The sequence below is a fragment of the Dipteris shenzhenensis genome, chromosome 7 (genome assembly GCF_047967505.1).
Source record: "Dipteris shenzhenensis isolate YYH24624 ecotype China chromosome 7, Dip_SZ_1.0, whole genome shotgun sequence".
In the NCBI taxonomy this organism is placed as follows: Eukaryota; Viridiplantae; Streptophyta; class Polypodiopsida; order Gleicheniales; family Dipteridaceae; genus Dipteris; species Dipteris shenzhenensis.
In genome coordinates, this window is record NC_141602.1 from 59,936,816 (window position 1) to 60,000,757 (window position 63,942).

Below are 63,942 nucleotides of genomic sequence, written 5' to 3' on the forward strand. Positions count from 1 at the left end.
CGTAAGGTTTCAGGTAATGCAATGATGTGAAATCGGATGTGAGCGTATGGACTGACTCCGAGTAGGTACTAGTCGGGAATTTCGGGCATGGCTTAGATTGGCAACTTGGGGAATTCAAAGCGTCCCCTCTATGGCGATCTAGTCTAGTCTGATCTAGATCTAAACCAACCGTCGATCGATGAAAGAACAGCAAATAATTCCTTTTCTTTTGTTCTTTTTAAGTGCTGGGTCAGATGCGTCGATGTAGAGGCAAATGTGCGTGAAGGAAGTGGTTTTGTCGGCGAGGCTCAAATGTGAGTGTAACTTGCGCCGAAATGTGCGCGTGATGTAACGAGCGCGTAGAGCACGAAAAATCGAGTGACTTTCCTTTTTGGAGCACCCTCAAATTCTTGCTGGATCAAGAGATATGACTTGATCTAGGTGGAGGGGCAAAAGGAGTGCAAATGGTGCCCAATGATGATGTGTCACTGTGAGTCACATGCAGTGATGATGTGGCTCTGTGCTTAGCAAGAGGTGTGCCAGTGAAGCTTTGTGCTGAGGTGGCAGTGCTGAGGTGTCACTGATGACGTGGCACTGATGACGTGGCAATGATGACGTGTCACTGATGACGTGGCATGTGACGTGGCTAATGACGTGTCACTGATGACATGGCAGGTGACGTGGCAGTCGGTGCTGATGTGGCAGTCGGTGATGTGGCAGTGATGACGTGGCAGCTGACGTGGCAGTGATGACGTGGCAGTGTGGATAAGGGTGCCACGTGGCTGATCCTTGACCACACCTGTGTGTGTGGTGACCCTGGGTGGATAGGGTTGGTGATAAGGCCACGTGTCTCAAGGAGGGAGACCGGAATCTTTGAAAGATTCTGACGAAATCTATGAAGATTCCGTCTCCTTCGTTGGAGCTCTGTTGAAGAGGATGGAGATGGTGATCAATCAGCTCGAGATTGCTTGAGATCAATCAGCTCGAGTTGCTAGATGATGAAGGCGCGACCGCGCAGCTGCGCTCACCTTTTCAAAACAGATTGAGACCATGAAGAAGGCGATGCTGCTGCTGGAAGTTCGCAATCGATTCCCTACTCCGTAATGAACGCCCTCTCTCTCAGCTGGAGCAACAGAATTGCGAGAGCTCGCACAGGGGCCGTGTCTGTGGCTGCATACGATTGAAGAAGGTTGTGCAGGGCCCGTGAAATCCCTCAGCGTTGTGAAGGGCTCTGGTGGTCGTTGGGCGCTGTTGGAGCCTTGGCTGTCAGTCGGGATGCTTTGATCGGGAGCTCAGACGTTCTTACCTAGTTGGCTTTCTGGAGTCGGCAGAGCCCGTGGAGGAGAGGCTAGCAAGAGGTCGTAGAGGTCGGTTGAGTCGACAGAGAGCTTCGGAAGGTGTTGCACTGTTGGAGTCGCCAGTTGGAGTCGCCACTGCTGCTGCTCATTCGTCGGTCGGTTGGTGCTCTATTGAGAGGCTATGAGTGGCTAGGAGCCTCGTTTACGTTCCGTGGCTGATCGGGTCTCAGCTATGGAGCTGTCGTGGTGCTGACGGAGTCGCCCAAGAAGGACTAGAGCCTGTAGATGGTTGTCGATGGAGGCGCGTTTTTTGTTGCATGCCGTGTCTGTAGATGTAGGTTGTTGGAGCGCTGTGTCTTTGCGTTGTCTAGTCGATAGGAGCATTGAGGCTGTGTGGAGGACTCTGGAACCGCTAAAGTGCTGGCCATCTGAGGCATTGAAGAGGCTACCAGACTGTGTGTGAAGCCAGTGAGCCTTGGGCTGCCTTGATGTTGAGGAAGGAGCTCGGTTGATGCTGCTTCTTCTAGTCCACTTGCTCGCGCTGGAGCTGAGGTGCTTGTTGAAGAAGCATCCGCTTGTGGATAGCAAATCAACTCTCTTTCCTCTCAAAACCAGTAGAGCTTCGGCTCTTTCTCTCAAAACAATAGGATGTCTATTTTCTCCTTATCTATCTCTCATAAGGATACACTCGAAGAACTCTCTCACATTATTCTCTTGGAGAGATCACTCACAATCTCTCTTTCTTTCAATCAAGGAAGTCTTTCAAGAACAATGACGGAAATTTCTTTCAATGGACGGAAATTCTCTCAACGGAAGTGAAGGGAAAAAAAAATCTCACAATCACTCAAGAGAACTCTCAATCTCACAATCTCTCTCACACTCTCAAGAAACTCAATGTCTCAACGGAAGACAAGGGAGCTCTGATACCATGACAAAATATGAAGAGGGGAGAGGAGAAGAGTGGAGATGAGGAGAGAGGGCACAGCTAGAGAGCACACCACAAATGACTAACTGTACACTAGAATTAGTTGAAAAAATAGAATATATACAAACCCTTTTAGGGTTAGGGTTAGGGGAGCTAACCCTTTCCTTTATAGCACTCTATAAGGTTAGTGCTATGCACATATGATCACGTGATGGTGCTATGCACACATGATCACATGATGTTGAGCATGAACTCTCAACACATGCCACTTTGCATGTAAGTTGATCTACCTAGTTGAAGGTGTGTGCAAAGTATTGTGCCCATCGGATATGCTTTGCATTGTCGATCAAGCATAAAACACCATTGTTGCCTTAGTGTCATGCACAATCGTCAAAAAACACGATCGTAGGTGTATTTTTCAAACAAGTACTTATCGGATGGGGATGCCACTTTGCACACAAGTCAATACTGCCTAGGTTGAGAAACATGTAAAGTCTTGTGTCCATTGGATATGCTTTGCATAGTCTGTCTCACAAGATACACCATTTTTGTTGCTAGTGTTATGCACAATCGTCATAAAATTACATAGGAGGTGTGTTATCCGAACAAGTACTTATGAGATGGGTGCACCACTTTGTATGCAAGTCAATAAGACTTAGGTTGAGGAGTGTACAAAGTTTTGTGCCCATTGGAGAAATGTAGATGCGATAATATTAGAAAATTCTCGGTATATGTATATGTGTGTGTGTGTGTGGCAAACAATTTTGGCACCAAAGTAAACACCTAGTGCACAAATTATGCACTTCATACCTTGAGTAAATAAGCTTGTTGATGAGGATAAATATGCCCTTGAATAAAAGCACAGTTGTTGTATGACCACAATAGGATCGCTTTGACACCTGTGATTTTGCCCATATGTAAGTTTACAAATAGTATAAAAAATCATGTAATAATATATTAATAGTTTGCAAATGTGTATAGCAAGTGAGTAATGGGAAGTGGGAAGTGGGAATGAGGAGGGAGGAGTGGAATAGGATAGGGAAGTAATAAGGGTGTATGATAATAAGTATAAAAAAATAGTATAATAATATATTAATAGTTTTTAAATGGCAAGTGAGTAATGGGAAGTGGAAGTGAGAGTGGGGAGGGAAGAATGGAATGGGAGAGGGGAAGGTAATAGGGGAGTAGGCTAATAAGGGAGTGAAATGAGTGAGGAAGTTAATAGGGGATGAAAAAGAGGAGGATGAGATGGGGGAAATATGGGATTTTGGAAAATGGGAGGAGTATGGGACGTGGTGGAAATGTGGGATGGGAGTGGTGGCAATGGGGAGGAAGAAGAAATGGATGGATGGGAGGAGGGCTAATGGATGAGGGATGGGGGTTCAATAGGAGAGGGGGAGTAATGGGAGCCAATGGGAGAGGAGATAAATGAAAAGCCAATAGGAGAGAGGGGAGGAATGGAAAGCCAATAGGAGAGGAGGAGGAAAACCTAATTTTTCTTATATATAGTCTTCCTTCATTCATTCATTCTCCCCTCATTTCATTCAAGCAAGAAAGCAAGGACGATCAAGAGAGCAAGGAAGGAAGAGCAAGAAAGCAAGAAAGAGTAAACTTACAAACTGTTTCTAGGTACTTGCAAACTTTTTTTTCTAGTTTCTTTTTAAAATTTGAAGAGAGAGAAACTAGAGAGAGAAAGGTTCAGGAGGGGAGGGAGGGAGGGGAGGGAGGAGGAAGGGAGGGGAGGAAGAGGGTGGGAGGGGAGGGAGGAGGAAGGGAGGGGAGGAAGGGGCGAAGAGGGAGGTGGGTGGGAGGGAAGGGGGTGGGAGGGGAGGCTGGTGCGGCGGGTGGAAGGGAAGCGGGTGGGAGGGGGGCTGGCGGCTGAGAGGGGGGTGGGGAGGGCGGCTGAGAGGAGGGGGAGCGGCTGAGAGGGGGAGGGGGGGGCGCGGCTGAGAGGGGGGTGGGGAGGGTGGCTGAGGGGAGGGGGGAGCGGCTGAGAGGGGGAGGGGGGGGGCGCGGGTGAGAGGGGGAGGGCGGGGGGGGGCGCGGCTGAGAGGGGGAGGGGGGGGCGCGGCTGAGGGGGGGAGGGGGGGGAGGGTGAAGAGGGGGGGCTGGCAGCCGCGGCCGCCAGCCCGGGAGGGTGGGGAGGGGGGTGAGGGTGAAGAGGTGGGGGAGCGGTTGAGAGGAGGTGGGAGCGGCTGAGAGGGGGAGGGGGGGGGGCGCGACTGAGGGGGGGAGGGGGGGGAGGGTGAAGAGGGGGGGCTGGCGACCGCGGCCGCCAGCCCAGGGAGGGGGAGGGGTTGCGAAGGGGGGGGGAGGGTGAAGAGGGGGGGGGGGGGAGGGTGAAGAGGGGGGGGGCTGGGTGAGAGGAGGGGGGGGGGGCTGGCGGCCGCAGCCGCCAGCCAGGGAGGGTGAAGGGTGGGTGGTTGCGAAGGGGGGGGGGAGGGTGAAGAGGGGGGGCTGGGTGAGAGGAGGGGAGGGGGCTCGCGGCCGCCAGCCCAGGGAGAGAGGAGAGGGGGCTGGGTGGGTTGCGAAGGGGCTGGGTGAGAGGAGAGGGGGGGGGCTGGGTGAGAGGAGGGGGGGGGGCTGGCGGCCGCGGCCGCCAGCCAGGGAGGGTGAAGGGGGGGGATGGGTGGGTTGCGAAGGGGGGGGGAGGGTGAAGGGGGGGGGGCTGGGTGAGAGGAGGGGGGGGGGGGCTGGCGGCCGTAGCCGCCAGCCCAGGGAGAGAGGAGAGGGGGGGGGCTGGGTGAGAGGAGGGGGGGGGCTGGCGGCCGCGGCCGCCAGCCAAGGAGGGTGAAGGGGGGGGGATGGGTGGGTTGCGAAGGGGGGGGGGGGAGGGTGAAGAGGGGGGGCTGGGTGAGAGGAGGGGGGGGGTGGCGGCCGCGGCTGCCAGCCCAGGGAGAGAGGAGAGGGGGATGGGTGGGTTGCGAAGGGGCTGGGTGAGAGGAGAGGGGGGGGCTGGGTGAGAGGAGGGGGGGGGGGGGCTGGCGGCCGCGGCCGCCAACTAGGGAGGGTGAAGGGGGGGGGGATGGGTGGGTTGCGAAGGGGGGGGGGAGGGTGAAGAGGGGGGGCTGGGTGAGAGGAGGGGGGGGGCTGGCGGCCGCGGCCACCAGCCCAGGGAGAGAGGAGAGGGGGCTGGGTGGGTTGCGAAGGGGCTGGGTGAGAGGAGAGGGGGGGCTGGGTGAGAGGAGGGGGGGGGCTGGCGGCCGCGGCCGCCAACCCAGGGAGAGAGGAGAGGGGGCTGGGTGGGTTGCGAAGGGGCTGGGTGAGAGGAGAGGGGGGGGCTGGGTGAGAGGAGGGGGGGGGCTGGCGGCCACGGCCGCCAGCCAGGGAGGGTGAAGGGGGGGGGATGGGTGGGTTGCGAAGGGGGGGGGGAGGGTGAAGAGGGGGGGGCTGGGTGAGAGGAGGGGGGGGCTGGCGGTCGCGGCCGCCAGCCCAGGGAGGGTGAAGAGGGGGGGGATGGGTGAGAGGAAGGGGGGGGGCTGGCGGCCACGGCCGCCAGCCCCAGGGAGGGGTTGCGGAGGGGGGGCTGGGTGAGAGGAGGGGGTGTCGCCAAGGAGGGAGGGAGGGTTGAGAGGGGGCCAAAGGGAGAGTGGGGAAGAGGGTGGAAGGGTTGGGGGGTCGCCAAGGGGGGGTGGGGAAAAGGGGGGAAGGTTAAAAGGGGGTAGGGGGAAAAAGGGGTAGGGGAGGAAGAGGTTAGGCAATGGGAGAGGGGGAAGGGTAGCAGGAGGGGAGGGGGAGGGGGGAGGGGGAGGGGGATTTTGGGGAAGGAGGGGGGGCGAGGGGAAGGGAGGGGTCGAGGGAGGAGTTTTGGCGGCGGAGGGAGGGGAGGGAAGGAGGTTGGAGGAGAGGATTGGGTCGAGGGATGGATGGAGGGAAGGAGAGGAGAGGAAGGAGAGAGAGGAGAGAGGAGAGGGAGAGGAGAGGAGGGAGCAGAAGGAGAGAGATGGGAGAGGAGGATTGGACTTACTATCACGAGCAAGAACGAAAAATAAGATTTGACTTACGAGAAGAATGAAAAGGACTTACGAGAATCGAGAAGAATGTTGAAGAAAGAATCAAGAAGAATGTTGAACATAAATTTGAATTGAAAAGGAACGTATGAGAAGAAAGTATAAGAAGAATGTTGAACACAAATTTGAATTCAAATTTATAATGAATTCAAATTTCCTTCTCTTTTTTGAAAATTCAAATTTATGCATAGGAGTGGACTAGTTTTAACTCTCTCCTCATTTCATTGAAGCAACCAAGAGCGGAAGAGAAAGGATAAGCCGAGCCTTACTTTTTTCACTTTTTCCAGGTACTTGCATTCTTTTTTATTCGTCTTGTAATTCTATTTCTTTACTTACAATTCTTTTCAATTAGTTTCTTGTTAAGGTTTTTGAGTTCTATTTCTTAAAATTCGTATTGTAATTCTTTTTCTTTACTTATAATTCTTTTTCAATTAGTTTATTCTTAAAGTTTTTGAGGAGAGTGGTCTTTTAGAAGGCATTACAATTGTTTTTAAATTAGTTTCTTATTTGAGTTTTTGAGTTCTATTTTAATTAGTTTTTTATTTATATTTGAGTTTGTAAATTTGAGAAATGGGAGAATAGGGAGGGAGGGAAAGAGAGAAATTAAGAGAGAGAAGTGGGGCTTCTTAAATGAGAGAGGAGAGGGAGAGAGGGAGAGAGAGAGAGAGATTCACACAGAGAAGAGGGGCTCCTTAAATGAGAGAGAAGAGTAGGGAGGGAAAGAAAGAGAGAGGAGAGAGGCGGAGAGAGATTAAGAGAGAGAAGCGGGTAAAGAGAGAGGAGAGAGGGGGAGAGAGATTAAGAGAGAGAAGCGGGTCTCTTGGGGGCCGTGGCTACTTGAGGGAGGGAGAGAGTAGGGAGAGAGAGGGAGAGAGAAAGAGAGAGAGGGAGAGAGAGAGAGAGAGAGGGAGAGAGAGAGAGAGATGTTTATGGGAATGAAACGTGGCGAGAGGAGAGAGGAAAAGAGAGAGAGAGAGAAGAGAAGAGGGAGACTTAGGGAGAGAGAGAGAGAGAGAGAGAGAGAGAGAGAAAGAGAGAGAGGGAGAGAGAGAGAGAGAGAGAGAGAGAGAGAGGAATGAAACTTCTGTGCTAGAGGGAGGGAGAGGGAGAGAGAGAATAAGTGGGATGAGGATAGAGAGAAAAATACTTAAGAGTTGTCAAAGAGAGAGAGAGAGAGATTAAGAGAGAGAATGAGGTGTCTTGACTATGGCTACAAGGAGATTTAGGAGGAGAGAGAGAGAGAGAGAGAAAGTAAAGAGAGTTTTATATATTTACATCTTTTATATTATATTTTTAAATGAGAGAGAAGAGTAGGGAGGGAAAGAAAGAGAGAGGAGAGAGGGGGAGAGAGATTAAGAGAGAGAAGCGGGTCTCTTGGGGACCGTGGCTGCTTGAGGGAGAGAGAGAGTAGGGAGAGAGAGGGAGAGAGAGAGAAAGAGAGAGAGGGAGAGAGAAAGAGAGAGAGGGAGAGAGGGAGAGAGAGAGAGGAATGAAAAATACTTAAGAGTTATAGAGAGAGAGAGAGAGAGATTAAGAGAGAGAATGAGGTGTCTTGACTATGGCTACAAAGAGATTTAGGAGTAGAGAGAGAGAGAGAGAGAGAGAGAGAGAGAGAGAAAGTAAAGAGAGTTTTATATATTTACATCTTTTATATTATACTTTTAAAAAATTATAAAAGAGTGAATTTATGGTTTGTTTTGAAGGTGAGATAATGTTTTTATATATATTCATCTTTTAAATTGAAAAATGTTAACTTTTCTTTAGATACTTGTTCTTTATTTATATCACATGCAGGTTTAGCCTCTACATCACAACCCCTTCTTTTGCATATTTAAGCCTCTTAAACCCCAGCACATTAAAATGAACACAGAAAAAGAAATTATTTATTGCTTTTCTTCGCTTCGACGGTTGGTTTAGCATAGTTTAGCATAGATTAGATTGCCTTAGAGGAGAGACAATTCTCCAAGTTGCCAATCGAAGCCATGCTCAAATTTTTCTAACTAGTTCCTAATCGTTGTCAGTCCCTTCGCTCACATGCGGTTTAACACTCATAACATGCTATTAAATAAGACCTTTTACCATTTACCAAGAAGTTTATCAGTGGGCAGATTGCATGAGCAGATATCAGTGGACAGATTGCATGAGCAGATATCAGTGGACAGATTGCATATATCAGTGGACAGATTACATGTCATGGCACATATTGGAGCTTGATGATTATTGGTTATTTTTATTGCATTTGTATAAATATTTAAGCTCATTTATTGTCATAAAAATCCTTGTAAAGCCTTTTATGCTATTTTTTACATTTATTGTCATATGAAGCGCCTTGTAATAAACCCGACCATCCCGACCATTCACTAATTAACGAGTATCAGTGGGATGCATAAGTGGATATCATGTGGGTTGCATAAGTGGATATCAGTGGAATAGTTTTTAGTGGATAGATTGCACCAGTTGGGTATCAGGGCTCAGATATCAATGGATGGACATATTACATGAATCTTCACGAAGATTGAAGCTTTATCACTAGATGACATTTTATATTACTTGTAAAGCTTTATTGGCTAATTCTTTTACATTTGTACAAATATTTAAGCCTTGTAAAGCCTTTTAGGCTATTTCCCACATTTATTGCCATATGAAGCCTTGTAAAGCCTTTTGGGCTATTTTCCACATTTATTGTATCAAGGGTTGTATATTGTACTTTACTTGTATGTATCTAAATTCTTCATTATCTTTTCTTGTAGGATTATGGAGCAATCAGCTAATGTGATGGCTATGCTAGATGACTCTGAGATCAGAGAATGGGTTTCTGATGTCACTTTGAATTTCAAAGGAAAGGAATATAGCCCCAATGGCTTTGGTAGGTGGACTCGATATCACATGGGTAGAAGAGCTTGGTTTCTTCATCAAAAGGAAAAGAGACTCTTTCTACTTATGTCAAAAAGGGAGTTCAATGGTGTTGAAGATCCATGGGATGCTACTTTCTTCAAAAAAGATATGACTTCAAGCCTTGTAGTAGGCATAATAATTCAGCGAAAGACACCTTTGTGGATATTTTAACAAAGAGTTCAGATCCTGAAGTTGGCGGTATGCATTTTATTGTGTCAAGGAGAGACGCAAAGACCTTTGTGATGCCTCCTCCTCAACCATCAAAGTTTCCACAGCTGCAAAGGGCATTGGAGACTCTTTCATATACTTGGGAGCAATTTCCTAGTGTGGTGGCAAAAAGGATGCATGCAAAGATAATGTTTGAATACTTTCAAGATGCAGAATATGCTCTCCATATGCAAGAATCATCACATGAAGGAGATCAAAAAGCTCAGACTTCAATGCAGGGACAAGAAGAACAGGCACACTGTCACAAACCTCTTGTAGAACATGAGCGCAAACTTCTAGAGCCAGAAATGGTGGATGTAACTAAGGATGATGAAAAACAAGCCTTGAGTGCATGGGAATTAGCAAAAATTGAAGAAGATCAAGGTCGATCCACTGCAGTTATGCTAGAAGCTCTTGCTAGCAAACCACGACGTGAAATGCAAAAGGCTAGTACTGCAAGAGCCACGGTTCCAAGCAGTAAGAAAAGACATCGTCCCACTGTAGAGAAAGATAATGTGGATGAAAAACGGTCAAAAAAAGAGAAAGATGAAGAAGACTCAGAATCCCAGGCTGAAGATGATCAAGATGAACTCACATCAATTAAAAATCTTAATCTGCGTCTTAATGAAGCAGTTACAAATGATGATGTGGGATATATCTGGGGTCAAAGGACGTGGTTTGTGAATGCCAAAGATGTGGAAGCTGCAGCTCTGTTTACTAATAGCCGAAGCCTTGATATATCCTATGCAATGCAAATATACGAGGCTTTGACAGATGGTAAGAAACCTGTGGCAAGTAATGTGGTCTTGCGCCCAATAATGTTTTGTCCAACCAAAAATAGTTTTCTGGATCAAATAACATTTACAGGGCCTACACATTTCGAGGAGATCTTCAGTCAATTCTTTAAAAACACTCTAAAAAATATTCCACATGAATAAGGCGAAGAGGCACAAGGAGAGAATATGCTAAAGGAAGTCAAGAAGGAATTTCTCCTTCATTGCAGATTCCAGCCCATTGATGGTCAACATTGGGCTTATGCTTGTAATCAGATCGCAAGGGAAGCAAAGGAGGGCAAAAGGCTCACTCCAGAACAATTTGTAAAGATAAGCTCATTCCATTATTATCCTGCAACGATCTGTATATTCAAGCATGAGATTAAGTATTTGATTGAGTCCGAAAGACTTAATCATTATGTCCATGGAAAGCGTAAGATATCCTCAACATCAGAGGTCTTACAGAAGGCAAGGGTGATATGGACAACATTTGGTTCTCCAAATCCTGATTTGAAGCAAAAGGTCACAAAAGCAGACGCCGACACACTCACAAACTTTTATACTTCTTTGAGTGCAGTTGTGCCTAGGGGAACCCAAGAGCGGGAAGAAAGTATGACAAGCCTCAAGGTGGTGAGGGACAGATATGCCGACTATACTTCTATCATATTTCGTCCTGTTGAAGTGTTCAATGAGATGCTTGAAACGTGCATTGCTTGTGAGCATGGACAGCTGACCTATGAAGCTCCCTTGTTTATCTCCGGCAAGTCAAAGGTAATGGATAAGAAGGAGTTGACGGCAAGGATGTGGAGGCCTGTAAAGTACTTACCTGATAAGTATGCATCCATGGCAGCACAAAAAATTTTAAAGAAAGAATGGTTTTTTGGAAAAAAAGACAAAGACCACTGCATGGAAGAATGCATCAATGTACAGGTGAGGCGTGATGCAATGCATAGTGCCATCAAGTATTTGCTGTCAGAGAAACAAATTCCACTTACTCATTGTAACATTGACTATAATGTGGTGAAGCATATAGCTTCTTTGTCAACAACCAAGGTAAAGCTATGGGCAAACAGGTGGATTAAAAAGGATGAAGATGGGTCGGAAATAGTAACCTCTTATATGAGAAAAGAGATCCCACAACAGGTGGTTGCATATGTGGAAAGATTAATCAGCGAGATAAGAATGCCGACAGATATGCACCAAAGCTTTCAATTCAATGTAGAGGTTACGGCAGAGTCTGGAAAGCTTGTCAACTTCAGGGGAGTCTCAGAAGATGACTTCTTTAAGAATGAGTCAGCATGGGATAAGCCACAACTATTCTTTATCAATGAAGTTTCTAGCGATGATATCCATAACTTCATTGATAGAATAGTATATACCACCATTAGCAAAGTGGCGATTTGTAACATTGTCATATTTGTTGATAAAAAAGACAAAGAAGCCATGCAGGTTACTCTAGAGCGAGCATATTCATCAGATTTGAAGATCTATAGTGGTGTTTATGCAGCGAAGAGAGGCAAGAGAGAATGTGGCATAGCGATTCAAACTCTTGAATCATTCTTTCTGTGTATGCGGAGTCCCAACCCTGATCACTCCTTACAAAAGAACATAAGAGGGAATTCAAATAATTTGAGATTGATGCTAGAAGAGCAAGATATTCCCAGGTCCATACATTATCAAAAAAACAACTATGGAAGTCCTGCAAAAAGTGGGAGTCTCTTGCTTACCATGATGGAGAATTTGCTGCCGGTAGGTTCGGAGGTCACCTTGTGCAGGATGGGATATTTATTTGAGGATCTCCTAAGAAAAGGCAACTCCACCAATATTATTGAAAATAAGCATTTCATGGCCTATTTCCAGCTTCAAGAAGATCTAACCACAGGCTATGAAAAAGAGATAGACCACAAGGACACCGATGACATGGATGATTACCTTGAAGATCATAATGTCCCAGTTGTTGATGATGAAAAGATGGACTTACATGACCCATTCACAGAGAGGATGGTGGATGAAGACAAATATGATGATGCCCTCTTTGATAATTATGGCTCGCAGGGTTATGAAAAAAGGCCACTACGACAATACTTAGCGGTATGAACTCTCTATTTCTCAACTAAATACAATTTTTTAAATAAGATTTAAATTTAAAGATAATGAATCTAATCTCTCATATTTGTTTACAGGCAATAGAGGGAGAAGAAATGGATGAAGTCAATACGGATGCACTCCCTTCTACTTCGACAATGCAACCACCTCTAAATTTGATTGAAAAATCAAATTTAGCTGCATTAGATAAAATGGAGAGCTCATTTCAAGTTTCGTTTTGAAACGAGAACCTCAGTATTTAAGCTTTGGTAGAGAGGAGGTTTCAATCCTCTCCAATCCTTTAAAAGAGGTTAATGACAATGTTATCTTGGCCATTCTCAGGTAATGTTTATTTATTTATTGCTACTTCAATAAGCTAACATTTGTTTATTTATTCACAGTTCAGTTATATATATCAGTTTCCTAGTGTAGAATGCAAATCAATTCTATGAGCTAATGTTTGTTTATTTCTTGGTGCAGTGTAGTTATTTCTCAACTTCCTAGTACAGTGCAGCATCGTGTCTACATGCTCGATGCTCTCCTTTCTTCTATTCTTAGCTCTCCTCAAAAGACTATAGAAGATGTTTATACCTGGTTAAGCCCTTTGAATTTAGATGGGGTGCGAGTCATCCTAATGCCTTATCATGAGGCGTAAGTATCAACTCTAACCTTATTTTTACTATTTCTTTGGCAAGTTTGTGTAAAACAATAATCATTTTTATTCTGGTCGTGTAGCTCACATTGGAGTATGATCTTCTGGGACCTTGAACTCAACCATTTATGGTTTGTGAATTCAATAGAAGGCTATCAAACCAACTCCCCAAGGTAATTATTCTCTTAATATTTTTGATACTTTCTTATTTTGTATCTTATGATCATGACATATTAATATATTTCATATGTCATGCTGGACAGTGCTGCATATTGGTTAGTATATGCTGTCAGAACAACCACGGAGCAACAAGATCAAGTAGAATTCAAAAGACGTCTGCCAGTGGAGCAAAAAGATGGACACAGCTATGGGTGGAGAGTCGCCTACAACTGCATGTTGTTTCTTAGAGAGATTTTTGATTTGGAGTTACCAGTCAAAATGGAATCATATACAGAAGCTGATCTGCTAGCATTTCGGGCTGAGAGTATTCAGCATCTAATTACTACCATTGGGAAACAACATGAAAATATGACTACATTGCAGCATGTATAAAACCTTATCTTTATACTTGTATACTTGTTCCAGCCTTTAATTGGGATGTATAAATCTCATAACTTTTTTATATTTTCTTCCAAAAGGAGAAGAGAATGAGTTTAATGAAAGCATGCTATCTTTATACTTTTATAATTATTTAAACCATTAATTTTATTTGGGATGTGTAAATCTCATAACTTGTCTAATGAATGCATGCTATCTTTATACTTCTATGATTATTTAAACCATTATTTTTATTTGGGATGTGTAAATCTCATAACTTTTTAAATTTTTCATCTAAGAGAAGGAGAGACTCACTCTAATGAAAGCGTGTATGAAACGTTTTTAAATTTTTGCTCCAAGCAGAGGAGAGACTTACACTAATGAAAGCATGTATGAAACCTTATCTGCTTGTTTAAGCCTTTATTTGGGATGTGTACATTTGCCATCAAAGAGTCAAAGAGGATAGATGACCTCAACTCTACAAACATGGCTTCATTAAAAGAATTGGGAAGCTCTTTTAATGTTAGGGTTATAATTCTACATAGACCTCAGTATCTTGAATTTGGGGGAGAAGAGATTTCAATTCTCTCTAGAGCTTCAAATGAGGTCAATAACAACGTTATGATAGCCATTCTCAGGTTTGATACAAACTTTTTCTCTACTTGATAATTCAATATTTTGATTTAATCTAATAAGCTAATAAGCTAATATTCATTTATTTTGATTAAATCTAATAAGCTAATATTCATTCATTTGTTGGTGCAGTATAGTTATCTCACGATTTGGTAGAGTCGTACAAAATCGTGCGTATATGTTGGATTCCCTCCTTTCTCCTATACTTAGCGATAGCAGAAAGACAATAGCCGATGTTTGTAAATTATTACAGCCTTTACATTTACATGGCGTGCGAGTCCTATTTATGGCATATCATGAGATGTAAGTATCATGGCAACCTTTATTTTCATCTTATACTGGCAACATTGTGTTAAATAATAATGGTTCTTAATTATTCGTGTAGGGAACATTGGAGTCTGGTGGTTTGGAACCTTGAAGACAACTATTGTTGGTTTGTTAACTCGATTGTAGGCTTTCATGGCTCAGTGCAAACGTAAGTATTCTATTAATCTGTTGTTACTTCTATATTATGTACCTTATGTGATAGATACACTAAGTTTTTTTAATATGTCACGATGAGCAGGTCGATTGAGAAGTTGGTATCTGCTATCAGAGAAACAGGACAGTACAAAGACTCGGTAGACTTCCAAAAGCATTTAGTAGTAGAGCAGGAAGATGGGCATAGTTGTGGGTGGAGAGTTGCCTACAACTGCATGTTGATTTTCAAAGAAATGTTCTCACTTAAGCCACAAATCTCATCGGAAGACTCTTTGGAGCTCAAATATTCAGAGGAGGATATACAATTGTTTAGGGCTGAAATCATTCGAGACCTAATTGCTGCCATTAGAATACAACGTGCAACTGAAGCAATACCAGAGCTTCCCTTTAAGGAAGAGGAGACTGAGTCTACTATGAAAGCACTGCATACTACAGAAGAAGTAGAGACCCAATGTACACCTACAGCACCATAGCCTCCACTGGAAGCATCAAAAGAGTTGCCACCGCCTCCGCTTGCATTTAAGGAAGAGGATACTGAGTCTACTGCGAAAGCACTACATACTACAAAAGAAGTAGAGACCGAGTGTACATCTACAGCACCACAAATTGCAAGCACTAACATTTTTGAACTTTCATTTGAGTTGTTATTATTTGTAGGATGTCTTCATCTTCAACAAGCACCTCCAGTGAGTATGAATCTCTCTATATCCACCATCGAGAAATATGGTTGGAGCAAAAATTCAAATGTATGTGTGATTGATGTCGAGGGAACATGCATCATGCATGTAGAATTACACTCATTCACAAAGTACAGAGGTTGAGGCTAATTGAGATACCTATGGGTGTTCAAGTGTTTGACATATGATCCTTTCCTAATTTGATACAGGATGTAGTGCCACACCCACATATGTTGCCCTATCCTCGTCGTGAATGAGGAGGTGAAGCATGTGCAATATGAGGTGGGATCTTCAAGAGGGACCGTTATGGATGCATATAGTGATGGTGATAATAACCTTCTACCATTACCTCACAAGGCCATGGAGGAGGAGGTGTTCGATGATATGGTGTGACATTTATTTGTTCATCAGTCGTCAAGTAGGGATGATATCATGGAGTAGGATGATCTTTTTACTGTAGCATCAATTCTAGTATTTGAAGGATGCACATTCTCTGTTCTACATGCCTCCCTTGAGCTACTAAACTTGCATATCATTTATGGATGGAGCAATGCAAGTTTGAATGCATTACTCAAGTAAGCTTTTTGTTTTGCAAACATGGTGAATTGTGCTAATGGATCAATTACTGAAATAATTTTTCTCATTTATGGTCTTCATATGTAGGTTATTGTCTAAAATGCTTGCAAGGGAGAATAAATTACTTACCTGAAGAGATATGGTGACGTAGTATGTGACCTCTCTTGGAGGGTTGGATTACAAGTGCATCCATGCATGCATGAATGATTGTGTTTGTTGCATGGAAACTTCACCGTAAGAGTAGAAGAAAAGAGGCACTACAATCATTAGAAGTAGTGCTATCGGAAATTGTCTCCATGGAGGAGATGTACATATTACAAAGTATCTTTAAAAAGCTAGAAATGGGAAAAATGTCCCTATCAAGCCATCTATTGGTGGAGTAAAGGCTAGAAGATTTTTGTCTCATCCAAAGAAAACAAAAATGCTCCATCTATTTTGTCGGGAAGGGCCACCAAAGAAGGCTCTTGATTCTTTATGAGGTTATGCTTTCCATAACCCTCCAAGGAGAGGGATCCTTTACACCACAAGCTAGTGCCCAGGTAGTATATGTCAAAAAGTAACTAGCTCTTGAGCCTTGCTTTCCATCATAACACCCAAAAATTATTAAAGCAGACTACTTCTCTATCAGAATGATCTTATTTGTTTGCCACAATATCAGATGACCACCCAAAACTTTTACAAACACTTGACAAAATAAGTAATAGCAACTCCATCGTTGCTAAGAAATTTGCTAAAAATGAATATCTTTGCAATCGATAGGTCTTTGATATAATGAGAAAGGCTTGATAGTTTACCAAGCCTATGAATTCTACTTCCAGCTACCCTCAAGAGGAATATGGCATCTTCAACGAACACCTGCCATACACAAAACACACTTAGATTTAAAATAGACCATTAAATTTCATATCTAAACTCCAAGTTCAAGAAAGGTAGGTGCTTTACCTCAATATCCTCATCTTTCTCGAGTATATCATCGTTAAACAAGGAGATACCCATCTCTTCCTTCCCCTCAGAGCTTTGACTGATATCCAAGCTTGCTATTATGAGGTTCATTCATGCTTGCGTTTTGAAGACTGTCTCATCCACCTCTTCATACATTTTGGCTTGCTCAAAACAAATGGACAATTCTTCTGAAGGATTGAATTTGTCCTCCAGCTCTAACAAAGGATCGTTCATCAATCATTACTTCCTTATCGACCCTGCAAGATTGTGCAATAAGGGCAATTGCATAATCCTCTCTCAAATTGAAAAGGCACTATATGTCATACAACTAGACATAGTCTTTTCCCTCAATATTGAAAGAGGGAAGATTGGGCACAGTGAGGTTGGAGATTTCAGCCTCAATGTCATCCACTAGGACAGCATCTCTTAACATATCATTTTTAAGGCCACTAGATCCAATGCTGCAATTGCAAGCTCCTCCTCTTTTGGGTCAATCTTCTCTTCCACATCTGGTAGATTTGACTTATCTTCGGTTTCCTCTTCCTCATCACTATCCTTTGTGTCCTCAACTGATCCATCAACATAGTGTACATACATGGCAAATGCAAGTGACTCTTCAAGTATTATGCAATTGCCCTTGTGTATAGTGCAGATTCCTTTATGGTAAGGCTTCAAAGCTATCAAAGAGCTTGTGCATTTGATACTTGATACTGTCATTTTCAATAATGTCCTTGATATGTACAAAAGTCTTACTGTTGACAACTTTAGATCCTTCAACTATCAGCTTGTTGAAGGACTCATACACCTCTCCAAGAAAATCCTTGTGTTGTGCCAGAAGAGACTACAAATCCATCTCCTTATTGAACATCTCATGGTTACATTTGTGATACTATATTTGTTGACATTCAGACTTTTGTAAAAATTCAAAGAGCTATAGTTGGGGTGAATTTTTTTCCTCCTTCTCCTTTCCCTTAGCAACTGCCTATCCACCTTTGTCTGAACCCTTCTCATTGGGCTTTCTTCTCTTAACTCCATCATCAAAAATTAAATTTGAGTCCTACACATGTAGCTAAATGAAACAGAAGCACCCAAAAAGAAATTCTCACGAGGAGATTCCTTCTCCCCTAAAGCATAAGCTAGTAGGTCAATTGTCTTCCTAACTGGTCTTGCTGCATCACCTGAATGGTTAGCCCCTCTGTTTGAAAGTTTGCACATAAACGTGATATGAGGGTCTTTCTAACTAAATATCACATTTTCTAGCAAATACTTCTATTTATGTAAATACTACTTTGTACCCAAAATTGGATCAATCAAATGCATGGGACTAGGTGCAATAGAAGCAAAGTTTGCCCATTAACATGATATGGGTGTTCCTAAGCTATATAAGACTCAAATCAAGTTTTCAAGAAAATCCCTTGGCTACAAAGTATTAATCTCCAGGTTCCATATAAAGCATCAGGTCTATAAAATTTCAAGTAAATCTTAAAGAAAGGGGTCTTAGATCATGCAAAAGATGAAGCAAATGCCTAAGATCTGATGTAGTGGAATTGGATAGATCAAGAAAACACTTGGAAATGTAGATCAAGACTATGGTGAATTTAAGTACCTGTATCCTTTCTCTCCATAGCTTTTGCACAAGTGTAGCTAGGCAAGGATGATGGTGGGAGACAAGCTAAGGCTAAAGTGTTGTCCAAATGAAGATGAGGAAGAAATCTGAGGCTACGGTGTAGGAGAAGATGAAGATCAAAACTATTGATTGGATGGAGAAAAGTGAAGATAAGAGGTGATGGCACAGATATCTATGCAAGTCACACTTTCAACCACACATGCCAAAAATAATCTTCAAGGTACTATTAAGTTAAGAATTTAGTGATTGCTTGCACCTATTTTTAGAGCAAGCCGCCAGACTTAATCATCCCCCTTGTCATCTCCATCTCAAGTTTCATCTTCCTCCCTATAGGCTTGTGCTATCCAACCTCACCAACTCTATCACGTTGACCCAATATAGCTCTAGACCCACTATAGCTCTAGCTTAACCCATTAAGTTGACACCCATCAAACTGTCACCCAAAACCTCAATAGCTCTATCACACTGATCCGCTACATCTTTAGCTCAACCCATCAAGCTAACACCCATCAAGCTCATGTTATCTACATACTAATAAGGTTAGTACTTTTTGTATAAACTCTTGCATACCAATTTGCTCAAAAATGCAAATTTCTAGTTTTTTCAAGACAATTGCTCCAAATCACGTTTTTTAGCAAATCTTGGCACACATAGCATGTTTTGACCATAAATGTGATATGGGGTGTTTTTATGCAAAGAGGGCCCTAAATCACATTTTCTGGGAAAGACTCCTATCCTCTATGGAGCAAGGACTAGGATATAAGGAAAAGTGAGTTCTAGACAATCACAGATCAAGAAAACACTACTGCCCACAAATATAGCAGATTCCAAAGTGGGATATATGAATACCTTGATTTTTTATGTCCATGGCTAGTCGTGGTGATTTGTTTATGGCTCTTGCACAGGTGCAGTAAGGGGGGGGATGATGGCAGTGATGATGTTATCTAGATGCAGATAAGGATGTGGTGTTAGAGAAAAGAAAAGAAGATCGAAACTATTGGAGAGATGGAGCAAAGTGAAGATAAGAGGAGATGGCATAGTTATCAATGCATGTCACATTAATCTTGTCAGCCACACATGCAAAAAATGGTCTTCTAGGTACATGTGCATTTAATTACTAATCATTGCTTGCATATAGGTTTAAAAAGATAAAAGACGAGAGTAACATACTTACTAGTCATCTGGAAGATTAACAACCATTTCCACATCTTCGAAATCATTTAGAGTCCCATAGTTGCTTAACACATTTCCCTTTCATTTCTGTCCATCCAAAAATGGTTGCAATATAGAATTGCAAATGTCAGGATCATTCTCAATAGATAAGCATGCTCTCCCAGAATGCACACATGCTTTTTACATAGAACCAGTCCTAGCACCTAAGTCCACCACATGTCTAGAAATTGGACACAACAACTCCAAGAAGTACAACATCATGCATGGAGCCTTCTCCAATGCACCTCTCCATGGAATACTCTCTCCATGTTTTATAGTCTGCTCACTTGACCCCAAAACTACACGACTATTAGCACATCTATTAGTGTGTTTGTACTATCAAATGCATCTATAGACACATCTAATATACAGTATAGATGCATCAATAGATATGTTGATTTGTTTTAAAATCTACATTTCCTTAATTTCCTCACTCCACCACGCTTGCATTTCTTTCAAGTTGTATCCCCATCTCCAAGAGGAACTCATCTCCAAGCAGCTTACATCTCAGGTGAAGAAGGAAGCCACAAGAGAAGAAGGAGAAGAAGCTTTTACGAAGAAGGAGAAGAAGCTTTTCATACCTCTATCCAAGGTAATGTTGAGAGAGAAGAAGAAGAGATGATAGACACACAAAATAGACTCCCAAAGAGTGATTGATATTGATCACAAGTTACACATATATAGGTGAGACCTAGTGCAAGTTAGAGCTTTCTCAGTCTGCATTTGTATATCCCAAAAGATCAAGAGACATCATGAAAGATGATTCTGTATGATGCCGATAAACTAATCCAATGTTGGAAGTGCCTTTCAAATACTTTAGAACACGTTTTGCTACTGCAGACCAATGTTTCATTGAGGGAGTAGCCAGATATTGACCTAGAAAATTGGCAGTAAAAAGAATATATGGTCGAGTGTTCAGCCCAACAAATTATAGGCAACCAACAAGATTGGCATAGGGTTGATGTAAAGCCTTAAAATCATGAGTCGATCCTGTATTTTTGATAGAGCTCACAAGACAAAGAGTGGTAAGCATTCATCAAGCCAAACTTTTGAACTGCATCTTGAATGAATTTTGTTTGTCAAAGTAGCAGAATTCCCTTATGATGATATCGTTGAACTTGAATACCAAGGCATGAATGAATGCCACCAAGATCAACCATATCAAATGCTGAGGATAAAATTTTCTTTTAACATGTTGCAGAAAAAAGAGATTGTTGGAGACAAGTATGGTGTCTTCCACATAAAGAGCAAGGATGACAAAAATAGCACCATCACATTTGACATATAAGTTTGGGCGAGAGAAACAAGAGTTGAAACCTTGATATGTGAGAAACTGATCAATTTTCATGTACCAAGAATGGGAAGCTTATTTTAGACCATAAAGAGCATGATGAAGGCGACAAACAAGATGGTCTTGACCAGGAAGTATGAAACCTTTTGGCTGCTCCATATAGATCTCCTCTTTAAGATCTCCATAAAGGAAAGAAGTTTTCACATCCATTTGATGAATCTCCAAATCAAATTGAGAAGCAAAAGCCAAGAGTACCCGAATGCTTATACTATGAATGACGGGTGAAAATGTATCATGATAATCAACTCCTGCAATTTGTGAGTATACTTTTGCAACAAGATGAGCTTTAAACTTGTCAAAAGAATCATCGGCTTTGGTTGTGGTTTTATAAACCAACTTACATTTGATAGGACTATCACCAAGAGGTAGTTCACCATGTACCTTTAGAGATTAAAGAATCATATTTAGCTTCCATGGCCTTTTGCCATTGACCCTTTTGTGCAGAAGAGATAGCTTCTATGTAAGAAGTAGGGTCTTCATGAGCAACCATTGCATGATCAATGATGTCAACAAAGTCATCAAAACAATCATGAGGAGAACCATGTTTAAAATCAATAGGTAGATCAACATAAATATCAACACTATCATTAGAAGCGCGCATGTGTGTAGGATGCATATCAAGATGGTCAACACATTGCTCTGCAGATGGAGTAGTAGTGATGCCATCAGATGAAGGAGTAGTAATGACATCAGAAGTAGAATCATTATCAAATAGAAAAGGAAAGGTAGTAAGTAATGACTCAATATCCTCTGCATCCTCGATAGACCATGTGTGAAGAGAGTGGGAGAGAAGGAAGGAGTCTCACTTGCAGCTTTCTCACATACACAATGGGGGAATATACATAAAGGTGGAGGCTGAAAACAATTTTCCTCTTCTTAGTTGTGAAAGCCAAAAGAACTCTTAGTATAAAAGAATAGGTGAACCCTATATGTGGGTCTCAAACCAAACTCAGCTAACTAAGGTGGCATACTAACTGAGCCACTAACTAGAGTACATAAAGATAGCTGTCATCCAGCTATTATTCATGGGCAGTGTACCAACCGCATCTGCAGCTAACAAGTCGGTGACAGAAATGCACAATGTTCACCCTGGCATATCATGAGTGGAGCTCCATATGTCAACACTCCCCCTCGAGCTCAATCCCAATTCCTGCACACCAAGCAGGTCTCTGAACTTGCACAGCCTCTCTACACCCAATGCCTTCGTGAATATGTCAGCTACTTGATCCTCTATGCTGACATAAACTAGATCAATAAAACCTACTAGAACCTTCTCCCACACATAGTGATAATGCACCTCAGTGTGCTTTGTTCTAGCATGATAGACTGGGTTATTTGCCAAGTGTATACTACTCATGTTGTCACAATAAATGACAACTGGCCCATCTGTAGACTAATCCATATCATAAAGTAGCTTATGCAACCATGCTGCCTCACATGCAGTCATTGCTGCACCCCTGTACTTAGCCTTTGTGCTTGACAAGGCAACTGTAGGCTATTTCTTGTTGCTCCAAGTGTTTGCAGCACTCCCAAAAGAGATTCACACATATCCACTAGTAGATCGTTTATAAGAAATACTAGCAGTCCAATCAGCATCAGTGTATCCATGCAACTGTATCTGAACCCCAATCTCATAAAATAGTCCATACTACAATGTGGACTTCACATACCTCAGTATGCCTCTAGATGCCTCTAGCTGCATCCAAATGTAGTTTCCTTGGAGCCTACATAAACTGACTTACTAACCCACCAGCATAGCTCAAATCTAGCCTGGTAATAGTCATATAAATTAGACTTCCTACTATGCGTGTGTACATAGTAGGTCTTCCAAAAGCTCACCTGCATCTACGCTCAGCTTCACATTCTACTCCAAAGGAATTGAAATAGGCTTACAGCTTGTCATCCCATATTTGGACAGCATGTCCAATCCATATTTCCTCTGCAAGAGCCATATCCCACTTGTGGATCTAATCACCTCAATGCTCAAGAAGTAACACAGCTCTCCCAAATCCTTCATCTCAAACTTCTGCTTCAATAATATTTTCACATGAAGGATATCTTCATCACTATCACCTGTGATGATCAAATCATCAACATAAATGACAAGCAGCATAATGCCTTTCTTTGTTTTTCTCACATAAAGTGAGAAATTTTCCTTGGACATTCGGAAAGCCAATAGTGACAAGATACTATCTTATCTTGTCAAACCATGCTCTGGGTGCTTGCTTCAAGCCATACAAGGCTTTCTTCAACCTACAAACAAACTCAGGATGAACATCATGGACATAACCTGGTGGCTGCTCCATATAGACCTCTTCTTGAAAATCGCCATGCAAAAAGGCATTCTTTACATCCATCTGATGTAAAGACCATCCCTTTGATGCAACCATAGAAATGACTACTCTTACCATTGCCATCCTTGCAACCGGACTGAATGTTTCTTCATAATCAATGCCATATGTCTGTGCATCCCCCTTGACAACTAATCTTGCCTTGTATCTGGTCATAGAACCATCTGCATTGTGCTTCACCTTATAAACCCACTTGCAGCCAATTGCATTCTTGTCTTTAGGCAAAGGCACCAATTCCCATGTAGCATTTGCTTCCAAGGCATCCATTTCTTCATCCATGGCATTCTCCCATTTTTCTTTTCCCATAGCTTGCTCAAAAGAAGTGGGTTCTGGTTCATGTATCACTTTGACCATATAGGCATAGTGAATGGCTGTAAATCCATCATATTTTAGCCTATCCATAGGATACCTAGCTCTAGTAGACATGTGCCAAATAGGCTCACTACCAGATGCTATTAAAACATCCCTTGTCTTTTTTACTTCAAGTGTAACAACAGAAGGAATACCCAACTCATCATCAAGGCTCTGTTCTGAGCCACTGGATTCACCATCCATATAAATGATGTGGATACATAGCAAGAGTTCAACTGCCACCTAGAGATTTGTAGGTAAGCTCTTTGTATGACACTCTCACATCTCCAGCATCATGCAAAGATACATGCCATATTGTATGCATCTCCTCAGATTCTTTCATTCCAACATCCATCACTTATGATTTCAGCTTTAACATAGAGCATATCATGTTCTTGGACTCAATTACCACCTCTAGTGCAATTTAATAGATCAATCATAAAGAAACTACCTTCTAATTCTGCATTCTGAAACAGCGCACTCTTTCACAGTCTTTACCTACTACAACAGCATTGGGTCGCTAGTGGAAGATGATGATTTGGTTTTTGTGACCTTGAATGATCTAGGAAAGGATTATTCACAGTTCCAGACATCCATTTCCGTCCATGAAAAATTTCCTGATTTTGAGGAGTTGTTTGCTCTTCTAATTTTTGAAGAGCAGAGAAATGGTGGTGCATCTTCTTCAAGAGGAACTTCAAAAGAAACTGTCTTCTACTCAAATGCTGGAAGAGGTAGAGGCAGAGGTAGAGGATGCCGATCTGGAGGCTATGGTAGAAATCAAAATATGTAGCAAACTCAAGAAATATTTGTAGCATGGCTAATTTTGTAACTCTACCCCATACCCTAAATCCTAAATGCTAATCCCTATAGCCTAAACCCAAATTCCTATACTGTAAACAATATTTCCTATAACTTAAACCCTAAAACCTATACCCTAAAAACTAAACCCTATACCCTATACCCTATTGTTGGGGTAAAGGGCAGTGCGCCCACCCACTTGTATAGTGCCCATGTATACTCATATATATATGATAGAGGAATAAGCTGGAGTAGCTTTGCTCCACCATATACGGTGTCTCTCATCCCTTCCTGAGTGCTCCCTCTTCCCCCTCAACTGGTATCAAAGCCAAGGAGAACTTGGTGAGATCATGGTGAGTGTGGCCAGCAAGGTTAGAGAGGAGCAGCCCGATGGGAGCTTCAGGAAGAACCGAGAGAACCAAGCAAAGCTGTGATTTCTCTGCATTAGTGCCTTCTGTGGAGGAGGAACATGAAGTGGGTAGACATGGCAGCTGTAAGAGCAGCTTGTTTTCTCAAGGATTGATGGCAAATCTATCTGTCACTCATGCATCATCATTGGAGGCCCTGAGATGGTGCTTTGGCTAGAACTAGTGGGAACTAGGTGATACTCTGTGTTCCTCTACAAGGCGTCTGTTTGTAGAAACCATTCCTATCATATGCAGCATGATTTGGGAAGTTATTGCTTGTGTTCGTGTGCTCTTTGATTTGTTGGGTCTAATGCTGGTTGGCAGGAGTGGCACAAATTACTGTTCAAACATGTTGCAGGCCTTTATCGACAGTTAGTGTCAGCAAGCTAACGAACATCAGACAGAGGGAGGTCTATGTTTCTACCAAGTGCCGATGCAGCAGCAACTCGCAGAAAGAGCACTTACATTCTTCCTCTCTAGTATCAAAGCACATGTGGTAGAATCCTATGCTGTGAATCTTCACAGTTTGAGATGGAATATGGCTGTCCTTCCCCCCATTCTATCTTTGTCGTCCCAGGTTGGTTGCGGCCACCAGTGAAGACCACCTCAAAGAAGGTTTCACCATATCTTGAAAAGTCAAGATCTGACATCTCGATATCTTTGGCAACAAGTAGCTTATTACTACCGACATGGAGGTTAGCATTGTAGGGGACTTTATAGATCATGAGGTAAAGACGACAAGTCTATAGACATTTAGAAATCTAGACAGTATTTCCCCATTACCGGTATAGGCTATTTCAAAAGGAAGAGATGTGAGCAGAGGAACAAGAGCATCCTAGCACTAGCAGTAGCTCCATCCCATGAGCAAAGAAAGAGCAGCCGAGTGATAGCAACAACATCCACTTTGGAGAAGAGAGTGCTTTTTTTTTGTCTAGAAATTTGACAATAAAAGTGAGCAGAATGCCATTTTCGATAGCAAGTATTTGCAAATCCATAAGGATTTAGGCTCGATGCCCAACAGAGGAGTCAGAGAACTTTGGAAGGGCTACATTTTCTCTGTTGACAACTTGGTCATCCGAGTTTATAGTACAGAGTTATTTATTGTCCAAAATAGGGACAATTCGATGATTGGTGTGTAGATAGCCATTTTGCAAACTATATATCTTTTCACCTATGCAGAATCTACCACTATATTCAACTAGAGAGTTGTAGATCCTTCAAAACACTACAACTTTGCTGTTTGATGCAAGTTGATCCAACTTTTGGATCAAAAGATATTGTTGTTTAAAATAGTGACAGCACAAGTAGAGTGCCATTTTTCTTTTGCATTCTTATGCTGTACAATCGCTCCCGAGCCTTTCTCTCCCTCATCATAGGGCTGGGCCCTCTCTTATCTAGTACGCTAGTATGTGCATAAATTCTTGTAGATGTCACAAGGCTACAACAAATGCATGATATTGTTGCTTATTTGGATCATAGTTACCGTAGAATGGGAACATTTCGGGAACGTCGGATGCTAGAATGGGAGTGGCGGGAACGGGAACAGGAGCAGATCGGGAATGTTGGGGAACGCCACGTCATATGACATGTCAACATATGACATAAAATGACAAAACATTTAAAATATCCAAGATTAAACTTTAAAGTCTTAAACATTAAAAATTTAAAGACTCCACAGTCCAGACTCCAAATTGAAACTGAAAAGAAAGTACATTGCATGAGGATATATAATAGCTAAAAATACAAAAAGCTGGCTGCTGAGTACAATGTACATATGACAAAAGTATCAAGTATGACAAGTACAAAACTAGCCTCAAGGGCCAAGGTAACTGGTGAGTCAAAGACTAGTCATCAGCAAGTGGGCACTGGGATCTCATCCTCCTATCCAAGCTATCCCTCAATCTGCTCATCCTCATGCTGCTCCACATCATCCTCTCCCTCTGGCTGATCCTCACCATCATTGTCATCAAGATCAAGGGAAAATCGAATAAATGGCTCTGGAGTACACTCAACCCTGAACTTGTTAAGTAAACGCAAGTTCGCATTAACAAATACAAGGTCATTTGCCTTCTGGACACCAAGCCTGTTCCTCTTCTTGCTTGCAATGTTCCCAAAACTACTCACAGGACGAGGAGCTAGCACCCTGGCTAAGCACTCGATAAGCGCTCACAGGACGAGGAGCTAGCACCCTGGCTAAGCACTCGAATGGCCAATCTTTGTAGCAATGGTGTATCTGCCCCATAATCCTCCCACCATCGTGCACTGGATATCTTGAACCTATCATTTTGTGCATCCTGCAAACCGAAGAGGCCTCTCTTTTGTCGATAGAAGGAAAGGTCTTCGTGAACCCTCCTCCTATCATCTCCACCAGGTACAAGCCTCCTCAAGATATCCTCCCAACCTTGCACAACCTTTGCATCTATCTCTTGTCCTTTACCTTGAAATTCTGGGTCCACCACAAATGCAGCAGCCTCTAATGCAGAGTGATACTCTGTCCACCTGCCTGTCGCAAGACGAGATAGCTCCTGTCTCCTACCCCCATCCAAATTCTGTAGAGACTCGAGATAGGATTCTCTCAATCATCCTGTCTATCTCCTCGTACACCTTGCCAATCCAAGGCTCATCTCCATCAAGAAGCCTCAACATAAGAATGATTGGCTGCACAACCTGCAACAATGCCTCAATAGTGTCCCAAAAAGTGTCATCAAGAACTATGGACCTATATCGAATACCTACCACTGAGGTGCACTCTCACCATGCATCCCACTCCTCACAAACTACAAGCTGCCTCAAATGATTCTTCACTTCAAAAAGACGCTTTAGCATAATGAAATTATATGTAAAGCGTGTTTCTGAATACTTTAAGAGATACTTTGGAGATCTCTGTCGAAATACAACCAAAATATGGTGGTGGCGAGTGATAAATGAAACAATGTGATTGCCCATTTCAATAAAAGGCTCCACCCACTACATCTTACCAATATCATAAGAAAACAATACAACGTCTGTGCTCAACAGATAACAGAATCCCGTATGCAAGAGAGAAAACAGATAGTATGGAGAATCAAAAATTTGATTACTGTAGAACTGATACAATAGATGGCGCTGCCTCCCAACCATGGGCTCCTGTGAAAGAAGCTTCGATGGTAAGCTGGAAACAGTAGAGGACAGAGGCTGGATGCTAAGGAATTAGGGTTGGTATAGCCAGTGATAAAATGGGCTTCACAGGCTTGCTCTTATATAGCCACCAGTCGTAGTCGGTTGGGCTCAATTGGGTGACTGCCGACCCAGTCTGCCCAAAACGGTCGACTGGGGGTCAGTCACAAAATAGGCCATTGACACATGATAGAACCGGTGTGTAAAATAGAGCAACTAACCTACGGTCTTCGTTCAGCCCAAGCCATCCGAGATCATCTGGAACTCCAAACAGGTCCCGCAACTCGAGAGTGGGCTGCACACCGAGAAATGCTTCACCTACCCTCAATGCAATCAGCCATGGGATGCCTTCCCACACTTGCATGTAGCCTAGTTGGTAGTGTGCCAACTCCATCTAGCCATCAAGCCACACATGTCCTCCATCTAGTGTCCACAAACTAGGACCTTACCGGATAACTGAGCTACTCAAATGCCTTCTCCTCAGATGGAGGGCTTACAAGTAGAGTTAGCTGGTTCCCACGTAGTTACATGAGAGTGGAGCATTGATATCTAACACCCCCCCTCAATGTCCACCCGCAAGTGAACTTACTTTTTCCGTCCAATGCCAAGTCGATGAAGATGCCTCTCTAGCAAGTCTCTTCCAGCTCTTCACATCCGATGACACCTTGTGGAGTCATGCTCTCTAGAGGATGTTCCGACCACTCTTTTCAGGGCTACTCACTCCTCGGTCTCCATGGGAGATCCTAGCTAGCATTGCAGCATGGCACATTTGGAGGGCCAGATGCACTGAGGACTGCTCCTACCGCAATGCCACTTGCATCGGTTTCTAGGAACAACGGTTTCTAGAAACCGATGCAAGTGGCATTGCGGTAGGAGCAGTCCTCCTTTGAGAGGGAGAAAGAGCCTTTGTGAAGATGTCCACAACATTCTCTATAGTTGGAGAGTACACCAAGTCGACCTCTCCATCCATGATGAGCTCATGTACAAAGTGATATTGAATCTCAATGTGTTTTGTGCGAGCGTGGAACACAGGGTTCTTTGCAATCGCCATGCAACTCTGATTGTCACATGATAACTACGTAGGCTTGTTCTACACTGCACCCATGTCCCCTAAAATCCTCCTCAACCACACTGCCTCACAAGAAGCAAAGCATGCTGATTTGTACTCAGCCTCGGTAGAAGAAAGAGCAATTGTGGGTTGCTTCTTGCTAACCCATGACACAGCTCCAGATTCAAGTGAAACAGTAACCTGTCACTAATCTCTTCTTGCCCACATCTCCTACCCAATCCGAGTCATAGAATCTGGTCAAGATGTTGCCCTTGGTATCGATGATGCCATAATCAAGTGTGCCTTTGATGTATTTCAACACCCGCATCCCTGCCCTCCAATGGTTCTCCCGAGGCTTATTAGAAAACCTGCTTAGTACACCAGTCATAAAGCTGATGTCCGGCCGTGTGTTGCACAAGTAAATCAAACTACCCACAAGCCTTCTGTACTTTGCTTCGTCCACCAATGGTGATGAATCCTTGTTTGAGAGCTTCATGTCAACCTCCATAGGGGTACCAATTGTCTTGCACTCAGCCATGCCAAATGCCTTCAGTATCTCTCCAGCATGCTTCAGCTGTGAAATGAAGATCTATTTTGGCTCTTGCCAAACTTCAATCCCCAAACAGAAATGCATCAGTCCGAGGTCTGTCATTTCAAACTCTCTTCCTAGCAAATGCTTTGTCTGTGAGATCTTCTCTTCATGGTTCCCTGTTATGACAAGGTCATCCACATAAAGGACCATGATCATACACCTGCCTCCTTCTCTGAAGATATATAAATTTGCATCTGATGGGCTCCTCTTGAACCCTTTTGCAGAAAGTAGGCATCAATTTGCTGGTACCATGCTTGTGGGGCCTATTTCAGTCAGTAAAGTGCCTTCTTTAGTTTACAGACTTTACCTTCTGAACTGGGGATCACAAAACCTAGTGGTTGTTCCACTATATCTCCTCCTTGAGATCCCCATTCAGAAAAGTGGATTTTACATCCATCTGAAACACGGGCCAACTTCCCTAGGTAGCTAAAGCCAAAATACTACGAATTGTGGTTAGTCGAGCTGTGGGAGCAAAAGTATCCTGATAATCAAAACCATGTACCTATGCAAATCCTTTTACCACGAGCCGAGCCTTGTACTTATCCAACATGCCATCGGACTTGTGTACTTGGTCTTGTACACCCACTTCGTGCCGATTACCTTGCATTTTGGTGGACGATCCATAAGGGCCCAAGTATTGTTCTTCATTATGGAGCCATACTCCGACTGCATAGCCTCCATCCACCTATCATCACCCTGTGCCTCTTCAAGACACTTGGGTTCATCAGCACGGATCACTTCTCTCATCAAAGCATAGTTGACCAAGTGTTCCTGCGCTCTTCTTTGCTCCTCTAATCTCTTGGACCGGCGGTGTTCGGATGGTTCCTCCTCAATGGTTGGAGGTTATCTGCCATCCAAAAGCTGCTTTACCCACTTTAGGAATGGATTTTGCCATTGTGGTTTTGCAGTCTCTTCTTCATCTTCTTTATCTTGAATCCTCCCAAGCACCATTGGGGGAGTTCAGTCTACTGTTGGTGGTGGTACTGGATGGATATCCTGGTCCTGGTTATCTAGGAAGGAAGCATCCTCCTCCAATTGATGCGGCTATTCTAAGAAGACCACATCACAACTTAGTATTACCTTCTAGGTAACAGGGTTATAGAGACGGTAACCCTGCCTCTCCACTATAGCCTAAGAAAATACACTTTCGGCTCTTCGGTTCTCATTTGGTCCTATTATCATCATGGACATGCCCAAAACAATCACATCCAAAAACTCTAAAATGTGGAGCTGAAGGTTTCTTACTAGAAAAGGCCTATAGTGGAGTCATCCCGTTCACAGCTTTTGTGTAGCTACGATTCAGAATGTAAACTATAGCGTTACATGCTTCAACCCAGAAAGTCTTTGGCAAGTCTTTCCCTTTCATCATACTCCTACCCATTTCACAAATGACGTGCATCTTGCATTCTGCTACTCCATTTTGCTGTGATGTATGTGGTGGGGGTTTCTACCTCTTGATTCCATGACTTTTGCAGTAACTCTCGAATTCAGTTGATGTGAACTCTCCACCTCTGTCTGATCTCAATTTCTTCACCTTCTTCCCCATTTCTTTCTTGACCATTACATGCCATTCCTTGAACTTACTAAAAGCCTCATCTTTAGTCTTCAGGAAGTATATCCATATCCTTCTACTGTAGTCATCGATCAGCGTCATGAAGTAGTAGGAACCATCCAAAGCTTCTGTCTCCATCTTTCCGCACCGATCCGTGTGAACGAGCTCTAGAGGAGACTTTTCCCTATTGGCCTCTTTAGGAAAGGGCTGCCGATGCTGCTTGCCCATCATGCAAACTTCACATACATTGAGCAGATCTGAAATTTCTAGTAGGTCTGCAATCATTCCACTTTTATGCATCTCCTTCAAAGAACTAAGGTTTAGATGACCAAACCTCTCATGCCACAGCTTAGTGTTCTTCACATCAGCTTGAGCACTGAAAGCTGAGAGTTTGTAGATGTTGTTGTGCCGTGTACCTTTACCAACGACATTTCCTTGAAGATCCAGGATCTATGCACCATTCTTATAGAATTGAACTTTGAGGTCCCAATCCGTGATCGCAGAAACGGACAACAAGTTCCTCTTGATATCTGGCACATAAAGAACATCGGACAAGTGTTTTACAACTCCATTTGACTTGAGAGCAATCATACCTTTTCCCTTTGCTGGATTGCATCATTGCCAATTGCTACCAAGATGTCATTTCCTACCAGCTATAGAGAGGTATACCAATCCTTTCGACTAGTCATGTGGCACAATGCACCATTGTCAATGATCCAAGGTTCATTCATGGGTAGATGAACTGCCTCTGTGCAAATCTCCTCAATTGCAATGAACAACTCTACTGCTACTGCCTGTGCGCTGTTGCTGGACTCTTTCTTTACTCCATTCTTCTCATCTGCAATCTTCTTTCGGCACTCATTCTGCTTGTGCCCTACCTTGTTGCAATAGAAGCACTTGATCTTCTTCTTTCTCTTTTTATCATCACAAGAAGATGGGTTACCAGAGACCTTACCCTTACATTTCTTTGATCTAGCGTAGAAAGCCGAATCTTCTCCAGTCCTCATCTTTTGATGCATCTCCTCCTCTAGAAGCATCGCGCTGAAATCCTCAAAGTTGGGCGGATTTCTGTTCTACGTATTCAGCATCGTAACAAGACCATCGTACTTTGGTGGGAGAATCCGTATACACCTTCGTGCTAGATTCTCGCTGGTGATGATGATGCCAATCGCAGTCATATGATCGTGCAGATTCTTCACCCTGGTGATGAACTTCTCTGCTACTTCAGACTCAAACAATTTCTCGTTTGCGAGTTGAGTCTCTGGATTTTGAATCCGCGTCTGATTCGTGGTCTCGTACTTATTTTTCAAGACCATCCATGCCTCCTCCGTTGTGGTGACATGTTGAATTAATGCCAGGACGGAATCACTTACACTGCACACAATAGAACACAGTGCATCTGCATTTCTTCTTATCCATGCGAGAATCTCATCCACAATTGGTACTATCTGTTGTCCTACATTGGCTGTATCCAACCTTGCAACCGGCCTCACGTCCACCTAGTAGTAGTGTCCCAAAGCTCATATGCGCTTAGGATGGTCTTCATCTTGAACTTCCAGAGTGGATAGTTAGAGCCGTCCAACTTTCCGCTTTTGCCGAACGGTGGGATTCGCAGTCTTGCGGGCTAGGCCATCTCTCACAATCTGCTCGCAAATAGAAACACACTACCAAATCTTCTTGCTAGAGTCCAGGATTTGATACCATGTAAGAAAACAATACAACGTCTGTGCTCTCAACAGATAACAAGATCTCGTACGCAAGAGAGAAAACAGATAGTATGGATAATCAAAAATTTGATTATTATAGAACTAATACAATAGATGGCGTTGCCTCACAACCATGCCCTCTTGTAAAAGAAGCTTCGATGGCGAGCTGGAAACAATAGAGGACGGAAGCTGGATGCTAAGGAATCAGGGTTACTGTAGCCAGTGATAAAATGGGCTTCACGGGCTTGCTCTTATATAGCCACCAGTCAGGGCTCAATTGGGTGACCGACCCAGTCCACCCAAAATAGTCAATTGGGGGTCCAAAATAGGCCACCGACCACATGATAGAACTAGTGCGCAAAATAGAGCAACTAACCTACGGTCTCCGTTTGGCCCACAGCCACCATCCGGGATCATCTGGGACTCCAAATGGGCCCCGCAACTCGAAAGTGGGTTGCCCCGGGAAATGCTTCGCCTACCCTCAATGCGGTCAGTCATGGGATGCCTTCCCGCACTTGCATGTAGCCTAGTTAGTAGTGTGCCAACTTTGTCTAGCCATCAGGCCACACATGGCCCCCATCTAGTGTCCAAACTAGGACCTACTAGATTGCCGAGCTACTCAAATGCCTTCTCCTCATATGGGGGGCTTACAAGTACAGTTGGTTGTTTCCCGCGTAGTTACATGAGAGTGGAGCATTGATATCTAACACTTTAGCATAATGAAATTATATGCAAAGCGTGTTTCTGAATACTTTAAGAGATCCTTTGGGGATCTTTGTCGAAATGCAGCCAAAATGTAGTGGTGGCGAGTGATAAATGAAACAATGTGATTGCCCATTTCAATAAAAGACTCCACCCACTACATCTTACCAATATCTTTGAGGAGATTGTTGAGCCCATGTGACATGCAAGGAGTGAAGCAAATATGTGGGTACTTATCCTCAATGATCCTCCTTGCTGCCCTATTTGAGTTCTCTCCATCAGAAACAAACTGGATGACATTATTGGGACCCACATAATCAATGGCTTCACTCCAAATATTTGCCAATTTCTCTGCAGTTTTGTTCGCCTCTGAATTGTCAATAGCTTTTAAAAAAAAGCTACATCCTCTGGAGTATGCAAGGATACCCTGAATGGAGTGGCTCCTACTATCACTCCAACTATCACCCATGACAGTGACGCCACATCTACGCCATACATCCTGAATGGGTCCCAAGGCATCCTCTATGGCTAGAAGTGTAGTGCACAATGCCTTGGATGAGGGTGGAGCATAGCTAGGTCCAAAAGAAATATCTGCAAAGTATGGGTTGCGGGCCTTTACCAAAGGAACATCTACAGCATAAAAAGCCCATGCCTCTCTCACACCCCTCTCTCTTTCTCTCCTCTCTTTGCTCACTCTCTCTCTCTCTCTCTCTCTCTCTCTCTCTCTCTCTCATGCTGTCGTGGCAGTGCGCCTCTCCCACGCTCTCCTTTCTCTCTCTCTCTCTCTCTCTCTCTCTCTCTCTCTCTCTCTCTCTCTCTCTCTCTCTCTCCTCTCTTTCTCTCTTTCTCTTCTCTCTCTCTCTCCCCCACTCTCTCCTCTCGTGCTCTCTCTCCCTCTCTCTCCCATAGTTGCATCTACTTGTGCCCTCCTCCCAGGGTGCCATGATGCCACAAGACTAGCTTGCACTGGACCTCATAAAGCCTGGGTCTGGGAACTATTTGTTCCATGCATGGATGGCTATGGAGCAGCCCCAAATAATGGGGTAGATGTACTCGCTAAAGATGCCACACCTATAGGTGCAGCTAATGATGATGTACCTCGAGGATCAAGAACACATGGCCGACTCCCTATTGCATCATGTCTATCTGCAAGTGCCTGCAATCGTTTGATATCTGCTCCTGACACTGTAGGGCAAACAAAAATCCCCTCTTCCTCATCATCCACCTCTCTCTCTCTCTCTCTCTCTATCTCTCTCTCTCTCTCTCTCTCTCTCTCTCTCTCTCTCTCTCTTCCTCTCCTTCCCTCGCTCTTCCCTTACCTTCATTCCTTTCCCGACGCTCCCCCCTCTTCTTACCTCTCTTTCCTTGTCTATTCCATGTCTCTCCCTTTTCCCTTCCCCTTTCCTTGTTTCCCTCTCTTTCACCCTCCATCAAGATGCATCATTTGAAGATGTGTGCTTCACTCATTGCAAACTCATCTTAAAAAACCTTTGTAACTATTGCAAGGTGTTTATATAGTTCTTTGAGATTATACCGATGTTGCTTTTTGGAACTTTGAAAGGTGTTTATTGACACAATTATTAAGTCTTGGTGATTTTAGAGTTCCAAAACTCTAAAAGTTGTTAATTAACACCATTATTAAGTCTTGGAGATTTTAGAAGACTCAAATGGTAAATGAATCTCATACATGAACCTTAACTATATAAATATAAATATAAAAGCCTTACGGGCATGCCCATGCTATTAAGAAAAAAAACAAGAAGAGAGATATAGGAAGCAACCAGGGGGGGAGCAATAGTCTCCTCCACACTCAGCTCATATTCACCCCACACAATACAATTGAACACTACAACACCTATTTCATTAATTTTGGACTAGTGCACTATCCAAATTCGTTTTGTGAGATAATTTTGGATAAAGCATTTTAAAAAAAGAGGCCCTTATAAAACAAAACTTTGAGTCAAAAAGTAAGATTTTAAAAAAGCAAATTAGAAAAAATGACGTGACATGTTATTAAAACTGGAGTACATTTTTAAAAAAAAACTAGAGTACATTTAAAAAAAAGCATGACACATTTGTACCAGAAGTAGATCATATAACTCAAAGCCATATGGTGTTAAAAAACACCTTCCATTAGCTCAGCCTAGAAGATGTCACCTTTGTCTCTCTTGTCGAAGATGTCATCTTTGTCTCTCTTGTCTATTACAACTTTACATTAGAGAACTAAAAAGTCTTTGTGGAACTGTAGTTTCATTTCTTGTCTATTACAGTTACTTTAGAAAACACAAGACGAATTTTAAGAAATAGAACTCAAAAACTTTAACAAGAAACTAATTGAAAAAGAATTGTAAGTAAAGAAAAAGAATTACAAGATGAATGAAAAAGAATGCAAGTACCTAGAAAAAGTGAAAAAAGTAAGGCTCTGCTTATCCTTTCTCTTCAGCTCTTGGTTGCTTCAATGAAATGAGGAGAGAGTGAGAATGAATGAATGGAAAGAAGAGTATATATAAGAAAAACTAACCCACTCCTCCTACTCATAAATTTGAATTTTCAAAAAAGAGAGGGAAATTTGATTTCATTATAAATTTAAATTCAAATTTGTGTTCAACATTCTTCTCATACTTTCTTCTCGTACGTTCCTTTTGAATTCAAATTTGTGTTCAACATTCTTCTTGATACTTTCTTCTCGTAAGTCCCTTTCATTCCTCTCATAAGTCAAATCTTATTTGTCAAGTCCCTTTCATTCTTCTCGTAAGTCAAATCTTATTTGTTGCTCTTGCTCATGATAGTAAGTCAAATCTTATTTGTCGCTCTTGCTTGTGATAGTAATCTTATTTGAGCAAGAATCTTATTTGTTGCTCTTGCTCGTGATAGTAAGTCAAATCTTATTTGAGCAATAATCTTATGTGTCGCTCTTGCTCGTGATAGTTCTACTCTTAGTTGTAAGAATTCAAATTTGTGTTCAACATTCTTCTTGATACTTTCTTCTAGTAAGTCCCTTTCATTCTTTTGTAAGAAAATAGTACGCAGTGGAAGATAACAACAAAACGCAAGTACACGATGGAAAGCTGGAGAGAATACAAAAATTCTGATATACCAAACTGCTGATACAACTGATGGTTGGCTGTCCACCCGTGCGCTCTACAGACAGAGCTTCGATGGTGATCTAGACAGATGCTGGACGGAGGACTATGAGCGTGAAGAACTGGTGATCTGATGATAGGGGGTGGCCACTTATATAGTGTAAGTGGTTGACGGTCGGCCCTGTAATAGGCAGTCGGCCTAATAGACAGTCGGCCTGGAAGACCACCGACCCTTCAGAAAACATGCCGTCGGGCAGATGAAGGATCGCGCATAGGTCATACCGTCGGGCCTGGGGCTACCGGCAGCCCCCGGACCCTGCCGCTGGGGGCTTTGCCCCCAGACCCCCACCGGGGGCCTGCGCCCCCCGGACCCCCTGCTATCGGGGGGGCTATCGCCCCCCCGAACCCCCCCTTTGTGCAGACGGGTATCTACTCTTGGCTCCTAAGCCATCTCATAACCATCTGGTCTACTCTAAGACCCCTTCCAGTGTCTAAACTGGGGATCCCTCCCAATATCTGATACCCATCATGGCTTCTCCTCATATGGGGGCCTTACAACATTGGGTACACAGAATATTGGTGGGTTACATGAGAGGTGGACATTTGAGCTAACTCTAACACCCCCCCTCAATGTTCACCCGAAGATGAACTATGTGATCGGACCAATGCCGAGTCGATGTAGATGCCGCAACAATAAATCACTCCCAAGAGCCTTCGTGAAGATGTCTGCGCAATTATCCTCTGTGGGACAATACTCCAGCTCTATGACTCCATCCTCGATGAGCTCTCGTACGTAGTGATACTGGATCTCTATGTGCTTTGTACGAGCATGGAACACAGGATTCTTTGCAATGGCCATGCAACTCTGATTGTCGCATTTCAGAACCGTCGCATCTTCGATTGGAACTCCTATGTCTTGCAGGATCCTCCTTAGCCAAACTGCTTCACAAGCAGCAATGCATGCTGCCTTGTACTCAGCTTCCGTCGAAGATAGTGCCACTGTTGGTTGCTTCTTGCTAATCCAAGAGAACACTCCTGAACCAAGTGAGAAACAATATCCAGAAACTGACTTTCTAGAATCACAATCTCCCGCCCAATCTGAGTCACAGTAACCCGCCAAGGTCTTCCCTGCTCTGTAGGTAATGCCATACTCCAGTGTACCTTTCACGTACTTTAGCACACGCATCCCTGCTTTCCAATGGTTCTCTCGAGGTTGATTTGAGAACCTACTAAGTACACCAACTACAAAGCTGATATCAGGTCTAGTGTTGCACAGAAAAATGAGACTCCCCACAAGTTTCCTATACTCCTTGATGTCGACAAGTGGTGATGCATCCTCCACTGAGAGCTTACCATTCACCTCCATGGGAGAGACCACGTCCTTACACTCGGTCATATCGAATGCCTTCAAGATCTCGCGAGCATATCTCTGCTGAGAGATGAAAATCCTGCCAGGTTTTTGCCAAACCTCAATGCCGAGGCAAAAGTGCATGAGCCCCAAATCTGTCATTTCAAACTCGGAACTCAACGACTCCCTCAACTGTTGCAGCATCTTCTCATGATCTCCTGTGATGATCAAGTCATCCACGTAAAGGACTATTACCACATACTTGCCATCCTGCTTACAAACATACAGGTTAGCATCAGAAGCACTTTTTGAGAAACCAATAGATATGAGAAAGCTATCAATCCGTTGGTACCATGCCCTTGGGGCCTGTTTCAGCCCGTACAATGTCTTCTTTAGTCTGCAAACCTTGTTCTCTGAATTGGGCACTTCAAATCCTGGTGGCTGGAACACATATACCTCCTCCTTGAGATGTCCATTCAAGAACGCAGATTTCACGTCCATTTGAAACACCGGCCACTGCTTATGAGCAGCCAAGGCAAGTACCACCCGAATAGTTGTCATCCTTGCTGTAGGAGCAAAGGAATCCTCAAAATCAAAGCCTTCAACTTGAGAGTATCCTTGTGCAACAAGCCTAGCCTTGTACTTTTCCAAAGATCCATCAGATTTGTACTTGGCCTTCCATACCCATTTGGTACCAATGATCTTCCTTTTTTCTGGACGATCAACCAAGTCCCAAGTCTGATTCTTCATGATGCTGTCATACTCCTCTTGCATGGCAGCTTTCCAATTTGGATCCGCCATTGCCTCATCCAAATTCGTAGGCTCTTGAACTTTCATAATCTCAGCCATCAAGGCCATATTGACTATGTGTTCAGAAGCCCTTTTCTGCTCCTCTATCCTCTTTGATCGTCGAAGTCCATCTGCAGATGACTCTGCCAAGTCTGGAACCGGATTCTTCTCATCAAAGAGCTGCCTTGCCCACTTTGGAAGTGGCTTACCTTGTGGAGCCAAGGCATGTTGTGGTGTTGGTGGAGTCTATTCCTCGAAGTACTCCTCCTCATTCTGCAACTCTGCTTTAGATACGGGCACAAGGTGAGTTACTTTTACGGCTGATGATAAAGTGGAAGGGCATACCTCCTCCTCCACTGTATGTGGCTGTTCCCAAAACACCACATCACGACTGACCACGATCTTCTTTGCCTCTAGATCATATAGCATGTACGCCTTTGACTCCTGGCTATAGCCCATGAAGATACACTTTCTGCTCTTTGGATCTAATTTCTTTCTGGTGCTATCTGGAACATGAACAAAGCACTCACATCCAAATGTTCTGAAATGAGAAGCGGAAGGCTTTTTACCTGAGTAAGCCTCCAAAGGTGTTTTGCCCATCAAGGCCTTTGTGAAGCTTCGATTGACGATGTACGTGCGAAGCTCCTTTACCTTCAGCCCGCTTTCGTTTTCCACCATCTTTTGCCACTGTTTGAATTTTCCAAGAGCTTCAGCCTTATCTCGTAAAAAATACACCCACATGTATCTACTGTAGTCGTCGACGATAAGCATATAGTAGTTACATCCCCCCAAAGCTTGAGTCGGAGCTTTCCCACTGAGATCAGCATGAACCAATTGTAGAGGAGCCTTTGCCCGATAGCCGCTCTCATGTGGAAAAGCCTTCCTTTGTTGCTTGCCCATCATACAAGCTTCACAAGGTTCCTGCACCTTTGAGAGTGCAGGCAAGTGTGCAACCATCCCTGTTTTCTGCATTTCCAAAAGAATAGGATAACTAAGATGACCAAATCTTTCATGCCATACCTTACTGATGCCCACTTCTGAAGAGACTGTTAGTGCCGTCAGCTCGTACAGATTGTTCTTCCTTACTGCCTTGCCAACCACCTTGCCCGCTGCATTAAGGATTTCTGCTCCGGTCCTCTTGAAACGCACCTCCAAGTTGCGATCAGTTATCGCAGCAATCGAAAGCAAGTTCTTCTTTAGCTGAGGAACTAGTAATACATCAGAAAGCTCTTTAGTTTCACCCTCTTGAATGGAAAGAGAGATAGTACTTGTACCTTCCACAGGGCATTTTGCATTATTACCGACCGTCACGTTCATGGGCTCTTGTAGAGGCTTGAAAGAGCTATACCAGTCCTTCTTTCTGGTCATGTGACGGGACGCTCCACTATCAAGGAGCCATGAATCATTCGTTGTTGAAACTTCTGTTGAGGAGCATAATTCTTCAATTGCAACCCATAGCTCCAACTCAGTTTCAGCTGTGTTGGCAGATTCCTTGCCTTTCGAAGAAGACTGTGTAGTGCCATTCTTTTCGTCCTGCTGCTTCTTTCTGCAATCCTTGATCATGTGACCGCTTTTGTTGCAGTAGTGGCACTTACCTGAAAACTTCTTCTTCTTACCATTCTTCTTCTCTCCACCCTTCCCTTTGGATGTGGTTGAGAATGCTGCATCACTTCCGCCATCGCGGGTCTTCATTCGCATCTCCTCCTCTAGAAGCATCGCGCTGAACTCTTCAAAAGTGAGGGGTGGATTTCTTACCTGCGTGTTGAGTGTCGTGACCAACGCATCGTACTTTTGTGGAAGGATCCGAATGCACCTTCTGGCCAACTCTTCGCTGGTCTTTGTAATCCCAACCGCCGCCATCTGATCACATAGATTCTTGATCCGTGTGATGAATGTCTCAGCTGATTCTCCATCAGAGCACCTCTCTGCAGCAAGCATATTCTCCAGATTTTGAATTCTGGTCTGATTCCGCGTTTCATACTGACCTTTCAGTATGTTCCAAGCCTCACTTGCCTTGTCTGTGTGCTGAATCAGAGTCAAAACAGAATCACTTGAACTGGTAACAAGAGCACAGAGTGCATCTGCGTTCCTTCGTTTCCATGCCCAAAGAAGATCTGCATTCGGTGGCGTTATGACGTTGGGGTTGTTTGGATTCGGTGATCCAACCGGTTCTGGATCCAATCCCAGAACAGTATCCAGAAGCTCATATGAATCCAAGATCGCGCTGATCTTGAATTTCCACAAAGTATAATTCGTCCCATCGAGCTTGCCTTCATTGAAGGCAGGTGGACGAATTCGCAACGGGGTTGGTGCAGCCATCACTCCTAGTAGCCTTTGCTAACAAAGCTCGTTGAACTTGCAATAAAGTCGTTACTCAGATAGCCTGAGCTCTAATACCATCTTTGTATGTGGGATAATTCAACCCTTTCTCCTTCTTCTTATCCCCTTTGTCCATGAGAGATTTGCACCTCCAACACCCCCCTCCAATCGATCATGGAGAGAGGTGGCCGGGGATCAGACCCGGGCTCTGATACCATGTAAGAAAATAGTACGCAGTGGAAGATAACAACAAAACGCAAGTACACGATGGAAAGCTGGAGAGAATACAAAAATTCTGATATACCAAACTGCTGATACAACTGATGGTTGGCTGTCCACCCGTGCGCTCTACAGACAGAGCTTCGATGGTGATCTAGACAGATGCTGGACGGAGGACTATGAGCGTGAAGAACTGGTGATCTGATGATAGGGGGTGGCCACTTATATAGTGTAAGTGGTTGACGGTCGGCCCTGTAATAGGCAGTCGGCCTAATAGACAGTCGGCCTGGAAGACCACCGACCCTTCAGAAAACATGCCGTCGACCCTGCCGCTGGGGGCTTTGCCCCCAGACCCCCACCGGGGGCCTGCGCCCCCCGGACCCCCTGCTATCGGGGGGGCTATCGCCCCCCCGAACCCCCCCTTTGTGCAGACGGGTATCTACTCTTGGCTCCTAAGCCATCTCATAACCATCTGGTCTACTCTAAGACCCCTTCCAGTGTCTAAACTGGGGATCCCTCCCAATATCTGATACCCATCATGGCTTCTCCTCATATGGGGGCCTTACAACATTGGGTACACAGAATATTGGTGGGTTACATGAGAGGTGGACATTTGAGCTAACTCTAACATCTTTTCCTAAGTCAAATCTTATTTGTCACTCTTGTAAGAATTCGACCTCTCTCCCTCTACTCCCTTGTTTCTCTCTCCCTCACACACTCTCTCTCCCATACCTTCCCCCCTCACTCTCTCTCTCTCTTTCTCTCTCCCTCCCCTCACTCTCTCTCTCACTCTCCTCCCTCCTCTCCCCTCTCTCTCCTTCGGCTCCCTCCTCTCCTCTCCCTCTCTCTCTCTCCCTCTCTCTCTCCTCTCTCTCCTTTCGCTCCCCTCCCCCCTCCCTCCCTCCCTCCCTCCCTCGAGCCCGCCCTCCCCTTTTCCCCTCCCCTCCCCTCCCTCTGCCGCCAAACCCCTCCCCCCCCCTGCCCCCCTTCCCTCCCGCCTCCCCTTCCCTCTAGCCCCCCTTCCCCCTTCCCCCTCCACCCCCCATCCCCCCTTCCCCCCTGCCCCCCTTCCCCCTGGAGGGGGGCGCCACCCCCCCTCCCCCCTTCCCTCCCTCCACGAGGTTGGCGGCGACCGCAAGCCGCCCCCTCTCTCCCCCCCGCCAGCCCCCTACCCCCCTCCCACCCCCTTCCCCCTCAACCCCCCATCCCCCCTTCCCCCCCTCCAAGGGGTCTGGCGGTCGTGGCCGCTAGCCCCCCCCCTCCCCCCCTCCCCCCCCCAACCCCCCGCCCCCTCCCACCATCTTCCCCATCCCCCCTTCCCCCCCTCCAGCAGGTCTGGCGGCTGTGGCTACTAGCCCCCACCCCCCCTTCCCCCCCGCCCCCCTTCCCCCCCGCCCCCGATCGCGGCTGCTAGCCCCCCCCTTCCCCCCTCCACGGCTAGCCCCCCTCCCCCTTCCCCCCCCGCCAGTCCCCACCCCCCTTCCCCCTTTGCCTCGCTTCCCCCTGCTGGCGGCCGTGGCTACCAGCCCCCCTTCCCCCCCTCCATGGCCGCGGCCCCTTCCCCCCTTTCCCCCCACCCCCCTTCCCCCTGCTGGTGGCCGCGGCCACCAGCCCCCCCCCTTCCCCCCCGCCAGCCCCCCGCCCCCCCTCCCCCCCTTCCCCCTGCTGGCGGCCACGGCCGCCAGCCCCCCCTTCCCCCTTGCCCCCTTCCCCCCCACCCCCTTCCCCATGCTGGCGACTGTGGCCGCCATCCCCCCTTCCCCCCCCGCCAGCCCCCCGCCCCACCTCCCCCCTTCCCCCTACTGGCGGCTGCAGCTGCCAGGCCCCCCGCCCCATCCCCCCCTCCCCCCTTCCCCCCCTCCATCCCCCCATCCCCCCTTGCCCCCCTCCAGGGGGTCTGGCAGTCGTGGCCGCCAGACCCACCCCCCCTTTCCCCTGCCCCCCTTCCCCTGGTGGCGGCTGCGGCCGCCAGCCCCCCCCTTCCCCCTACCCCCTTCCCCCCCTCCACGGCCAGCCACCCCTCCCCCCTTCCCCCTACTGGCGGCCGCGGTCGCCAGCCCCCCCTTCCCCCCCGCCCCCCTTCCCTTCCTCCATGGCCATCCCCCCCTCCCCCCTTGCCCCTGCTGCCGCCAGGCCCCCCGTTCCCCCCCTTCCGCCAGCCCCCCCCCAGCCCCCCGCCCCCCTCCACCCCCCCATCCCCCCTTCCCCCCTCCAGGGGGTCTGACGGCCGCGGCCGCCAACCCCCACCCCCCCTTCCCCTCACCCCCCTTCCCTTGGCTGGTGGCTGTAGCCGCCAGCCCCCCCCCTTCCTCCCCTCCCCCCTTCCCCCCCCCCCTGCCAGCCCCCCCTCCCCCCTTCCCCCCCCCTTTCCTCCCCCACCCCCCTTCCCCCCCTCCAGGGGGGTGGCGACCACGCCCCCCCCTTCCCCTTCCCCTTCCCCCCCCGCCCCCTTCCCCCCTCCCCCCTCGACCCCGCCCCCGCCTCTCCCTCCCCTCCTCCTCCCTTCCTTCCCGCCCCTCCATCCTCTCCTCCTCCCCTCCTGGCAGGAACCTTTCTCTCTCTAGTTTCTCTCTCTTCAAATTTTTTAAAAAAAATCTAGATAAATAATTAATCAAAAAATTTTGCAAGTACCTGAAAAAAGTTTGTAAGTTTGCTCTTTCTTGCTTTCTTGCTCTTCCTTCCTTGCTTTCTTGATCGTCCTTGCTTTCTTGCTTCAATGAATGAAATGAGGAGAGAATGAATGAAGAAGGAAGACTCTATATAAGAAAAATTAGGTTTTCCTCCTCCTCTCCTATTGGCTTTCTATTCCTCCCCTCTCTCCTATTGGCGTTTCATTTATCCCCTCTCCCATTGGCTCCCATTACTCCCCCTCTCCCATTGGACCCCCAGCCCTCATCCCAATCTTCCATTAGCCCTCCCCCCATCCATTTCTTCTTCCTCCCCCATTGCCACCACTCCCATCCCACATTTCCACCACATCCCATACTCCTCCCATTTCCCAAAATCCCATATTTCCCCATCTCACCCTCCTCTTTTTCATCCCCTATTAACTCCCCTCACTCATCTCACTCCCTTATTATCCTACTCCCCTATTACCTTCCCCTCTCCCATTCCGTTCTTCCCTCCCTACTCTCACTTCCACTTCCCATTACTCACTTGCCATTTAAGAACTATTAATATATTATTATACTATTTTTTATACTTATTATCATACACCCCTATTACTTCCCTCTCCCATTCCACTCCTCCCTCCTCACTCCCACTTCCACTTCCCATTACTCACTTGCTATACACATTTGCAAACTATTAATATATTATTATATGATTTTTTATACTATTTGCAAACTTACATGTGGGCAAAATCACAGGTGTCAAAGCGATCCTATTGTGGTCATACAACAACTGTGATTTTATTCAAGGGCGTATTTATCCTCATCAACAAGCTTATTTACTCAAGGTATGAAGTGCATAATTTGTGCACTAGGTGTTTACTTTGTTGTATCAAAATTGTTTGCCACACACACACACATATACACATACTGAGAATTTTCTAATATTATCACATCTACATTTCTCCGATGGGCACAAAACTTTGTACACGCCTCAACCTAGGTCGTATTGACTTGCATACAAAGTGGTGCACCCATCCCATAAGTACTTGTTTGGATAACACACCTCCAAACGTATTTTATGACGATTATGCATAACACTAGGAACAAAATGGTATATAATGTGAGATCGACTATGCAAAGCATATCCGATGGACACAAGACTTTGTAGTTCCTCAACCTAGGCAGTATTGACTTGTGTGCAAAGTGGCATCCCCTTCTGATAAGTACTTGTTTGAAAAATACACCTACGATCGTGTTTTTTGACGGTTGTACATGGCACCAAGGCCAAAAAACGGTATTTAATACTCAATCTACCATGTAAAGCATACACGATGGCATAATACTTTGCACGTGCCTCAAAATCGGTGGTATGGTATTCCATGCAAAGTGGAATGCCCATTCAAAAAGTACTTTTTAGAATATCACACCTAGGACCATATTTTTTATTGGTTGTTGTCCATGACACTAAGGCAAAAACGCTGATTTATGCTTAATCGACAATGCAACGCATATGCGATCATCACAATACTTTTCACACATCTCAACCTAGATATTATTGACTTACATGCAAAGTGGTGTGCCCATCCCATAAGTACTTAGTGGAATAACACATCTAGGACCACGTTTTTTGACGGTTGTGCATTACACTAAGGCCAAAACAATGTTTAATGCTTGTTCGACAATGCAAAGCATGTCCGATGGGCACAATACTCTGCACACACCTTCAACTAGGTGGAATTGACTTACATGCAAAGTGGCACGCCCATCCCATAAGTGCTTGATCGGATAACATACCTAGCAGCGTGTTTTTTTACGGATGTGCATGACACTAAAAAAAAAATAGCATTTAATGCTCGATCGACCATGCAAAGGATACCCGATGGGCACAACACTTTTTGTACACCTCAACCTAGATGGTATTGAAATGTTCTCAATGAGGCACACACATCCGATAAGTACATGGTTAGATAACACACCTAAGGGCGTGTTTTTTTGCAGATGTCCATATCACTAGGGAAAAAATGGTGTGTAATGCGTGATCGACCATGCAAAGCATATCCGATGGTGACAATACTTTGCACGCACCTCAAGGTAGTTGAATTAGACTTGCGTGCAAAGTGGAGCCCCCATCTGATAAGTACTTATTTGAATAACATGCCTACGGTCGTATTTTTATATGGTTGTGCATGACACAAAGGCAAAAACGTGGTTTTATGCTTGATCGACAATGCAAAGCATATCCGATGGGCACAATACTTTGCACACAACTTCAACTAGGTGGAATTGACTTACATGCAAAGTGTCATTCCCATCGCATAAGTACTTGATCGGATAACACGCCTAACAGTGTGTTTTTTTACGGATGTGCATGACACTAAGGAAAAAATGGTATTTAATGCTCGATCGACCATGCAAAGCATATCCGATGGGCACAATACTTTTCCTATACCTTAACCTATGTGGTATTGAAATGTTCTCAAAGAGGCACACCCATCCGATAAGTACTTGGTCAGATAACATACCTAAGGGCATGTTTTTTTGTGGATGTGCATATCACTACGGGAAAAACGTTGTATAATGCGTAATCGACCATGCAGAGCATATCCGATGGTGACAATACGTTGAATGCATCTCAACCTAGCTGAAACGGACTTGTGTGCAAACTGGAGCCCCCATCCGATAAGTACTTATTTGATTAACACACTTAAGACTGTGTTTTTTCATGGTTGTGCATGACACTAAGGCAAAAACGGTGTTTTATGCTTGATCGACAATGCAAAGCCTATCCGATGGGCACAATACTTTGCACACACCTTCAACTAGCTGGAATTGACTTACATGAAAAGTGGCACACCCATCCCATAAGTGCTGGATCGGATAACATACCTAGCAGTGTGTTTTTTTACGGATGTGCATGACACTAGAGCAAAAATAGTATTTAATGCTCGATCGACCATGCAAAGGATATCCGATGGGCATAACACTTTTCCTACACCACAAGCTAGGTGGTATTGCAATGTCCTCAGAGAGGCACACCCATCTGATAAGTACTTGGCAGATAACACACCTAAGGGCATGTTTTTTTGCGGATGTGCATATCACTAGGGAAAAAACGGTGTATAATGCATGATCGACCATGCAAATCATATCCGATGGTGACAATACTTTGCGTGCACCTCAACATAGTTGAAAAGGACTTGCGTGCAAAGTGGATCCCACATCCGATAAGTACTTGTTTAAGTAACACACTTAGGACCGTGTTTTTTCATGGTTGTGCATGACACTAAGGCAAAAACGGTGTTTTATGCTTGATCGACAATGCAAATCATATTCGATGGGCACAATACTTTGCACACACCTTCAACTAGGTGGAATCAACTTACATGCAAAGTGGCACTCCCATCCCATAAGTGCTTGATCGGATAACATACCTAGTAGCGTGTTTTTTTACGGATGTGCATGACACTAGAGCAAAAATAGTATTTATTGCTCGATCGATCATGCAAAGGATATTCGATGGGCACAACACTTTTTGTATGCCTCAACCTAGGAGGTATTGGATTGTCCTCAAAGAGACACACCCATCCGATAAGTACTTGGTCAGATAACACACCTAAGGGCATGTTTTTTTGCGGATGTGCATATCACTCGGGAAAAAATAGTGTATAATGCGTGATCGACCATGCAAAGCATATCCGATGGTGACAATACTTTGCACACACCTCAAAGTAATTGAAAAGGACTTGCGTGCAAATTGGAGCCCCCATCCGACAAGTACTTGTTTGAATAACACACCTAGGACCATGTTTTTTATGGTTGTGCATGACACTAAGGCAAAAACGATGTTTTATGCTTGATCGACAATGCAAAGCATATCCGATGGGAACAATACTTTGAACACACCTTCAACTAGGTGAAATTGACTTACATGCAAAGTGGCACGCCCATCCCATAAGTGCTTGATTGGATAACATACCTAGCAGCGTGTTTTTTTACGGATGTGCATGACACTAGAGCAAAAATGGTATTTAATGCTCGATCGACCATGCAAAGGATATCTGATGGGCAAAATACTTTTTGTACACCTCAACCTAGGTGGTATAGAAATGTTCTCAATGAGTCACACCCATCCGATAAGTACTTGGTCAGATAACACACCTAATGGCGTGTTTTTTTGCAGATGTCCATATCACTAGGGAAAAAATGATGTATAATGCGTGATCGATCATGCAAAGCACATCTGATGGTGACAATACTTTGCACACACCTCAATGTAGATGAAACAGACTTTGTGCAAAGTGGAGCCCCCATCCGATAAGTCCTTATTTGAATAACACACCTACGGCCGTGTTTTTATATGGTTGTGCATGACACAAAGGCGAAAACAGAGTTTTATGCTTGATCGACAATGCAAAGCATATCCGATGGGCACAATACTTTGCACACACCTTCAACTAGAAAGAATTGACTTACATGCAAAGTGGCATTCCCATTGCATAAGTACTTGATCAGATAACACACCTAGCAGTGTGGTTTTTTACGGATGTGCATGACACCAAGGCAAAAATGGTATTTAATGCTCATTGACCATCCAAAGCATATCAGAGGCACAATAATTCTGCTACACCTTAACCTAGGTGGTATTGAAATGTTCTCAAAGAGGCACATCCATCCGATAAGTACTTGGTCAGATAACATACCTAAGGGCATGTTTTTTTGCAGATGTGCATATCACTATGGGAAAAACGTTGTATAATGCGTAATCGACCATGCAGAGCATATCCGATGGTGACATTACTTTGCATGCATCTCAACCTAGTTGAAATAGTCTTGTGTGCAAACTGAAGTCCCCATCCGATAAGTACTTGTTTGATTAACACACTTAGGACCGTGTTTTTTCATGGTTGTGCATGACATTAAGGCAAAAACGGTGTTTTATGCTTGATCGACAATGCAAAACATATCCGATGGGCACAATACTTTGCACACACATTCAACTAGGTGGAATTGACTTACATGCAAAGTGGCACACCCATCCCATAAGTGCTTGATCGGATAACATACCTAGTAGCATGTTTTTTTTACAGAGGTGCATGACACTAGAGCAAAAATAGTATTTAATGCTCGATCGACCATGCAAAGGATATCCGATGGGCACAACACTTTTCTTAAACCAAAAGCTAGGTGGTATTCAAATGTTCTCAAAGAGGCACACCCATCTGATAAGTACTTGGTCAGATAACACACCTAAGGGCGTGTTTTTTTGCGGATGTGCATATCACTAGGGAAAAAACGGTGTATAATGCGTGATCGACCATGCAAATCATATCCGATGGTGACAATACTTTGTGCGCACCTCAACGTAGTTGAAACAGACTTGTGTGCAAACTGGAGCCCCCATCCGATAAGTACTTGTTTAATTAACACACTTAGGACCATGTTTTTTCATGGTTGTGCATGACACTAAGGCGAAAACGGTATTTTATGCTTGATCGACAATGAAAAGCATATCCAATGGGCACAATACTTTGCACACACCTTCAACTAGGTGGAATTGACTTACATGCAAAGTGGCACTCCCATCCCATAAGTGCTTGATTGGATAACATACCTAGCAGTGTGTTTTTTTACGGATGTGCATGACACTAGAGCAAAAATAGTATTTATTGCTCGATCGATCATGCAAAGGATATCCGATCGGCACAACACTTTTGGTATGCCTCAACCTAGGTGGTATTGGAATTTTCTCAAAGAGGCACACCCATCCGATAAGTACTTGGTCAGATAACACACCTAAGGGCGTGTTTTTTTGCGGACGTGCATATCACTCGGGAAAAAATGGTGTATAATGCTCGATCGACCATGCAAAGCATATTTGATGGTGACAATTCTTTGCAAACACCTCAATGTAGTTGAAACAGACTTGTGTGCAATGTGGATCCCCCATCCGATAAGTACTTGTTTGAATAATACACCTAGGACCGTGTTTTTTCATGGTTGTGGATGACACTAAGACAAAAATGGTGTTTTATGCTTGATCGACAATGCAAAGCCTATCCGATGGGCACAATACTTTGCACTACCTTCAACTAGGTGGAATTGACTTACATGCAAAGTGGCACACCCATCCCATCAGTGCTTTATTGGATAACATACCTAGCAGTGTGTTTTTTTACGGATGTGCATGACACGAGCAAAAATAGTATTTAATGCTCGATCGACCATGCAAAGGATATCCGATGGGCACAACACTTTTTGTACACCTAAACCTAGGTAGTATTGAAATGTTCTCAATGAGGCACACCCATCTGATAAGTACTTGGTCAGATAACACACCTAATGGCATGTTTTTTTGCGGATGTCCATATCACTAGGGAAAAAATGATGTATAATGCGTGATCGACCATGCAAAGCATATCCGATGGTGACAATACTTTGCACGCACCTCAAAGTAGTTTAAATAGACTTGCGTGCAAAGTGGAGCCCCATCCGATAAGTACGTATTTAAATAACACACCTACGGCCGTGTTTTTATATGGTTGTGCATGACACAAAGGCAAAAACGGTGTTTTATGCTTGATCGACAATGCAAAGCATATACGATGGGCACAATACTTTGCACACACCTTCAACTAGGTGGAATTGACTTACATGCAAAGTGGCATTCCCATCGCATAAGTACTTGATTGGATAACACACCTAGCAGCGTGTTTTTTTATGGATGTGCATGACACTAAGGCAAAAATGGTATTTAATGCTCAATCAACCATGCAAAGCATATCCGATGGGCACAATACTTTTTCTACACCTTAACCTAGGTGGTATTTAAATTTTCTCAAAGAGGCACACCCATCCGATAAGTACTTGGTTAGATAACATACCTAAGGGCATGTTTTTTTGCGGATGTGCATATCACTATGGGAAAAACATTGTATAATGCATAATCGACCATGCAGAGCATATCCGCGATGGTGAAAATACTTTGCACGCATCTCAACCTAGTTGAAACAGACTTGCGTGCAAACTGGAGCCCCCATCCTATAAGTACTTGTTTGATTAACACACTTAGGACCATGTTTTCTCATGGTTGTGCATGACACTAAGGCAAAAACGGTGTTTGATGCTTGATCGACAATGCAAAGCATATCCGATGGGCACAATACTTTGAACACACATTCAAATAGGTGGAATTGAATTACATGCAAAGTGGCACGACCATCCCATAAGTGCTTGATCGGATAACATACCTAGCAGCGTGTTTTTTTACGGATGTGCATGACATTAGAGCAAAAATAGTATTTAATGCTCGATTGACCATGCAAAGGATATCCAATGGGCACAACACTTTTTTTAGTTGAAACAGACTTGCGTGCAAAGTGTAGCCCCCATGATAAGTATTTGTTTGATTAACACACCTAGGACCGTGTTTTTTCATGGTTGTGCATGACACTAAGGAAAAAACATTGTTTTATACTTGATTGACAATGCAAAGCATATCCGATGGGCACAATACATTGCACACACCTTCAACTAGTGGAATTGACTTACATGCAAAGTGGCACTCTCATCCGATAAGTGCTTGATCGGATAACATACCTAGCAGTGTGTTCTTTTACAGATGTGCATGACACTAGAGCAAAAATAGTATTTAATTCTCGATCGACCATGCAAACCATATCCGATGGGAACAATACTTTTCCTACACCTTAACCTAGGTGGTATTGAAATTTTTTCAAAGAGGCACACCCATCCGATAAGTACTTGGTCAGATAACATACCTAAGGGCGTGTTTTTTTGCAGATGTGCATATCACTACGGGAAGAACGTTATATAATGCGTAATCGACCATGCAAAGCATATCCAATGGTGACAATACTATGCATGCATCTCAACCTAGTTGAAACAGACTTGCGTGAAAAGTGGAGCCCCCATCCAATAAGTACTTGTTTGATTAACACACTTAGGGCCATGTTTTTTCATGGTTATGCATGAGACTCAGGCAAAAACGGTGTTTTATGCTTGACCGACAATGCAAAGCATATTCGATGGGCATAATACTTTGCACACACCTTCAACTAGGTGGAATTGACTTGCATGCAAAGTGGAACACCCATCCCATAAGTGCTTGATTGGATAACATACCTAGCAGGCTCGTGCTTTTTTACGGATGTGCATGACACTAGAGAAAAAATAGTATTTAATGCTCAATCGACCATGCAAAGGATAATTTGGCATGTCCATTTGATGAGTACTTGATTGGATAACTTCTCCCACCAATAAATTAAGTACTAATTAAAAATTATAATAAATGAGTAGATTATTAAAAAGAGACTGATATTTATGTAATTGTTGCTACTGCAACTTGCTTGTGAAGGACTCTCACAAAGGAGATGGCTATAGATTTTTTTCCAGGGATGGATGTGATTTTATGTAGCAAAAGAGAAGTAGTTGCATTTGCTACAATCCATGATAGTGATCCCAATTCAATTTGCCACTTTCGAAGACTTGGTGAAGATAAGGTGGCAGTTACTGTATCAAAGATTCTTAGCACACATGTTGAGCTAAAGTATAAATGTGGAGATATGGAAACACTTGGAGATGTTATGCCCTACAATACATCCAACAAATCATTTATAGCATGGGACAAAGATGAGACATATGCAACAGACATTATCAAGAATACAAAGTGCACCACCTTGGATTTTACTATAGGGGACATTTTACAAATGAGATCATTTGCAAATAAGACTATAGCAGAAGGTGAAGTATTTGGATCTGAACAAGTGGAGCAATGGTCATTTGCACAGATGAGGATTCTGAAAGTCACTGGTGATGGTATGGTTGATAACATAACATCCTTATGTGATCCCTACTATGAGGTAGGCAAGAATATGAGATGGAGCATGCAATTTTTAAACATGAGAAAGAGGCACGTGGTTTTCAATGATAAAGACAAGGTATACTACAATATCAAAGGACCTAAAAAGCATGCCCATGTGCCAGGCTCTATCACTTCAAATATGGATGATTTCAATATACTCAATTATAGAAGTGACATCTTATCTAGAGTGGATGAGTTCATTGGTTCCGAGAAACAAAATGATTTTAGAAGCGAAGCCTTATCTGGGGTGGATGAATTCTTGCACAGTGAGAAGGGCAAAGATTTCAATAGCGATGTCTTGTCAAGTGTGGATGAGTTCATGCATATCAACAAACCTGGTGTCAATCAAGCTTGTGGATTTTGTGAAAGCCATGCAGGATGTCCCAATGAGTGATGTTCTCTCAAGAGTGGAAGAGTTTCAAGGTTCTCAATACTCTCGTAGAATATTGAATTCATTGAATGGTCCTAAGAGTATGTTAAAAATGAGGATGAGATCAACAAACGATTATTCAATATTTAACTTTGATTGTGATATGGACAAGGATGCAACGACCAATCATGGATGCTTAGTTACAAAAAAATGTGAGGAGAAGAAGTGCATAAATACAGATAACAACGTGCACGAGGAACGAAAACGATCATACATATGCATGAAGAGAAAGCGAATCCAAGAATATCCACAAAAGCGACCAAAGAGGAAGAGAGTAATGAAGGAGGAGAACATGTTAAATGCCTTGGGATATCTATGTTGCAAGCGAAGATGTATGCGCTTCATTGATCTTGCAGACATCAAGGAATGTAGAGGACACATTGGCAAAGAAGAGGAAGCGAAAGAAATGAATACCTTCTCACAAGTCTCTCTTGCTTTCTTTAGAATGGCAATAAAAGGCTAAGTTCAAGACAAAAGGTAAAACTTCTCGTAAATGGAAAAAGGATTTGCAATAAGGCATATCACAATATTACTGGATTATCCCATGGTACATATTGGGATTTAGTCACCAAGGAAAAGGGCGGCAACAAATTTAGCATTCACAGTAATAGAGGAAGGTCCAAATCAAGAATCTCAACTGTCAGGGCAGCAGCAATTTTGCAAGACTTCATACATTAAAATGCTTTACCTAAACACCATATATCTACCAGACTCCCTGACGGTGACATGATCACTGAAATGCACCTTCCAATGGGCTTGACAAAGTTCAAAGTATTTGACTCTATTGTAGAAAAGCAAAGGCAAAGAGGGGATGCCGTAGCTTCTTCTCATACTTTGTATACTCTTTGGAAGAAGAACTTTGGATATGTTAAAGTCCCAAGGAGGCAAAAAATGTCAAAGTGCAATGTCTGTGATGATTTAAAGCGAGCGATTGAGAGTGCGACATGTCCAAATCAAAGGGAATTATACAACAAAACCGAAAATCTCATCATGACCTTATTCGACATTCCAGACAAAAATATGAATTTTGAAAGGAGCAAGCTATTTCGCATCCCGATGACTACATGTGCCTTATTATAGATGGCATGGATTAGAATACAACAACATTGCCTCGTTTTGTTGCCACTCCACCTAAATTACAAGGAAAGCACTTTCTAAAGACACATCTATGTGGAGTCTTAGTGCATGGAATTAAGTTCTTTGCAGATATATGGATTGATTCCTTGCATCTACATGATAGCAATCAAGTTGTAACATCTATTATGAAGGCAATTCGCAATATACATGCAGAAAAAGGTCACCTACCACCGACTTTGAGAATACAAGCTGATAATTGCTGGCGAGAAAATAAGAATGTACTCATGTTTTCATTCTGCTCCATGGTAGTTGCTCATCGAATCTTCAATGAGGTCGAATGTGGATTTTTGTATGTTGGGAATACACATGAGGATATCGATCAGGTTTTTAGCACAGTCTCAAGGGAGCTTAAATGCAAGGATGTGGAGACAATAGATGACCTAGTAAGAAGATGTGGCAGGCAAGTTGGTGGTCGTAAGAAAAGTACAGTATGTGAGAGGCTCGAAAGAATGTATGATTGGAAGAGCTTCATTCTACCTTTCATACAAACGGGTGGTGATGCATTGACAGGTCATACCAATCCACACTACTTTCGTTTTTATGAAAAACTTGTAATGCAATGGCAACAGTATTCTCATGATACAAAATAGGAACCTGAAGAACCTTACAGTCTCTTAACTTCAATTCCTAGCAAGGAAAGGTATCCAACATGGGCTCCTATACAAGAATTCAATGAGAGGTCTAACTGTGAAATAGAAGGATTAAAAGCATTTTTTACATACAAAGAGGAAATGCTCCAGAGATATCCGGATTCGAAGCCTACTTGGAGAGAACACACTACCACTGTAATTAACAAGACACGAAATTTAATAAAGGACCTTGAGAGAATGCGAGGCTCAAAGGATGTCAAGGAAGAATGCAATATGTTTTGGCCAAATGTTCATAACGATTTGCGCCCAGCTCCAATCTTTAAAAATGAATTTGTATCATTACTCCCACATCCATATCGTGGACTGAAGAAGAGAGAGTTTGTGCCACAAGTAGATATAGAGGTTGATTGTTTTGTTGTGGTTCGGCCATCGGATGATAAATATGAGAATGTGAAGTTTTGGGTTGCAAAAGTAGTTGATGTGCAAAGAGATGACCAAGGGAGAGCTACAACATTTACAGCGGTATGGTATGAGCCAAAGGGTAGGAAGGAGAATATGGATAACAATACATTGTATACTAATTGTATAATGAAGGAGTGGGTCCCAAATGATGAAGCGGTCTCTCAAGTTTCGACGGAGACGATCATGGTGTCTTGGCATTCAAGGGCAAAGAAATCAAAGAAGCGCATGGGATATGAGGTAGAAGGAAAAATAAAAATACCACAGCAAACTATTTTGCATATACACGAATTTTTAAGGATGCTCGCCATGGAGGAAGTAGAAGGAGACAGCGCAAATGAAGAATGTCCATGATTAAAGCTTTGTATTGAAGTCCATTGTGAAGGATTTTATTTGGGTACTAGGCAAGAAGTCAATCCAAGACAATTATAATCAGAGTCATCAGCTCCTATGTCAAATGAGAGTCAAAATATGCACTGGATGTCACCCAAGGGTCAAGGCTTGCCAAGACAATAGGGAGTTAATGCAGATGGCATGTGGCAAGGGACTATCACATTGAGCAATAAGACAGTGGGGAGTCAATGCACCCAAGGGGCAAGGCTTGGCAAGACAACTTGTGGGAGTTAATGCAGATGGCACTTGTATTTTTCACTGGATGTCACCCAAGGCTCAAGGCTTGGCAAGACAATAGGGAGTTAATGCAGATGGCACCTGGCAAGGGACTATCGCATTGAGCAATAAGACAATGGGGAGTCAATGCACCCAAGGGGCAAGGCTTGGCAAGACAAGTGGGAGTCAAATCATGTAGATGGCACCTGGCAAGGGATTGTCATGACATTGAGACAATGGGGAGTCAAATTATGCTGATGGCATGAATTGAGGCTCTTTAAGAGCAACAATTTAAATTGTAAACATATGTTCAATCTATATCATTTTGGATATAAAGACTCTAGCTGAGAGCAACGTCTCTCAATGTAATCATATAATAATAGCTATTATTGCTATTATACCTCTTTGGTTCAATACAAAACTTGGGTCTTATGGCATCATGTCTTTTTTCTATTTATTAAAAGTTTTAAAAATTTTGTGCATATTGCGAGTGATAATGTTATTTTCATGAAATATTTAAGTCTCCTTTCATGGATTTATAAATTTATCACGTTAAGGATAAACGTCAAGGAAAAATATTAAAAATAATTAATTTAACAAATAACTTAGATATAGCTAGAATTTCTAATATAGGATTATTTCAAATTCTTGCATGTTGGTGCAAAAGTATAGATTGAAAAAACAATATTTTTATGTGAATATGATAGTGCCACAAAGTGAACTTTTGATTTGGGAAGAATATTTTCACAAAGTAAAATTTTGATTTGGGAAGGATAGTTTCACAAAGTAAAGTTTTCATTTGGGAAGGATTTTTGGGCTTCGTCCAAAAACAACAGAAAAAGTCCAAAATTAATGAAATAGGTGTTCTACTAAGGTCACGCCCATACATAGTAGATAAGAACTAACTATGGTTGAGTTAATGTGACTCACCTTATTCACCTACTCACACAATAGGAACAATAACCGAGAGCTTGATTCCCAACACCCCCCCTCAAGCTCAAGTAGGGAGCATAACAGCAAGCAACTCTCTAAAGTATGTAAACTTATCTCTACCAAATGACTTGGTAAAGATATCTACAACCTGATCTTTAGTCTTCATATGTATGAGATCAATCTTCTTTGATAACACCATGTCTCTGATGAAATGGTAGTGTACCTCAATATGCTTAGTTCTAGCATGATAAACCAGATTACTTGCCAACTGCACACTACTCATGTTATCACAATAAAGTCTGACTGGTTTTTCCACATGCAGTCCCAAATCCTACAAAAGCTTCTAAAACCAAGGAGTCTCACATGCAGCCAATGCTACACCTATGTACTCTACTTCTATACCAAACAATGCCACTGTGGGTTGCTTTTTTCTACTCCAGCTAACCATGGCACTTCCAAGGCTGAATGCATAACCACTAGTGGATCTCCTATCATAGACACATCCTACCCAATCTGCATCTGTGTATCGAACCAGTTCTATATCCTTTCCATACTCATAAAAGAGTCCATACTGATATGTTGCCTTGACATAGCGCATAATCCTTCTCACTACATCCAAGTGAGGCTTCCGTGGCTTCTGCATAAACTAACTAATGAGTCCTACAGCATATATTAAATCAGGCCTAGTAATAGTCAGATAAATCAAGCTTCCAACCCCTATACATGGTAATGTCATTAGCATACTACCTCTACATAAGCCAAATGCCATCAAGTGTTCTCAACACCTCTATGCTAAGAAGGAACTTTAAGTCCCCTAGATCCTTCATATCAAACTCCATTTTCAGCTTGCTCTTCATTTCAGCAATGTCATCATCATCACTACTAGTCAGAATTAGATCATCAACATAAATCACAATCACAACATATCCAGCAATTGTCTTCTTTGTGAATAGTGAATGATCAGCCTTCCCAATTGCAAAACCAAGCTCCTGCAGGTATCTACTGATCCTTTTATTCCATGCTCTAGGTGCTTGCTTCAGCCTAGAGAGAGCTTTCTTCAACCTGCAAACATAGTTGGGATAGTCAGGGTGCACATAACCCTCAGGCTGAACCATATAGACTTCCTCCAGCAAGTCACCATTTAGGAAAGCATTCTTGACATCCATTTGTTGCAATTTCTAGCCATTTGCAGCAGCCAATGCTATGACATTTCTCACAGTTGCCATCTTGGCAACAGGGCTAAAAATTTCCTCATAATCTAGCCCGACCTACTGTGCATACCCTTTGGCTGTTAACAGCTTTGCTTTATACCTTTCCACTGATCCATCAGACTTGCATTTTACTTTGTAGACCCATTTGCAACCAATAGGATTCTTTCCTTCAAGCAACTCCACCAAATACCAAGTCTGATTAGTGGCAAGAGCATCCATCTCTTCATTCATGGCATTTCACCAATGACCATGTTCCACAGCGTCACCAAAGATAGTTGGCTCAGTGTGTCCCATAACTTTTGTCGTATATGCATAATGCCGAGTAGCATAACCACTATAAGTTAACCTGTCAACAGGATACCTGACTCTCTATGACCTTCTCACTAGAGTGCTTGACTCTCCTCGTTCATGAGGAGGTATGTACCTGCTTCCCTTGGCTCCAGGTGTAGACACAAACGGTATACCCAGCTCACTATCCAAACTGTCACTACATGACGAATCATAGCCACAATGTGATGGCCCAGGGACATCATTTTTAGCTTGCGAAAGCACCTCAACAACCTTGGCTTTCCCTTTATCTCTCCCCCTCACTGGCATAGGAGTGTCAGTGCAAATGTGTAACCTACCAAGATTCACTATAGTAAAACTAGTAGATGTAGGCCCAGATATGGATGTACTAATTTGCTGATTTGTTCATATGCATGACTTGCAGATGCATCATTTTGAACAACCGCTTTCGGCTTGCCATACCAAGATTCCAACTCATCAAAACAACATCCCGACTCACGATAGTCTTCTTGGTCGATGGGTTCTAGCATTTGTAACACTTTCGATTTTGTGCATAGCCAATAAATACACATCTTTCAGCTTTGGGATCCAACTTCTGTCTCTTTTCATCTGGTATATGCACATATGCCAAACTACCAAACACTTTTAAATGACTGACATTAGGCTTCTATCGATACAATTTCTCATATTGTGTGTAATGTCATGCTATGTATCATCTCTAGTGCAAACATAACCATGCACACCAGGAGTCATTTCATCAAACCACTCTCCATGTAGTGTCATGTGATTAGATGCTCCTGAATCAATATACCATATATCATCCAAGCCACCATCAGTACGCTTATGATCCTGCACATGCATCATAGCAAATAGATGATCTGAGGATGTCTCATGCGCATGACTAGAAGAGGCAAAATTACCATGCTGATTTGCCTTTCCTCTTTGATTTGCTTGCTTCTTGAAATAGTCTCTGGCAATATGCCCAACCTTGGCACAGTAATGACATGCCTTATCACTATTAGGATTATGCATTGTTTGTTGCAGTTGCTACCAAGTACCTCTACCATGAGAAGCACCTCTCCCCCTACCTCTAAAGGCTCCACCTCCTCTCTGAGGTGATTGACTAGGGGTTTTATGGACATGCGCCATCACCTCTACCATGAAATGAACCTTTGTGTCATCCACCATGACCTCTCTGATCAGAGTAGAACACTGCATCACTATTCCTTGAGCTACTGCCATTGGTATTTAGCCACAGCTTCACTTCCTCATGAATCAAAAGAGCAACCAGCTCATTGAAATCTGACATATTCTATCTCACAGAAATAGAAGTGTCAAATGACTTATATTCAGAACCAAGTCTATTCAGAGTGATTGCAACCATGTCATCATCATCAACAAGAGCATCAATAGAGGCCAATTGATCACCTATAGTTTTGATATTAGTCACATATTCCTGTATCGTTCTCCCCCTTCTTGACATATTGTTAAATTTTTGTTTCAATTGTATCTTTCTGGCACTTGTTGTGGTGCCATAATACCTCGTCAAGATATCCCAAGCATTCTTGGGGGATGTGCAACTCATAATCTACATGAGCATGGCATCCAAAATACAAAGAGAAAGCCAGTGTAGTAGCTTTCGTGCTCTCTCTAGCCAAGCCTTGTGGTCTTAATTTGATCCTGAATAGGATTCTTGACAGGCATGTCAGGCTTTGCCTCATCACCAGTAATGAGATCCCAATACCCTTTTCCAATTAGGAAATTTTCCATCCGAAAATTCCAAATGGCATAATTATTTTGATCCAACATCTCTCCAACAATCTGTGTAATGTTGTCACTGCCACTAGCATTAGCCATGGTTTCCAATAGCAGATTTTTGCAACTTTTGCTGTTTTGCACAGTCAATAACTTCCACACATTACCTTAGATGCAAAAACTATCAACAAACAAATTGTAGCCAATCCATAGGTCTATAACTTTCCAGTTTAGTGCAGGTCCACATTTTGTAAGGTTTCACTATTATTTGATGCTAAAAATAGGCACGTGCACACTTTTGACAACAGTCCAGAAACTTCCAGTTACTAGTTCAATGGATCAACTAGGATCAAAATGCCGCTTTGCTACTATCACTGACAAGGCATAGCATCTATCAAGCTACTTGACATTAACATCCAACCACTGGGCATCCAAATACCATCACATATATCCATGAACATTGCAATATCATGCCTGCAACTGCATCTGACAATTTGATAGTAAATTGTAAATTGACTTTTTTTAATTTTCCAAAGCTCATAACTTTTGATAGTAAATCCAAATGAACTTGCTTCCAAAAGCAAAGTCGGAGCTTGTATATTGCCTCCAACTTGTCAGTTCAGACCAGCATCCAAATCCATAATGTTTGAGAAATAAACAATCTGGAAAATGACAATTTGATCACTTTTGAACAAAAAAACAGTAGCATCACTTTTTGTGTTTGGAGGAACACGGGAGTCTTAGTAGCTCGCAGAGAGACTAAGACTCCACAAAAATAATGTATGAGGATATAGTAAACCTTTGGGTGCTGGAAAAGAAAGAAAGCAAGTTGCATATCACTTTTGAAGTCTCTAAAAGCTGTCCAGGAGCAAAAAAAACGAGATCTACAATTGAAGGTTCTCCTCACTTGATAGGAGATGTAGGCGAGTTTTTTTCAGCCACTAACAACCTCCAGAGAGCTGGGCGATGAGGTTTAGAGAGACGTTTCACAAACAATCTCTAGAGAGCTGGGCGATGAGGTTTGGAGAGATGTTTTGACTTCTTACTGCTGTATATACCTCTTACTTGGCTCAAACCAAGTAGTAGTTGTCCAGAAAAAGAGATCAGCTCCATTCTATCACACCCAAACAGTAAAAACGAGTTGTGTTTTGTCAAAATACATCTCCCACGAGCAACCTATGGGTAATAGCGATCTCCCCTTAGCAAGAAGACATCAATTGTATAGCTCCCAAGCCAAGAAAAAGCTGGAAATTGCTACTTCAGTCCAAAAAACGAGATCTCTTCTCATCATTTTGAAGCTTCAGAGTAGGAGAAGCACTCTCGCAAGCTTCCACAAGCAGTGGGCAACCAAAAGGCAAGGAATGGTAGCTCTAATACCATATTAAGAAAGAAACAAGAAGAGAGATATAGGAAGCAATCAAGGGGGGAGCAACAGTCTCCTCCACACTCAACTCATATTCACCCCACACAATACAATTAAACACTACTAAGGTCACACCCATACATAGTAGATAAGAACTAACTATGGTTGTTAATGTGACTCACCTTATTCACCTACTCACACAACAGGAACAATAACCGAGAGCTTGATTCCCAACACATGCCACATGGACAGTGCAGTGCACTAGTCCCACCATATGTATCAATGGCCTTTTATCAATGAACCAAGGACATGTACATTCCATGCATGCATGTGTAGTGTTGTGTGTGACTCCATATCTACCAGATTTTAGCTAAGTTTTTAAACTCACAAAAGTTGTTTGTTAATACTGTTATGATTTCTTGAAGATTTTAGAGGACTCTTATGGTAAATTAATGTCATGCATGGGCCATACATACATACCTACATGCATACATACATACATACATACATACATGCATGCATGCATACATATAATTTTTTCATACATTTAAATTGCTTTTATTGATTTAAGTGTAATTCAACTATTAGTTTTTATTAAATTATCAATTTAAATTGTTATTAAGTGCAACATTATACAGAGATATTCTAAAATTTATTACGTGGAAATGACAATGCCAAAAAGTAAACTTTTGATTCTCGAACAACATTTTTGTAAAAGTAAACTTTTCATTTGGGAAGTTTTAGGATTAGTCCAAATGTAGTGAGATAATTTTGGATAAAGCATTTCAAAAAAAGAGGCTCTTATAAAACAAAACTTTGAGTCAAAAAGTAAGATTAAAAAAAAACAAATTATAAAAAATGACGTGACATGTTATTAAAACTAGAGTACATTAAAAAAAGAGGACTTCATGTTGTTAAAAGAGACAAAAAGTAAGATTTTAAAAAATCAAATTAGAAAAAAAACTAGAGTACATTTAAAAAACTACAATACATTTAAAAAAAAGCATGACACATTTGTACAAGAAGTAGATCATATAACTCAAAGCCATATGGTGTTAAAAAACACCTTCCATTAGCTCAGCCTAGAAGATGTCATCTTTGTCTCTCTTGTCTATTACAACTTTACATTAGAGAACTAAAAAGTCTTTGTGGAACTGTAGTTTTATTTCTTGTCTATTAGAGTTTCTTTAGAAAACACATAAGTCTATGGAATTAAATTTCACAGTTACTTTAAATTTCTATGGAATTAAATTTCCATCACTTGACTATTAAGTCATTAGAGAGAGCATATGTCCTCGAAAGTGCCTATTATGGCATTGGCTTCATGAAAACAAGCAGACTTTAAACTTGCAGGCCATGTGTAACTAGGGCTGGCATCGCAAATCTCCTCACAGACTCTCCTTACAACTTGTTTCGAATCTTCCGCCGACTTGTAAGCATTCAATAACTCTTCTTTTCTCTCTTGGATTCCCTCGTCTTCACCATTTTTTTCAATATAGCTTCTAGCCACTGCCATATCCTGTACAAAAATTTAACTCATTCGCATAAGAAGTACGTGATTAAAAGAAGCAAAAAAGAAAGCTAAGGATATTCACCTCTTCTGCTGAGTTCAAATCAAGCAGCCATGTGCGTAACATATCCTCCTCGAATGATTTTCCCTTCATTGGTCCATACAAAAGAGATCTAAGACAAAATTTGAGTTCAGTAAATGAAGTCGGGTAGTAACTAGTCACTGTCTTAGAGGGAAAGTGGGAGAAGGAGAGTGAGGGAGCAATAGCGAGAGATGCACAGTGAGCTGCCCCTCCTTCAAGAGTGATAGAAAGTGAGGGAAGACATAAAGTGAAAGATGAATACAAGTTAATCAGAAGGACTAGGATGTAAGAAATAAGAGAGTGTTTGTGGAAGGACTACGATGGAAGATTACAAGTGCACTAAGGCACGATGTGTTCACTATGATAAGGATAAGGGTTGGAATAAAGTGAGAGAAGCATTGGAAATGCTCTACTTTAAGTGAGTGGAGACTGTCCAACTGAATAAAATTTTGTAGAGCATTGGGAATGCTGTACTTTAAGCGAGTGGAGCATTGGGAATTGATACTTTGCCATGAAATATATTACAAATATTACATCATTACATATTCATATCAAAATTCTCATCACAGAAGGTTATATTTCCTAATAATCACATCATCACTCATTCATATCATAAAATTGTGTGCATGAAATAAATATATAAATATCATGACTAAATGCCACTTCAGTAATAAGTCAGAAATTGGTGTATAATCAACAAAAACTACATCATGATCCATACATTGAAACAAATAAATGTCAACCATAATATTCATGGAGTAAACAACATCATGAGAATATGCTCCTCATGCATATATACAAA

The 63,942-nt window shown here is 43.1% G+C and overlaps 1 pseudogene; it reads right to left on the reverse strand.

Moving 5' to 3' along the window:
* Positions 1-26,656: 26,656 nt before the first annotated feature.
* Positions 26,657-60,287, reverse strand: LOC147900595 (uncharacterized; annotated as a pseudogene).
* Positions 60,288-63,942: the final 3,655 nt, after the last annotated feature.